The sequence below is a fragment of the Anopheles arabiensis genome, chromosome 2 (genome assembly GCF_016920715.1).
Source record: "Anopheles arabiensis isolate DONGOLA chromosome 2, AaraD3, whole genome shotgun sequence".
In the NCBI taxonomy this organism is placed as follows: domain Eukaryota; kingdom Metazoa; phylum Arthropoda; class Insecta; order Diptera; family Culicidae; genus Anopheles; species Anopheles arabiensis.
Window position 1 is genome coordinate 103,153,017 of NC_053517.1, and position 60,948 is coordinate 103,213,964.

General features: G+C 46.5%; 7 protein-coding genes across 17 annotated transcripts; 6 read left to right on the plus strand and 1 right to left on the minus strand.

Annotated features, from left to right (window-relative positions):
• The first annotated feature begins 354 nt into the window (after positions 1–354).
• On the plus strand, positions 355–2,474 carry LOC120895976 (esterase E4-like). The gene is made up of 4 exons (XM_040299744.1): positions 355–658; positions 718–1,761; positions 1,819–2,111; positions 2,175–2,474. Exons 1-4 carry the CDS (start codon positions 455–457, stop codon positions 2,374–2,376), a joined length of 1,743 nt encoding a protein of 580 aa, XP_040155678.1. The 5' UTR covers positions 355–454; the 3' UTR covers positions 2,377–2,474.
• Positions 2,475–3,375: 901 nt separating this feature from the next.
• On the plus strand, positions 3,376–5,437 carry LOC120895977 (venom carboxylesterase-6-like). The gene is made up of 3 exons (XM_040299745.1): positions 3,376–3,627; positions 3,698–4,738; positions 4,816–5,437. The coding sequence occupies exons 1-3, from the start codon at positions 3,397–3,399 to the stop codon at positions 5,257–5,259; spliced, it is 1,716 nt and encodes a 571-aa protein (XP_040155679.1). The 5' UTR covers positions 3,376–3,396; the 3' UTR covers positions 5,260–5,437.
• A 702-nt stretch (positions 5,438–6,139) lies between these two features.
• LOC120894976 lies at positions 6,140–12,272 on the plus strand. Its single transcript, XM_040297902.1, has 6 exons — positions 6,140–6,376; positions 6,455–7,492; positions 7,725–8,049; positions 10,487–10,638; positions 10,714–11,754; positions 11,826–12,272. The coding sequence occupies exons 1-6, from the start codon at positions 6,140–6,142 to the stop codon at positions 12,270–12,272; spliced, it is 3,240 nt and encodes a 1,079-aa protein (XP_040153836.1).
• A 3,220-nt stretch (positions 12,273–15,492) lies between these two features.
• LOC120895877 (venom carboxylesterase-6-like) lies at positions 15,493–29,859 on the plus strand. Its single transcript, XM_040299585.1, has 7 exons — positions 15,493–15,596; positions 18,062–18,703; positions 26,878–27,024; positions 27,892–28,437; positions 28,500–28,847; positions 28,921–29,216; positions 29,302–29,859. The coding sequence occupies exons 2-7, from the start codon at positions 18,416–18,418 to the stop codon at positions 29,468–29,470; spliced, it is 1,794 nt and encodes a 597-aa protein (XP_040155519.1). The 5' UTR covers positions 15,493–15,596; positions 18,062–18,415; the 3' UTR covers positions 29,471–29,859.
• A 495-nt stretch (positions 29,860–30,354) lies between these two features.
• On the plus strand, positions 30,355–32,328 carry LOC120895878 (esterase E4-like). The gene is made up of 4 exons (XM_040299586.1): positions 30,355–31,271; positions 31,349–31,699; positions 31,765–32,063; positions 32,130–32,328. Exons 1-4 carry the CDS (start codon positions 30,363–30,365, stop codon positions 32,296–32,298), a joined length of 1,728 nt encoding a protein of 575 aa, XP_040155520.1. The 5' UTR covers positions 30,355–30,362; the 3' UTR covers positions 32,299–32,328.
• Positions 32,329–32,342: 14 nt separating this feature from the next.
• On the minus strand, positions 32,343–44,034 carry LOC120895874. Of its 11 annotated transcripts, none has more exons than XM_040299574.1 (15): positions 43,892–44,034; positions 42,928–43,098; positions 40,776–41,441; positions 40,522–40,701; positions 40,006–40,161; positions 39,789–39,886; positions 39,354–39,626; positions 39,006–39,240; positions 38,560–38,637; positions 37,663–37,878; positions 36,469–37,587; positions 35,725–35,801; positions 34,012–34,358; positions 33,226–33,948; positions 32,343–33,164 (listed from the first exon to the last, which is right to left on the minus strand). In XM_040299574.1, exons 2-15 carry the CDS (start codon positions 42,977–42,979, stop codon positions 33,014–33,016), a joined length of 4,371 nt encoding a protein of 1,456 aa, XP_040155508.1. In that variant the 5' UTR covers positions 42,980–43,098; positions 43,892–44,034; the 3' UTR covers positions 32,343–33,013. The 11 variants fall into 11 exon arrangements, with proteins under 11 accessions (XP_040155508.1, XP_040155511.1, XP_040155507.1 ...); XM_040299577.1 differs by lacking the exon at positions 43,892–44,034 and adding an exon at positions 43,586–43,773; XM_040299573.1 differs by lacking the exon at positions 43,892–44,034 and adding an exon at positions 43,539–43,657.
• Positions 42,441–50,214, plus strand: LOC120895876 (E3 ubiquitin-protein ligase Topors-like). The gene is made up of 5 exons (XM_040299584.1): positions 42,441–42,610; positions 44,384–45,385; positions 45,453–45,871; positions 45,945–49,170; positions 49,253–50,214. The coding sequence occupies exons 2-4, from the start codon at positions 45,146–45,148 to the stop codon at positions 49,093–49,095; spliced, it is 3,810 nt and encodes a 1,269-aa protein (XP_040155518.1). The 5' UTR covers positions 42,441–42,610; positions 44,384–45,145; the 3' UTR covers positions 49,096–49,170; positions 49,253–50,214.
• Positions 50,215–60,948: the final 10,734 nt, after the last annotated feature.

A 60,948-nucleotide genomic window follows, 5' to 3' on the forward strand; every position in this document is an offset into this window, starting at 1 on the left:
ATAAGAATACAGTTCCACTGTGGTAAGAATACAGTTGAAGCGTTTGTAACGCAAATTAACTCTTATTTTAAAACATAAATAATATTTGATTCTGCTTGCCAAATAAACATCGTTTCAATGTACGATGTGATAAAAACATTGAATTTGATAACATGATTTGTAAATATTTACTCAAAAATTCGAACCTCGATTGCACCTACAAATACACGTATTTGCCATGCGTAGCCCGGCTATCATCGTCTGTTGTTGTTCATGAGTTTGTTTTACACAGGCGAGAATCAATCACCCCGACAAGGGGCCTATCTCCATACGGAACAGGGAAACCCATCCTCACGGACCGGTTATCGCATTTAAAATGCAGTTTTATTGCCTTCCTTCAACGAGGTAGGTCGTGTTTGTTGCAAACACTCAGCTTCTAGCACTGATGTGATCTTAGTGGTGATGCCAGTTTAGAATGAGGTATAGTGTTGTAATGAAGCTGCTAGTGATATTCGGTGCCGTTTTGGTCACGGTTGGTGGACAGTTAAAGCATCCGCGCGTTTGTACGGACGATGGTTGTCTGCTGGGAACATCGATGACGGATACGAAGAACCTAAGGTTCGATGCATTCGTAGGCATTCCCTTTGCAAAGCCACCGGTTGGAAAGCTTCGCTTTAAGGTAGTTGCTTTTGGGAAGAGTGTAAAGCGTGCTCCGTTACTCATTGCTATCTCCAACAGAAACCCATCCCAATCGAACCTTGGACCGAAGATTACAATGCAACCGAAAGCAAACCTGCCTGCCTGCAGAAATCATTCCTGCTGCCCGGACAACCGATCGTTGGCGATGAAAATTGTCTCTACTTGAATGTGTACCGTCCCAAAGGCAACGGCAGTGCAGCCCCCCTGCCCGTAATGGTGTTCATACACGGTGGCGGGTACTTCTTTGGATCAGCTGATCCACAGCTGTACGGGCCGGAGCGAATCCTGGCGACGAAACAAGTGATCCTCGTCACACTCCAGTATCGTCTCGGTGTGTTGGGCTTCCTTTCGACGGGCGATGCACACGCTACCGGTAACTACGGTATGCTCGATCAAGTGTTAGCACTCCGATGGGTCAATCGACACATCAGCGCCTTCGGTGGTGATCCTCACGCGGTGACACTGTTCGGTGAAAGTGCGGGCGGTGCTTCCGTGCAGCTGCACATGATGTCTCCGCTCAGTGTGGGCTTGTTCCAGCGTGCGATCATCATGAGCGGCAGTGCGCTGGCCGTGTGGAGTCTACCGATACAGGATCCACTGGCGTTGGCACGCAAGCAAGCAAAGCTGGTTGGTGTGTCCGAGGCGGATGAGTTAACGACTGCCGAGCTGGTAGATGTGCTGCAGTATCTCGATGCAAAGGTACTTACTGCCAGCATGCCACACCTAAGAACGTGGTTCGAGCATCCGATCGTTATGTATCGGCCCACGGTACAGGGTGCCTCCGTACCGAGCGAGGAACGCTTCCTGCCGGACGATCCTAGGAAGCTGTGGGCAGAAGGGCGTTATGTGAACATTCCGATCATGATCGGTACAGTACCGAACGAAGGTGCCGTTGTGTCGCTTGCAATAGTACACAACGAAACGATTCTGGAGCAGTTCAATGAGAACCTGAAGGAGCTGTTAGTGCCTGTTTTAGCCATAAATGCGACAGATTCGGTTTTAGAGCAACTGAAAGGACGCTACTTTCCGAAGGCTGCCAATAATCAATGGATTCAGGAAGACAATGCTGATCAATTCACAAAGGTAGGACTCTTCTGTGAACATAAATATTCTCTTCTACAAATACCCCTTCTTTTGCAGATGATGTCTGATGCATTAATTAAGTATCCAACCATAAAAACACTCCTGCAGTATGCCAACTCCAATCAAACATCCTGCCGAGACACGACGCTCTATTCGTTTGAGTTTGAGGGCCGTCACTCGTTCTCCTCACTCTACATACAGTCGAACGCAAGCCATGGCGTATGCCATCAGGATGAGTTGCTCTACCTTTTCCGCATAATCGATCTCTTCCCAGACTTCCCGCCCGACTCGCCCGAAACGGAAATGTGCAACGCGTGGACCGAGTTTCTTGTCAACTTTGCAAGCAATGGGTAAACAACAGCACTGTTTTGTTTGTTTTTGTTTGCTTTAAATTCTTATTTCTTTCTTTCTAGAACACGACCCGATTCTTCAAGATCGTGTGAAGCAAACAACATTCAGACGGTCACTTTTGGTAATGCAAAATCATCCCCTGAAGGTACGTCCGCTACGTCGGCCGTATTGGTGTCGAGTGGAAATGGATTGGACGCGGAGATGGAGAGAATGCATGAGTTTTGGAGTACTGTTTACGATTCTTCGTACATCGCGTATCATTAGTAGTTTACTTAATTCTCAAGTTTGATGTTGCAATGTCTTATACACACGAACACTCAATCATAATAAACGTAATACTAATCCATTTTTGAAGCAAATTACACGATGAATTTATTAACATTGCTACCCTTCTTCGTGTTAACGATCATCTTACATGATGTCTTCACGATGATCTTCAAACGATTTAACGAGCAAACCATCGAAAAAGAAATTATTCCTCCTTCTTTAAGGCTGATCCTTCCCAACGCCTTCCTCTCGCTGCTTTCCTTAATCGAATGCAGCGTACGCGTCCATGTCCTCGTTTGTCTGGAAAGCCAACTTGCGTGTGTCGCAACGTTGGAAACCCGCCAGGATGTGGCAATGCAAATGAGACGCCAGATTAATGCAACATCCCGTCGTTTCTGCATGGCATTGCATTACATTGCATACGTTTGCTTTTCTTTCGGGACAGTTTCCATCGCCATTGAGAGTGTTGCCGTCTGGTCGAAACAAAAAGTGGGCCATTGACAGCGTACGGATGATGTTACACAACAAGGGATGATTTGTTCGAGAACCGCAAAGGAGAAAGCAAAATGTGTGTGTGTTTTTTTAGTACATATGGACGAATGTTTTGTACTAAACTAGCATCATGAATGATTCTGGCAAAATCACGTAATGATATTTATATTTTAAAACACTTCACAGCTATCGAAAGTGAGCCTTGGCGCCGAAACGTTGGAAACCAGTTTTACAAACGATCCTCCAAAAGATGGAATCTGGTTTGGCGCGTTTTTTAATTGTATACAGAAACTGCAACCTTGAAAGAAAGCAGTATTGCCATGAGGAGACCTGTGAATTTCTATATTCACGTTCAAGGAGAAAGGTATATATGCTACAGGAACACAGGAAACAAGCCCCAAAATATTCAAAAGAAAAAGATTATGGTGGTGAAAGTAACCACAGGGACAGTATAAAAGCGTCCAAGTTCAACAGTTTTCGTTTTAGTGTGGCCTAAACGAACAACTGACGCAGATCGTGTTTGAAATGGTGGAAAAGTTTAAACCATTCTTAAAAGATGTTCCTTTATTGCTGCTATTAACACTGTTGGTGATCATCTGTGTAGAAGAAGTAGAACCATTCCAAACTGAACCTACCGTGTGCATTAGTGATGGATGCTTGCGAGGCACAGTGTTGCAGAACAGTGTCGGTGTCTCTTATCCCGCGTTTCTGGGCATTCCGTTCGCGAAACCTCCTGTCGGGAAGCTGCGGTTTGCGGTGAGACAGTGTACAGCTTGAGTCGCAGTGAGCCGTTTCATTGATTGTTTTTTACCTCTTGTTCCACCAGAATCCACAACCAAACGACCCATGGACGGGAAAGTATGATGCAACGAAGGCAAAGGATGCATGCATCCAGATGGTAACACTCGTGCCAATGGCTCCCCTGTTTGGGAAGGAGGACTGCCTTTACATAAACGTTTTCGTACCGGCCCTGGAAGTACGTGATGCAGGACTATTGCCGGTGATGGTTTACATCCACGGTGGTGGATTTTTGTATGGTTCAGCTCAAACGGAACAGCGTGATCCTGCCCGCTTTATGACCTGGCGTCGTGTGATCGTTGTGACGTTCCAGTACCGCTTGGGTATATTTGGATTTCTCTCCACGGGCGACCGGGCCGCTCCGGGTAACTTTGGCATGAAGGATCAAGTGATGGCGCTCCGATGGGTAAAGAAGAACATCCGTGCGTTCGGAGGTGATCCCAACCGAGTTACGATCTTCGGTGAAAGTGCTGGAGGCTCCAGTGTACAGTTTCAGATGATCAGTCCACTGAGCCGTGGTCTATTCCATCGGGCAGTAAGCATGAGCGGTAGTGCTATCTCGAGTTGGAGTGTACCAATCGAAAATCCTCTCATGCTGGCAAGGGCACAGGCGAAAGTGCTCGGTATAGTGGACGCCAGCGAGCTATCGACGGAGGAGTTGGTGGAGCAGTTGCGCGAGGTGGATGCCGTCGAGCTGACACGCAGTACTGAACGGTTAAAGCTGTGGGATATTCACCCGATCACACTTTATCATCCGGTGGTGGAGCCTCCGGAGGAACCAGAGCCCTTTTTGGCCGAGGATCCTCGGGCTGCCTGGCGCAGGGGTGCATATGCGACCGTTCCTTGGATGACGGGAAGTATTCCGAACGATGGATCGATCGTCACACAGACGATCTATAGAAATGATTCACTGGTTGAGGATTTAAATTCCAAGTTTGTCAATCTGTTGCCACTTATACTGAGAACTAGCATCACTAAAGAGAAACTCGCACGGCTAAGAAAACGATTCCTCAAGAACACTCCTCCCTCGAAGTGGGTTACCAAGGATAACTACGCTGAGATCACTAAGGTAAGCTACAATGGCCCTGAAAAAATGAACCACAAGATCAAGCACCTAAACGAACTCCAAACTTTACCTTTTCCTAGCTAATGTCGGAAGCCTGGTTCCTGTATCCAATGGTGAGAAGCATCAAACAACACCATGCCAACCGGAAGCACACCCCAACCAGTGTGTACTCCTTCCAGTTTCGGGGTCGGTACTCCTTCTCCAAATTGTTCACCGGCACGGACACACCGTACGGCATTAGTCATCCCGACGAGATGATCTACCTTTTCCGTATGCCACTGTTTTTCCCCGAGTTTCCACCAGGCTCGCCGGAAGCGGAAATGACTCAACTATGGGTCAAGTTTTTCGTTGACTTTGCCACACACGACATAGTTGACAAGGTGGGGACATGTTATGGTGAAAAGTGTGAAGTGATGACGTTTGCAAACACAAACAATCGATACTTCCCCGTAAGCAAACGGCTCGTGCCAGGATTAGACGAAGAGATGTACAGTTTTTGGAGGAGCTTTTTGGAGGATAAGTAACGCCATTGATTCGAGTTAAATGTGAGGGTTATGGTTTACTGTGCCGCTTACATGTTCTTAATTTATTTGTATTTTAAGTATTACCCACTAAGCGTCAACGTCTACATGCTAATGTGACAACGACGTGCCAGGTATTAATCTAGAAGGAAATAAACCAGATTTTTTTTTGTTCTTTTCATCAGCATTGTCCATATTTTTTACCGTTTTTTGACACAGTTACCGTCCAGTGCAAATTCTCTTCAAACATTTTGCACTACCTACACACTCTACCACTCAGTTATGGATGATGACAACATATTCTCCTTATCAAATTGTCCAGCCGTTTTCGATTTTCCAACAAAGAACTTCGCAAAATGTGATCCAAAAATAACCAAAGATGACTAAGGGGCCAAAGCTTTGAAACATCTTCATTCTTCTAACAACATCTAGAACCTGTTCTTTCAGCATTTTCGACTATTTTACAGCATACTTTCTTGAGTCATTATTCATTATAACACGATTTCGTGATAGAATTTGCATTTCAAAGCAGTTTTAGAGCTATCGACACTTTATGCAAACTAAGCGCCAAACTATAGAAAACCAGTTTTACCAGCAACCGCCATAAGATGGGATCTTGTTTAGCATGATTTTTGCAAAAACTACATCCTCAAAAGAAAGCAGATGTTCCAAAAGAAAAGCTCAAAAGCTTTTGACCAGCTCGTTCAACGTGTAAAAGTGTGCATATATTTCATACAAAGAAAGCCAGCTCCAACACATCTAAAATACATAAAAGCTAGTGAAAGTAACAACAAAAACGGTATAAAAGCTATATCGTTCGGCCTGTTTTGTTTTAGTGTTGCCTAAACGGATCGCCGAGACAGATCGAGCTGTGCAACTAAAAATGTCTAAACATTTTAAATCTAACTTTTACTGGTCTCTTCCTATCTCACTATTGTTTTTACTATTGTTGGTGACCATACGTACAGGAGGCGTTGAACTGTTCCAAACTGAACCCGTCGTGTGCATTAGTGATGGTTGTTTGCGAGGCACGGTCTTGCAGAACAGTGTTGGCAGCTCTTATCCAGCGTTTCTGGGCATTCCGTTTGCCAAACCACCCATCGGAAAGCTTCGGTTTGCGGTGAGACTGCGTACAGCTTGACAGTGTACCGCTAGCCGTTTTATTGATTTTGTCTATCGTGTATGTCTATATCATTAGAATCCACAACCCAACGATCCATGGCAGGGAAAGTACGATGCATCCACGACAAAGAGCGCATGTATCCAGATAGTAACAGTCCTGCCATCGCCTCGCCTGTACGGGTCAGAGGACTGTCTGTACCTGAACGTGTTCATGCCGAATTTAAAAATACGTGAAGCGGCACTACTTCCCGTGATGGTCTACATTCAAGGTGGTGGATTTTTGTACGGCTCAGCGCAACTGGAACAGCGTAATCCTGCCCGGTTTATGACCTCTCGCCGCGTTATTGTCGTTACGTTCCAGTACCGCTTGGGTGTGTTTGGATTTCTTTCCACGGGCGACCGGTTTGCACCAGGAAACTTTGGCATGAAGGATCAAGTGATGGCACTCCGATGGGTAAAGAAGAACATCCGGGCGTTCGGAGGTGATCCCAACCGGGTTACGATCTTCGGTGAAAGTGCTGGAGGCTCCAGTGTACAGTTCCAGATGATCAGTCCTCTGAGTCGTGGTTTGTTCCATCGAGCAGTAAGCATGGGAGGCAGTGACTTCTTTAGCTTGAGCGGACCAATCGATAATCCTCTTGCACTTGCAAGGACACTGGCGAACGTGGTTGGTATTGAAGCCAATGAACTGTCAACGGTGGAACTAGTTGAGCAGTTGCGTAAGGTGGATGCGTATGAGCTGACGCGCAGTATCGAACGGTTAAAGCTGTGGGACATCCACCCGATCACCCAATACCTTCCCGTAGTGGAGCCACCGGAAGAACCAGAACCCTTTTTGGCCGAAGACCCACGCGCTGCCTGGCAGAAGGGAGCATATGCGATCGTTCCTTGGATGACGGGAAGTATTCCAAACGATGGATCGATCGTCACACAGACGATCTACAGGAATGATTCACTGGTTGAGGATTTAAATTCTAAGTTTGTCAATCTGTTGCCACTTATATTGAGAACTAGCATCACGAAGGAGAAACTCGCACGGCTAAGAAAACGATTCCTCAAAAACACTCCTCCCTCGAAGTGGATTACCAAGGATAACTACGCTGAGATCACTAAGGTAAGCTACTTAAAGGACAACAACATCAAACCTCATAACAATTTTGAAACATTCTCTCTCTCTCTCTCTCTCTCTCTCTCTCTCTCTCTCTCTCTCTCTCTCTCTCTCTCTCTCTCTCTCTCTCTTTCCTTAGCTGATATCGGAAGCCTGGTTCCTGTACCCGTTGGTGAGGAGCGTCAAAGAACGGCTCACCTACCGGAATCATACCTCAACCAGTGTGTACTCCTTCCAGTTTCGTGGCCGGTACTCCTTCTCCACACTGTTCACTGGGTCAGACAAATCATACGGCATTAGCCATCTCGACGAGATGATTTACCTTTTCCGTATGCCACTGTTTTTCCCCGAGTTTCCACCAGGTTCACCGGAAGCGGAAATGGCCCAGCTGTGGGTGAAGTTTATCGTAGACTTTGCAACGCAAGAATCGGTCGATAAGATCGGAACATGTTACGGTGAAAAATGTGACGTGGTGACGTTTGCAAACTCCAACAATCGATACTTTCCCGTACGCAAACAACTATTGCCAGGGCTAGACGAAGAGATGTACCGCTTTTGGAAGAGTTTTTTATGAGGAAATAGCATAGTATTGGAGTTACATAGAGTTCAAGGTTCAATTCGTGGCTTAATTATTCTTCTTCTTCTTTGGCACAACAACTGTGGTCGGTCAAGGCCTGCCTGTACCATTGGTGGGGCTTAGCTTTCAGTGACTTATTATTACCATAGCAGGATAGTCTTACGTATGGGGGCAAGGTCCATTCGTGCCTTGCACCCATGACAGGCATATTGTTAAGTCGTGCGTGTTGATGACTGTGCTACGTGATCGGGTAATAATTTAATTAATTTAAATAATTCAAATATTAACACTAATTTTCTTAATTTATTTGTACAGTAGCGAACATTATCCGTTACGACGATTAAGACGATCTCCACACTGATTAGATCAATTAAACCGTTGTAGGGCGCTTTGCTTTTTAGCCCAACTATCAACATAAGGCGGGGCCGGTCTGATGGTACAGTCGTCAACTTTTACGACTTTAATAACACGCCCGTCATGGGTTCAAGCCCCAAATAGATTCAAGACCCCGATGATTTTTCTTAAGCATTGTTCACATATTTTGTTGTTTTTATTTATACTACAGTAACCATGGATTGCCAATGCTTTTCTGACCCTTTGCACTTCCGACACACTTTACCACTCAGCTACGGACGGCGCAGATCAATTATCATAATCAAATTATTCAGTCGTTTCCGTTTTGCCAGGTTGACTAAAAAGGTAAACAAACAACTTTCCAAACAACTAAAATTCCCACCGCTTACACGCTGTGTGGTGAAGATGTCAAGCGTGTGGCATTGGTAAAAGACCTAGGCGTGTGGCTTGACGAGACTTTATCATTCAAATTGCATGTAAACTCAGTCATTAACCAAGCAATAAAAATACTTGGTACAATATATCGATTTACTCGTGGCTTTGATGGTCTGGCTTGTCTAAGAGCTCTGTACTGTTGTTTGGTTCGACCTATTTTGGAGTATGCGAGCGTTGTTTGGGTTCCCGGTGGGATCACAGATATGGATAGAATTGAGCCAGTTCAAAAACGATTCACACGCATGACAATATGTAATACTACTCGAAGAATGAATATACCAGTATCGGACTACAACACGCGATGTCAGATGTTGCGTTTAGAAACGATCAAAACCCGTTTTTCTTAGCCGATGTTGTATTGATCGCAAACGTTATTGCTAGTAACTTATCTTAGTCCGATACTGGTATATTCATTCTTCGAGTAGTATTACATATTGTCATGCGTGTGAATATGTAAACTTTTACGTGCCGTCACGTCTCCTACGTGTTCGTCCTCCATTGTCTATTCCGAGCTGCGTAACTAGTTTTGGTCAAAATGAGCCATTGGTGAGAGCTTTTAGAAGCTTTAATGAAGTTTCTGATAGGTTTGACCATAACATTTCATCTGTACAGTTTTGCAGACTCATCCGCAAGTCCAGCATTCTTTAAACGTTTTCATTTCTTTGTCTTTGTTTCAGTCTTTGTTTAATTTCTTCTTGGTTTATTCCATTCCCAGACCGTTTTAGCATTTCTGTTCAGTTGTAAGTCGTTAGGCTATAATATTCTCGTTAGGTTTGATTCGAATAATTAATTATAAGTCTTTTTGTTAAGCCTAATTGGTGGACAAATTTTAACTTCAAAATATACAAAAATAAACTCTGCAAAATGTGAGCTAAAAATGACCAACGGAGACGTTGGCTTCGCGTGAATCATTGGCTCAGGTGTTGTAATAAAATTTATAAAGAATTAATAATGTTCTTAAAAATACGAATCAATGGGATTTAAGGCAGCTATTTTGCCCGTAACCATCTCATTGTTTCCGAGATAAGGCCTTCGAAAGGTATGATCAAAAATCAATTTATTTTTGTAACATCTTCGTTCTTCTAACAACATCTAGAACCCGTTCTATTACCATTTTCGACTATTTTACAGCATACTTTCTTGAGTCATTATTCATTATGACACGATTGCGTGATATAATTTGCATTTCAAAACAGTTTTAGAGCTATCGGCACTTTATGCAAACTAAACCAGCGCCAAATTATAGAAAACCAGTTTTACCAGCCACCGCCATAAGATCTTGTTTAGCATGATTTTTGCAAAAACTTCAACCTTGGAAGAAAGCAGATGTTCCAAAAGAAAAGCTCAAAAACTTTTGATCAGCTCATTCAACCAGTAAAAGAGTGTGTAAATCTCATGCAAAGAAAGCCAGCTCCAAAAATGCCAAAATTGCATGATAAAGGCAGTGAAAGTAACAACAGAAACAGTATAAAAGCTGTATCGTTCAGTGTGTTTTGTTTTAGTGTGGCCTAAACGGATCGCCGAGACAGATCGAGCTGTGCAACTAAAAATGTCTAAACATTTTAAATCTAACTTTTACTGGTCTCTTCCTATCTCACTATTGTTTTTACTATTGTTGGTGACCATACGTACAGGAGGCGTTGAACTGTTCCAAACTGAACCAGTCGTGTGCATTAGTGATGGTTGTTTGCGAGGCACGGTCTTGCAGAACAGTGTTGGCAGCTCTTATCCAGCGTTTCTGGGCATTCCGTTTGCCAAACCACCCATCGGAAAGCTTCGGTTTGCGGTGAGACAGTGTACAGCTTGACTCGCCGCTAGTCGTTTCATTGATTTTGTCTATCGTGTATGTCTATATCATTAGAATCCACAACCCAACGATCCATGGCAGGGAAAGTACAATGCATCCACGACAAAGAGCGCATGTATCCAGATGGTAACGATCTTCCCATCGCCTCGCATGTACGGGTCAGAGGACTGTCTGTATCTGAACGTGTTCATGCCGACTCTACAAATACGTGAAGCTGCACCACTGCCCGTGATGGTTGACATTCAAAGTGGAGGATTTTTGTACGGCTCAGCGCAACTGGAACAGCGTAATCCTGCCCGGTTTATGACCTCTCGCCGCGTTATTGTCGTTACGTTCCAGTACCGTTTGGGTGTGTTTGGATTTCTTTCCACGGGAGACCGGGCCGCTCCGGGTAACTTTGGCATGAAGGATCAAGTAATGGTTTTGCGATGGGTAAAGAAAAACATCCGGGCATTTGGAGGTGATCCCAACCGGGTTACGATCTTCGGTGAAAGTGTTGGAGGCTCCAGTGTACAGTTCCAGATGATCAGTCCTCTGAGTCGTGGTCTGTTTCATCGGGCAATAAGCTTGGGCGGTAGTGATTTCTATAGCTTGAAAGGAGCTATGGGTAGTCCTCTTGATTTCGCAAGAGCGCAGGCGAACGTGGTTGGAATAGAGGACGCCAATGAACTGTCATCGGCGGAGCTGGTCGAGCAGCTGCGAAAGGTGGATGCGTATGAGCTGACGCGCAGTATCGTACGGTTAAAGCTGTGGGACATCCATCCGATCACCCTGTACCTCCCACTGATGGAACCGCCGGAGGAACCAGAACCATTTTTGGCCGAAGATCCTCGGGCTGCTTGGCGTAGGGGTGCGTATACGGCTGTTCCTTGGATGACGGGAAGCATTCCGAACGAAGGATCCTTCATCACACAGACGATCTACAGGAATGATTCACTGGTTGAGGATTTCAATGCGAAGTTTGTCTTTGCGTTACCGTTCATGCTAGGAACTAACATCACGAAAGAGAAATTCACAGGGCTTAGAAAGCGTTTCCTCAAGAATACTCCTCTTTCACAATGGGTTACCAAGGATAACTACGCTGAGATCACTAAGGTAAACCGCAATGGGAAGATGAACCTCAATATCAAACACCTTAACGTATTTAAAACATCATCTCTCCATAGCTGTTTTCGGAAGCCTATTTCCAGTATCCGATGATAAAGAACATCAAGCAACACCTCGCCAACCGGAAGAATACGTCGACCAGTGTCTACTCCTTCCAGTTTCGTGGGCGGTACTCCTTCTCCAAACTGTTAACCGGCTCAGAAAAGTCTTACGGTCTTAGTCAAGCTGACGAGATGATCTACCTTTTCCGTATGCCACTATTTTTCCCCGAATTTCCACCAGGCTCATCGGAAGCGGAAATGGCCCAGCTGTGGGTAAAGTTTATTTTAGACTTTGCCACGCAAGAATCGGTCGATAAGATTGGAACATGTTACGGCGAAAAATGTGACGTGGTGACGTTTGCAAACTCGAACAATCAATACTTTCGCGTAAGCAAAAAACTTGTGTCAGGGCTGGACGAAGAGATGCACCGCTTTTGGAAGGGGTTTTATGAGGAAATAGCATAATATTAATCGGATCAATTTCAAGGATAGTGTTATGGTGCAAAATCCATAACTATGTTCTTAAATTATTTGTACACCTACCAATATTTACCATTTGCCACCATCATAACCATGCATTTGGCCATTCACTTCCATCACGCACACACACTGTTCCGCTTCCGAAACACTTTCTACCACTCGGCTACGAACGGTACGGTCTAATCCTCCTTATCAATTTGCCCACCCGTTCGCGGTTTTGCCGGCTTTTTGTTAACACTGTTAACACAAACAACTCGTCAAAAATGGGCACCCTAAACAACGAACGAAAGCGGGATTGATGCCTTCACGTGCAATGCCACCCGCGGGATCGATTTTGTGCAGCGTGCCGCGGAACGAACGCGAAGGAAAGCGATCGCGACTCGTGTTTATCATCGGTTCAACGGCATCGATTTACGCTCGGGTTAGGTTTCACTATCAGCAGCACTCTCACACACACACACATAGAGGAGGTGGCTTGTCTGGGGGTTACTTCAAATCAGCTGCGTCGCGCTCGAGCTGATAAGACGGTCCCGCGCCTGCCAGACGTGCTGACGGCGCGGCAGGTTGCGCGAGAAATTGCAAATTCCTGGTGTTCTTATCGTAGGCTGGGTAGGGTCACTGCAAACAGTGTAGGGGAAAGCGGTGAGATATTTATTTAATCTTAGCATTTTGATAGGGATTGAGCAGATTGGAAAGAGGTTACAAGTACCTGTAGAACCATAAGAACATCAATGCAGTGATGATTAGTAAGTTCAGCATCATTTTGAATATGCTTTTAATGTATGCAGCCTTTTATTTTAATTTATTAAATGTGTTCATTTTGAAATATTGAATAACTCACTTTATTGAAGTGAACATTCTAAATTTTAGAAAAATAAAACAAATATTTCCAATTATTATACTCAAAACATTGCAAAAAGTAACATCATGCAATTGAAACGATATTTTGATTGATATTCCGAACAGTGTTGAGCTCATGCTTCAAATTGCGGACGTTTTGATTCAAATTCCAGATAGCCTCAAAATATCATCTATAATCTTCACATTCACATACACACAACACCTTTTTAGTTTTTTAACTTCTCTTAAGGTGCGAAAACCCAATTCCTTGTATTGGCGATCCTTCCCGTCCTGCCATCAAAGGCTATTCGTCACTTATCTCAATACATCTGGACCAGATTAAGAGGAATTATTGACAAAATAACTTTGGAGTCGGTTTGAGTCAAAAGTGCCAATCATGCATTTGGTGGTGAACTGACCAACAGAATATTTTTATTTATCGTGACATTAGGGATGACATACTAGGTGTCAGACACATTTTAATTGATTCAAGAACATCTTGGTAATCTTGTAAAAATACAAATTCGGTATGGCAAGGAACTGAATATGAAGAAATTCAATAAAAACATACGGATGTGAGGCTGTCCGTAATTTGAATCTAATTGCTACTTTTGTTATCTTTTGTTAGTTTGATATTGCTATTAAATAATGAGCACTTCCTCCTTTATTTTTTGTTTTGAGCTTGTTTGATCTTAATTTAGTTTCTTTTTGGTGTTTTCACCAAGGTTTTCAGTTTTTATTATTTATTTCTTTTAGTTTTTCGTATTTTCACGTTGCTCTTCTGTTCACCATTCATTGTTTACGCATTTCTTACAGTGATAATTGTTTGTTCTATATTTTTCTTACTCTATTTTTTCTCGTTAACTTTTCGCACGTGTTAATTGATTTCTACAGAATTGGTTTTCTACAGCTACTTTTTTATCTCGTTTATTTAGTTTATCATCATTTATCATTTATCATATGTATTTTAATATCATTAATTTTGTATCTAGTATTTGCTTGTTTTCGTTGAATGCAAGCTAGTTTTTTCGTATTTAAAAATATAATTTATCTGTAGCCTTAAAAGAACAGCAAACACTATTCGAGTCAATTAAATGTGTAACCCTCGAAGGAGAAAGCCGTCTGTTACATCTTTAATGCATTCCCGTCCGTTTCCTGTTGCTCTCGATTTCATCCCGACACGAGCAGCCAGACAAACCGAACCCCCGCCGTGAAGGGGTTAAAGTTTAACTGGGCCCACCGCAGCCTCCCACGTTCTGCTCCTATTACAGCGCTCGCACCAAAAATAAACATACGCTCACTGCAAGCAGAAACTACTGCTGCGTGCAGGAAAAGCAACCGCAAAAAGGAAGACACAAAAACGGCAATAAAAAATAAATAAAACACACACACACCACAGACCAATTCTGAATGACCAGTTACATTGCACTTCGAGAACACGAGCCACATCACATGGTTGGGACAATGTCGCACTTTTGCTTTTAGCTTGCATGTTCGCATCGGACGGCAGTGCGCACCCCGTCCCGGGCTGCACTTTTCTGCATTGCCAATGCAGGACGGCGGCCGCGGCGGCGTGCCCGAAAATGTGGGTCAGTAAATTTTTGATGCATTTATGCAAAGTGGCGTTGAGATTTTTGACGCGGGGAAAGAACGCCGCCGAAGCAGGCAGGACGGCAAAGAACAAATTGGGAACAAAATGTTTTTTTTTGTTGGTCACTCGAAAGGCGCGACTGCATTTGTGTTCGTTCGTTGCGTGTGAGCGTGCGTGCGTGTGTGAAAGCGCCTGACTGTATGGGAACGATCTTTCAAGTGATGACACAATTTGATGATCAAATTTTCGGGACAAACTTACCCGCCAATTTGGGGTTGGAGAGAAAAACAGGTCACCACACTGTGTCGAGAGTTGCGAGGAGAATTGTCTGTGAATTTAAGGGTTTTTTTGTGTTTGCAAACAATAAATCATTAAATACTGTGTTTAATAAACAATTCCCAAACGAACTCCAACAAACACAGCATCCAACAGAACGAAGCTGCGAGGAAAGAGTGCTTCATTTGGTAGTAAAATGTCGCGTCGACTCAACCCTCCCGTACTTGACGGTTGACGGACGGTCGTACGCACTCTGCACACATGGGGAAGGATTACCGCTGTACAGATTCCCCGCCATGAAGGGCAGGAAGCAGCATGGAAAGGGTGGTAACAGGAGAATCTCACCCAAACGGACCAATCGAATGACTTCGATCCGCGAGCCGGGATCGTCCGGCCAGAGTATAGCAAGCTGTATAAAAGACACATCCTCCCGGTACGAGGGCACCAGTAGTGGGCTGCACGTCAGGATCCTTCGGTGGTGTTGTGGGCGCAGTTGTGCAGTTGTGCCATTGCTCCCTCCCTTCTTGGACGTGCGAGAAAGTGAAAGTTTAATGTTGTGACGTAATTACGGAATGTAATTGTCGTACGGAATCGTACGGAATGTAAGTGAATATTAATTGTAGTTTTTATTGTTTTACAGCGGGTTGCTTTGAGATGGGGGAAATTAGAACAAACATTAAGAGCATTAAGTGTCATCTGAGCTGATTCGAAAACTGTATACGCATTGTTTGACTGTTGTTTTAAGTTATTTTGTTTTAATTTCTCAGATACATATCAATAAGAATTCAAGTACATACAAATGTCCAAACAAATATAAGCATTTTTAAAATGCATAATTTACAATATAACAAAAATATCATAAAACTCGTAAATCTTTCCTCCTAAATAAGACATACTACTGACAAAAATATGAAAATAGTAAAAAAGATTTCAAAAATGATCTTTTTACACTCAATTAAGTGAAATGACTGAAAAAAAAGAACAACTAATTAAAATCCCCTTGTCCTTCCTCCTTCCTCCTACTCCTTACCACTTATCTCATCAAACTCCAATCAAACATTCCGCCCAGCGCACACGCGTGGCCTAATAAAACCCCCGTCGGTGATAAAAATAAGTGAAATTCCTCCAAAGTTCGTACACGTGCCACCGTGCCTCCATATCAGATGGAAACTCACTCCAACACTCCCTGAAAACCGATAAGCTTCACGCCGTTGCACGCGCTGCATCACAAACTCGCTTCACATCCGCTTCATTCATCATTAGGTTTGGCTTTGCTTCCTCCTTCTGCCGATCGCACAAAGTTGTTTATCATGGCCTCGTGCTTGAATTTTGAGGGTATTTGGCAGATTGAAACCTGATTGAAGATAAAGAATGGCAGAAGGTATCGCAAACAAAGCAAATCGGAAACACACGCGCTTCCCTTATCACTGTGTGCGTTTGATAAAGCTTAGGAATATATTTTAATATTTTTTTGAACGAGCATCGTAGCGTGTAGCTTTGTGAAGAGTGATTGGGCAGGTTTTGAAACAGGCGCGGAAGCAGAAGCAGTTTTCCAAGAATTTAGAACCGGCAAAACAACATGTGGTCGTTTCTGTTTTTTTTATCGTCTGTCTTGTTTTACTCAGAAGAAGATCTTCGTTTGAGGTTTTAACTTTTTTTTAATGTTTACAACCAGTCTCGTTCATTTAGGAAGCTTTGAATTTGCTTATACAGCTGTTCAGAAGGGGTGGGGGGGGGGGGAGGGGAGGAGGGATGTTGCCGGATCCATCAGTGGCTCTAGGCCACAGGCAGCAGCAGTTGCGCTAGAAGAGCACACACATGTCAATAAAAAGCCTTTTTTGAAGGTTCTATTGGGTAACTTTTTGTTATTTGTATGATTAGTTTGAATAGTGATAAGAAGATCTTTTTCAATAGCTCAAAATCAATTTTACTTTATGTGAGTTTTTGTGCGAGTTATTCGATAAAAATGCTTTCAAAATAGGAAATAATTATTTAATCCAATAAAAAAGGGAAAATTCAACAATCATTCAACATGCCACAAAGCCTCCAAAAGCATTTCCAAAACCAAAGTGATAAGAAGACAAAGAAACCCCAATTCCGTAGAATCAATCCATCCCCCCTCTCTCCCTCCCATCCAGTTGACACTTTCAACAATAAAACCGATTCGATTCCAAAAATAACGCCCCGAATTATCAATCAAACACGTTCCCAATTTGCAAACTCACCGTGCGCGCGTGGCACAACACTCCTTATCGCGCCCAAAACGCCATGTTGTTTCTTGTGCGGCTTCCACAAGAACCGTGAGCCCACGCGCATCCTCGCATCAGCTAGAACACGTGGCCATTTCGAGCTGTAGGATGTAGGTCAGCGTCGTGCCAGGAGTCCCGGTAAGCGCCCTGCCAGCGAACCGATAAGCCGCATGCGTGTCTTACTCGTGAACGTGAATGAAGTGTTGCGTCCCCGTCCTCCACCCCCCCCACTTTTTGAAGTAATTGAATTCGATCGATCCGGTACGAAGATCGCTTCAAATCACGCCTCCCTCACCCTCAATTAGGCTGGCTTAGCGCGTAGATGCGTGTGTTTATGCAGTAACTCGTTTGATTTAGAGAAGAAGGCGCTGAAAACTGGAAGCAACGCCAGCATTCCCCCTGTTAGCACACCAACACACACACACACACACGGAAAGCGCGCGCGCCGGACGGTTGCTAGGTAGCGGCGAGCGCGCTGCTCCACCACTCGAACGGTGTGAGCCGATGAGAGAAGGTACGCGCGAGCGCTTGACGCGTACTTTAGCCGCCGCGTAAACGTCACTAATTGGCTTGCGCTTTCTACGCGAGCACGCGCGCGCGGTGTAAGAACGCACCGAGAAGGGAGGGCCCCCTTTTCAGGATTAATCGTAGATTGTGTGTGTGTGTGTGTGTGTGTGTGTGTGTGTGTGTGTGTGTGTGTGTGTGTGTGTTATCTTCGGGGTTCGAAAACACACACGGGTCGGGGGGAACCGATATTGTTTGACACACATGTGTGTTTATGTTGTTTTGTTTTGCTTTCGTTGTCGTTGTTGTCGCAGATCTTTACGCGTGCGCGTTTGACGCCCCGCGGAACCGGCCACCGAGGAGGAGGAGCAGGAGGAAAGGCAGCGAGGAGTGCGGTTTGCTAATAAAATCATCGATCCCGCCGGCGGTCCAGTGCAGTGCGCTATCAGCCCCAGTGGACGGAACATCACCCTGCGCGCGAGTGAGTAAGTGAGTGTGCGAAAGGGCAGAAGGGCAAACGGATTACTCAGCGATCAACCGAAGCGATAGTGGTGGGTGAATTGTGTGAGCTTTCGTGCAAACAAAAACAAAGTCAAAACAAAACAAACAAAAAAACGTGAAAAGCACCCGTGTGTGAAAAAGTGTGTACAATTCCTGGTGTAGTAATTATGGTACGCACGCGTCAGACGATGATCGTGCCCTCGTTGCTGCTGTTTGTGATGCACTGTGTGGTGTCGTGCACGAGCAGTGGCAGTCCGCTGCTGGTGCGGGCGGCCCTCGAACCGAACACGGCCTGTGCGTCCGCGGATGAGGTGGAAGCGGGTGGTGCCCCGCGTGTCTGCATCGACGACGGCTGCCTGGTGGGGACGCTGCGGGACGGTATGGCCGGGGACCAGTTCGAAGCGTTCCTGGGCATACCGTTCGCACAGCCACCGGTCGGGGAGTTGCGTTTTGCGGTAAGTAACAGTTTCTGTGATAGAAAAGTGGTACTTATTGTCGTAATCGTCACACATTTTAATTATTTATTCGGCTTTTTTTATTCAATTTCTTTTTTTTTATTGTATCACGCTCAACCGATCTCTTTGCGATCAACCACAAGACTGACCCGAGGCTCCTTTATTTCTCCCTGTCGCCTGACTTGTCTTCTCTCCCTGATCTCACGATCTGTCCCTCTCTCACACTCTCTCTCTCTCGATTCACTCTCGGAGTTCACTCTCTCTTGATCCCAGCTACCGCTAGCTACCGGTAGACGTCCGTCTCCTTTTCCGCGCGCCTTCTCCATCTCTATCTCTGCTTTCGTCCAATCTCTCCTCTCTCATCCTCATTTTTGCATGTTTCAATTTTTCGCTCTCTCTGATTTCACTAAACTTCTCTCTCTCTCTCACTCTTGATCCCTACATCTTCCATCACCCCTACTCTTGGTAGCAAATATGATACATAATTGAGTCTTTGTATTTGTTAGGAACTTGTATGATTCTTTTGGGTCTTTTTAAATGATCACTCTCGCTATAATCGATTTCTGTAGTTTCAATTGGATCAACTAATTCCTCCTCAATTGATTCTTCTGTTGCCCCATTGGGGACCCTTTTTACATCTTGTATGTTTCTAGTTAACTTCTCACCTTTCCCATTAATTAAAACGATTTTTGCTCCCTCCCTTGCTAACACTGTGAACCTCTCCTTCGAAAAAGTAGGATCTGTCTTAGATCTTTGTAAAACAGTAGTCAATACGATATCGCCTACCATTATGTTACTTTCCTTCGCTCCTCGACGACTATCAGCAAACTGCTTGCTAACCAGTTTTGAAAACGCATCATTTTCTCGGACCGTATTTCTGTCTAATTTGTTTTTCCAGTTCCATAAACCGACTAACAGCTCGAACGGCGTCACTCCTAATCGTGAATGGTGCTTCCGTGTGTTGTGAGCGTGGATGTACTCGTCTAACGCCATTCACCAGGGCCTACCTTCTTGTTTTGCCGCTGCCAAGGCTTTAATAACTCCTTGGTTTTGCCTTTCGATGGCTCCGTTGGATTGCGCGCTTAAAGGGATCGATTTCCGGACTTTCACTCCTTTACTTTCCCAATATTCGATGAATTCTGATCCCTGGAAAGGAGGTCCGTTGTCGCTCTGTATGATGAGAGGTAGCCCCCAAACTGAAAATACTCTACAAAGGGCAGCATTAGTACTTCTGGCATCAGTTTGTTTCATTTCAGAAACATGTAAGTAACGGGAGTAGGTGTCTACGGTTAAGAGAAATTCACCGGATCCATGGCCATGTAAGGACAAAAAGTCAATTTGTAAAATTTCCCATGGTCCATCTGGAAATTGTCTACTGGAAAGAGGTATAGGAGAATTCCTTTTAGATATAACCAGGCATATTTCGCAATTAGATACGAACAGAGCTGCTTGTTTTGCCATATTCGGCCACCAGAAAAACTCCCGTAAAATTCGTTTGGTAGCTTCGCAACCAACGTGACCCCGATGAGCTGCTTTAATTGCTCTGGAACGAAGAGATGTAGGTAGAATTATTAGATCGTCTTTATAAACAATGTGACCTAGCGTTCTTAGATGTTTTGATTCGGATTCATAACGTTTAAGAGCATTGGACCATTTTCCGGTTTGAACTCCTAACCTTACTGCTTCCAATTCTTCGTCTGTCTCCGAGGCTGTCTGTATTTCCGTCCACGAAATAGACATGTCTCCCGCATCCAAGGAATACAATATGTGCTTTTCGTTGTCCTCGTCGAAAGCATCGTCAACCTGTGACTTGCAAATTAGACGGGATAAAACATCGGCGACATTCATATTACTAGGAACTCTTTCGATGCCGAAGTGATACGGTAGTAAACGTAAAGCCCATGCTTCTGCCCTTGTCATAGCTCGTCTACCAGTGCGATGAGACCCGCCAAAAATAAATTCGTTGGCTTCTGAATCAGTCCTTACTTTGAAATATTTGTTTATCAGGTAATATGAAAATCGCTCAACACTCCAAACGATCGCTAGTGCTTCTTTTTGTGTTTGAGGATACTTTTGTTCCGATTGGGTAAGGGACTTAGACGCACACGATATTACACGCGGACTACCTTCCTCGTTGTATTGTACAAGAACTGCACCTAACCCGGTCGGAGACGCATCGACGTATAGTTCCGTACGATCTTTATGGTCAAAATATCCGAGCCTGACAATAGAGTTTAATGCTCTTGTCTTTAAGTATTCGAATTCTTGTTCCTCCTGCGTTGTCCAGTAGAAGGTGTCTGACTTTGCGAGTGCTCTAAGGTTTGCAGTCTTTTCGGCACGTTTGTGAATAAAGCGCTCGGTGAAGTTAACCAAGCCCAAAAAACTTTTTACCTCGGACAACGACTCCGGTCTTCGAAAATTTTCCACTGCTTTCCTTTTATCGTCTTCAACTCGCCATCCGTCTCCAGATAAATTAAACCCTAAAAATTTTACCGATTGCGATCCGAACACGCATTTGGTGAAGTTTAACCGGACGTTATGCTCTCGCAGTCTTTGGAGGGTAATTTTTAAATTACAATCGTGCTCTTCCTTCGAGCTACCAAAAGCTAAAATATCGTCTAAATAATTCACGACACCTGGACATCCTGCTAATATTTTCGTTTGTAGAATTTCTTGAAAAATGTCGGGGGCGTTGCACAGACCGAATGGCAGTCTCTTGAATCTGAATGTACCATTTCCAGCGAAAAAATTCGTCAGGTGTCTACAGTCTTGGTGTAATTCCACGTGGAAAAAAGCACTCGACAAGTCGATCGTGGAAAACCATGAGGCACCATTTAATTCTGATAAAATCGCCTCCAATGTTGGCATTCGAAATGGTGTTCTGATGATTCTTTTATTAGGACCTCTTAGGTCTACGACCAAACGGATGTCGTTTTTACCTTTTGGAACTACCAACAAAGATGAGCAGAATGAATTTTCCATTTCGTCCGTAACGCGTTCTATGATGCCCGTAGTTAGAAGGGCGTCCAATCTTTTCAACGTTTCGTTTTTAAACGCTGGTGGAATACTGGTGAACACGTTTCGGGATGGTGGCATTTCTTTATCGTATGATAACATTACAGGAGCAACATTAAATTTAGGGAATTCGGTCAAATTTGTCAATACGAAAATCTCTCCGGGTAATAATCGGATTGTGTTATATCCCGAATATGATTTAACTGGAACGTTCAAGCCCAGCTGTAAAACGCTGTATCGCAATGCTGTGTTTCTACTTAATAATGCTTTTTCGTTTGGTACGACGTAGAATTTTTCCATCGTTCGAGGGCGGTCGTTAGATATAAATAATTCAGCTACGAAGGAAGCTATTACCGGAATGTCTTCTTCCATTCCGTATGCTTTTAAATGGTGATCAGACCCTTTCTTTAAATTGAAAATATGAGACAACTTAGGGTCTTTCTTTGATAGACAATCGAAATTATCTTTCCCTATAGTGTTAACATCCGCACCCGAATCAATCATAAATTTAATAGCGAAGCCCGCTACGTAACCTGTAATGAACACGAGATCGATTTTTTCTTGGCAAATGCTATGCAAAGATTTGTTTTCCATCACGAAATTATTGATCTCGATGGGATTATTTTGAAGCACTTGTTGCGATACATCCTAAAACGTAAATATATAAATTTTATTATATTGAATTTGTTAAACAAATGATGGTAAATTATGATCGAATCGAAGCTATCTATGTCTAAGAACATTTATTCCTGCATACGTTTTATTTTATGTTTGTATTCCTGATCATAGCCCAATAAATACATGCATTTTTAATTTTTTATTTTATCTTTTATTTTTTTTTTAACGCCACAACTTGCATATTGTATTTGAATTCAAGGAATTTGTTTATCTATTCATTAAATCAAGTAGGTTTATTGAAATTCATTCTAAATTTCATCGCCAATTTAGGAAAGTGTATATTGTTGTATTACATATAAAAAATTAAAAAATGGAGTAAAAGAGTAAACAAAAATAAGTTGATTTCTACTCAGATTCGGTTGGAAAAGCCTCACTTACGGCTGTTTGCTCGTGATCCGACTTTCCAGGAATACCGCTTTCCGTGATAGCAGCAATTTTCCGAATTTTATTAGGTACAGCAGGTTCGCCAACATCTGTCGGATAGCGCTTGCTATTGTTTAAGAGATCAGGATGGCACGCACGTTCTATATGCCCTATGACATTGCAGCGGCGGCATCTTTTATCTATTGCGTAGCAGTTTTCTGGCTGGTGTGTATTGCTGCTACATCTCCAACACAGGATGCGACGAATACCGAATGAACGATTTGTGGAGAATTTTGAAAATTCGCCTTTGCTAAAGCCTCTATTCTCCTGCATACCCCAATGTTTTTGTTTGTATGAGGGATAATCACGTTGAAACTCCCTAGTACGTGACATTTTTGCGTTGGTGTTATGCGACACAGCGGAAACCTCTAATGTAGTTTCATTTTGTCTGTGATCTCTAGCGAAAGCGTTTTCGTTAAATTTTTCTATTTCGCATGTTCGAACTTTTTCCAGTAGGTCTGTTATTGTTCCGCGTTTTTTTGAGAATTTTCCATCCTGCCATACGTACTTTGGGGTTAATAGCATGCACCTGTATCACGTCGACAATTGTTTCGATTAATTGTTCCTCCTTGTAATTACATAATTTCCCAGATTCGATCACTCGTTTTACGAATTAGTAGTCCGATTCACCTTTGATTTGGTTCGTCGTGCGTAATTTTTGACGCTGACGAAACACGTAATAATGGGAATTAAAACAGTGATCTAATCGATCCATTGTGTTAGTGTATGGAAATAGTTTCGGATCCTTGGCTGAATCATTTGTCGACGTACTTTCTAGAATGCCCAACAGTGAAGGGCCTGCCTTCATTTTAAAGGCATTCATTTTTAGAGTTTCACTGGTAATTCCCGCAAACTCCATTGCCGCTTCAAATAACTCTCTCCATCTATCGAATGTCGTCTTGTCCACTTCTTCTTTTCCGTCTTTCGGTTGGCAAACGGCTATTTGCAATGTGGCGAAAGACATGGACGCTGACATGGAAACCTCGTTGGTGGATTGTGTTCCAGAATCAAGAAATGTAGAACATCCACGAGGAGTAGCTTCGAACAATTGGTTGTCAGAAGGTTCCTCGATCCAGTCATTTCGTCGTTTCGTTGAACTCACGCAATCACTTTTTTTTTGCATACCAGCTAGTTTTTTTTTGTTATGTTACTATGTTAAATTCGTTTGGACCGCTTAAGGTTCCCCTTTTTTTAATATATATATACACGTGAGAACCGCTCGAGGTTCTCGCTTTTTTTTATACATTTATACTCGCTATTGGTTATTTGTATTTCAATATAAACTGAGCCGCTCGAGGCTCTCCTTTTTATTTCATACACACGTTCAAACCGCTCGAGGTTCTCGTTCTTTTTTTTTATAATATGTATATATACGTGCGAACCGCTCGAGGTTCTCGCTTTTTTTTTAATATACAAGCAATTGGTTTTTTGTATTACAATATAAACTGAACCGCTCGAGGCTCTCATTTTATCATACACATGCGTAAACCTCTCGAGGTTCTCGCTTTTTTTGTATCAAAATTGGTTATTCATATCATGATACAAACCGAACCGCTAGAGGCTCTCCCCTTTTTTTATTATTCCGACCACACATTATTCACACACACACACATCATCACGTCAAAAGAACAAGGCTGGTGTATGAGCGCCAATTTGTCCACACTTTTTTTTATGCACGGTCTTTTGTTAAGAGAACAATGGTAGTGCTAAAGCGTCAATTCCGTCCTTACATTGTTCACGCACACCACGCACGCAAAACACGCGAAACAAACACCGAGTACCTTATTTTGCCTTTTTATATATGAAATCGGATATCTCGAACTAATCAAACCACCAAACTTACCGACATGCGCCATTGTCGTAATCGTCACACATTTTAATTATTTATTCGGCTTTTTTTATTCAATTTCTTTTTTTTTATTGTATCACGCTCAACCGATCTCTTTGCGATCAACCACAAGACTGACCCGAGGCTCCTTTATTTCTCCCTGTCGCCTGACTTGTCTTCTCTCCCTGATCTCACGATCTGTCCCTCTCTCACACTCTCTCTCTCTCGATTCACTCTCGGAGTTCACTCTCTCTTGATCCCAGCTACCGCTAGCTACCGGTAGACGTCCGTCTCCTTTTCCGCGCGCCTTCTCCATCTCTATCTCTGCTTTCGTCCAATCTCTCCTCTCTCATCCTCATTTTTGCATGTTTCAATTTTTCGCTCTCTCTGATTTCACTAAACTTCTCTCTCTCTCTCACTCTTGATCCCTACACTTATTATAATGGTTTAGAAACAATGTGTCCTTTTTTGGGTAATTATTGAAGAATGATAGACAATTGAATTAAATTTCTTTTAACTTTGTTTGTTGAAGCCAAGAGTCTTTTTGACATTCCAGTATAGCTTATGAGTTAAAAGCAATGAAGCTAAGTCTATCAATAATCAATAGGAGAAACTTATTTTATAGTCAATTTAATACGAACTACATACTGTTAACGGTGTCATATATGAACAGTTCGTCTTCATAATGGCCTAAATATGAACAATTTTGAAATTTAACACAAACCGGAAGATTGAATATAAGAACCTGTACAAACAAGCTTATGAACAGGGTGTCAAATGTGTATAACTTCCTCTTTGGTGTAACGAGCTATCCCCGATCCTACTGGACTAATGTAGGCATCTTAATACTGGTTACGATGGACCCCAAAAAGTGTATGGTCAAGTGCATGGTAATGTTGGGGAAAATTAGCAAAAATCCCGAGTCGACTACGATCCGACTACGATAATTTCGGAACCGACTCCGGAAGGTAGCTCCGGTCGGCATTATCCGGAGTCGTTTGGAGTCGTTTGGAGTCGTCCGTATTTGTCCGGAGTCGTCCGATGTCGGCCGGAGTCGGCACGAAATCAAATGCCAGATCAAGCATAACAAGCATATTGCACCGGACGGTTCCTGTTGACTCCGGAAGACTTCGAACGACTACGGGCGAATCCGGAAGACTCCGGAAGACTTCGAACGACTCCGGAATTAGTGGTTCAGATTTTGCCAGAGTCATGGGTAAGCTTCAAAGAGCACATCACTAATACATGGTTACGGAGGAACGATCTCTGGTTGGGGATTGATATCGTTCTAGAAACTGATGCGTCTATCAAATAGACCAACGATTCACCTCTTAATTGTATAGCTAATGTCTTATTTAAATTATAAGACAAGGAGTGAAAGTGCGAAAATGTTAGTGTTATGCCGCAAACGATACGAATAACCAAGTAAAATAATGTTCACGTCACTTCTAGTTACGGTTGTTTTAGGTTGATAACTTACACTCAAAGAACTCTGGTAAAACAGAATATTTGTTTTAACTGATTTAAAGCAATTATATTATTAACACAGTTTATTTTATATTCATTAGATGTAAGAAATAAGAACTTGTTAAACTTTGACAAATATACTTTTAATGAAATATAATCTCGACAAGAGAGAATAATGTAGACTAAAATCGGTAATGATTCATCATAGCTTATCCATTTCAAGGATTTGGGTTTTTTTGCAACCTTGTTGTATGCTTGAAAATTATAAGTGAGTCCATCAAACTTTGTCTAACATGAATGAAGTGTGATTTAAGCGTTAAGATATGAATTGTAATGTTCATATACATTGAGTTGAACAAAATCTTTTTGCATCATCAGCATCAATACTGTAATATGAGCGTAATTGCAGAACTTACGCACTGATCGTTTAAGTACACAAATTTAAGTGCACAGTTTATTTATTGTGATTCAAAGTAAAAAAGCGAACACTCTCTCTGTCCCGTTGGTAAAGGTAGTTATTTAATGCGTTTGCCACCCGTTTTAACTCATTTAATATCGATTAGATTGCACAACCGTCCGATTTCCCACGCTCTCTACCTCATGATGCAGAGCATGCATTCAATGCAAATGATCACCTTGAGCAAGTAGCAATTTTTCCAACAATTAATGTGTAATCAGGGAAGCATCATTTTTTTAAGTCTTTGTCTCGTTATCAATCGTTAGTAAAATGCGCCACCGTCCAATCTTCATCTTCCTCCAACAGGACCCGCTCCCCAACGGCCCCTGGTACGAGCAGCTGTACAACGCGTCCTACGAGCGTGACATGTGTCTCCAGCGGAACGATCTGCTGCCCAATCCGCCCGTCACCGGCAGTGAAGACTGTCTCTACCTAAACGTGTACCGGCCAAAGGTGAGTCACGGATGATTTATTCTCACTCGCGTTCGCTCTCGCTCACTCACTCGCTCACTTGCTGTACTCGCTCCAAGCAATGCCGATGGCTCGTGGCCACGCGCCAACCATTTTACGCTCGGGGTGGCACCGAGAAAGTGGGGACAGTCACGCGTGGGAACCTGCAAGTGCTTCCTGCGCAAACGAGTTCCCCCCTTACCCCCCTCCCATTGGCGCCATGTCATAATTAACAAACGAATCGTTTTTTTGCGCGTACACACACACACACACGTTGCAGGGCTTCATTGAGGCTCCAATACTCGCTAGGCAACAGCGCAACGCTTCAGCAAGTAGAACAAGATCGTTAAAAGCGGGCGGGCGCGCGCGCGTGGCTTCACTAACCGTCCGCGTGGGGTGAGCACATTCACCCTCCTTACACAAATTCCGGTTTTTGATCGTTCTGCTGATTAAGCGGTCTTCCGCCACAGGGCGTGCGTGGTGCTATTGATATGCCCGAGTGTGTGCCGAGTCAGCCAACGGTGCGGGGAAGGGGGGGGGGGGGGCTGGAAAAGCCGTCTCCGTATTTATTAAACGCGTGTTTTATTTTTATATCTCACTCCCCCACCCACTTGTTTGGTGGTTTATGGCTGGAGCTCCAGGATGGAGCCAGTCGGTGCGATCGGGCGGTCGATCGATGGCAACGACTTGTAGCAAACGGCAATTAGCAACACGTGGCGTTGTGAAGCCACGAGAGTGAGAATGAAAGTGAAAATTACTACGCCTCGCACGCTGAAGGTCGCCAACGACGACAATTTACTAACCTGTGGGAGCTTTGTGTGTGTGTGGGTGTGTGTGATTGTGTACTAATTTGCATCGGCATCCAAACAGGAATGTGACGACCGTACCAATCTGCCCGTGATCGTGTACATCCATGGCGGTGGTTTCTTCTCCGGCACGGCCAGCTCGCTCATTGTCGGCCCAGAGTACATTCTCGACACGAAGCGGGCGATTCTGGTCACCGTGCAGTACCGGCTCGGTGTGCTCGGCTTCCTGTCGACGGGCGATACGGCCGCACCGGGCAACTTCGGCCTGAAGGATCAAACGCTCGCCCTGCGCTGGGTGAAGCGCAACATTCGACGGTTCGGTGGCAACGAGCAGCTGATCACGATCGTGGGCCAAAGTGCGGGCGCCACCTCCGTCCACATGCACATGATCAGTCCGCTGAGCCGGGGACTGTTCGAACGGGCGATCATGATGAGCGGCAACTCCCTGGTGCCGTGGAACATACCGACCAAGGATCCGCTGGCACTCGCCCGTTCGACCGCCATGGTGGTGGACGTGATGGGTGCGGACCGGCTGTCGGGCAAACAGCTCGTCGCGGCACTGCGGGACATCCCCGGCGAGAAGCTCGTCGGTAACGTTCACAAGCTAAAGGTAAGCATTGTTGTTTATTTACTAGACTCCTCCAGAAACTAATCAATTGCTCTCCCGAACAGCTCTGGTCCGTTGATCCACTGACACTGTTCCGCCCGGTGGTGGAACCGAAGGATTCCCCCAATCCCTTCCTGACCGAGGAGCCGAAGGTGAGCTGGCGCAACGGCAACTACCAGCAGGTCCCTTACCTGGCCGGTTTCGTGCCCAACGAGGGTGCTATCCGGGCGCTCAGTATCTTCAAGGACGCGACACTGTTCGGCGAGCTGCAGCGTAACTTTAGCACCATTCTGCCGATCCTGCTCGAGCAACCGCCATCGAAAGCGTTGACGGAGAAGATGCGAACGCGTTTCCTGAACGACACCACAGACGACGAACCCGTTCGGCAGGATAACTTGCAGGGATTTGTTGATGTAAGTGAAGGAAGTTGAATTTTGAAGGGAGCAAACACCAGCAAACGAATACTGAACTTCATTCTTCCGACAGCTCTACAGTGAGGCCGCGTTCATCTATCCAGTGCAGCTGGGCGTTAGGCAGTACATCACGGCGGCCGACACCGACCGTGCACCGGCCAGCGTGTACAAGCTGTCGTACAAGGGCCGCTACTCGTACTCCGCCATCTATGCCGGCGGTGATACGAGCGACTACGGCGTGGTGCACTGCGACGACCTAAACTATCTGTTCCGCCAGCCGGCCATCTTCCCGGACTATCCGGCCGGTGCGCCCGAGCTCAAGATGGTGGACACGTTCGTGAACTTCTTCATCGATTTCGCAATCAATGGGTAAGGTTTAGCTGGTGAAGATATCTTTTTTAGAGCTCCCTAGAAACTAATTCTCTGTGTTTTCGGCTTGTTCCTCTCATCTTAGTCGTGCGACACCGCTGGCACCGGTGCGGGAGTGCAGGAACGAGAACCAAGTCTACCAATCGCTCGACTGTGATGTGCAGGAGTTCGTTCGCGTCGGCGATGATGTGCAGGTGAAGGTGCTGAACGCTCGCAACGAGGAAATGTTTGCCTTCTGGAAGGATTTCTACTGAAAACGCGCGACTTCGGACCCAGCTTTAAATGTGATACTTAATCGTCCATTCCAAGGATTGTTGTGCAAAGGGGAGGGGGGGAGGGTGTGGGTGACCAGGGCTCGATACGGGGCGATGCAGTACAAGTTGCAAATGTAAGATAATTAATCAATTCCATCAAACCTTTCGGTCGTTTCGTTCGTTAGCAATCGTTCGCTAGCGATCGCTCATGATCGCTCATGAGAGCCATTTTTCATCATCGTAAGCGTTTAGTTCGTAGGGTTTGGTTTTAGGCTTTTGTTTTTTTTTGTTAAGGTAGTGCCGGAATGTGTTGCAATTGTATACATTATTAACACAAAAACACCAAAATTGTTTGTAGAATAAAACTGGGGACTATGTAAGATAGGTCAGTTTGCTGGTGGTTTACTTTCCTTTGTGGGTCGTTCGCATCAAAGCCACACCCTCTACGAATGTCCGAAACAGCAGATATTCAGCAGTTCAGCGGTACCCGTTAATCGGTTGAAACCTGTTTCCGGTGCCCGCTGTGTGGTGAACTGGCCAGGGCAAGAATCGCAGCATCCAAACCAGTATTTTGTTTCGTTAAAGGTCAATGTTAGAGGGTATTGGATTACCTTGTCTTTGGATCGTTTCATGTAACATCTCTATTACACTTCAAACCTCCGGATCTCAACCCATTTGGACAACTTTCCCGGAGGACCTAATACTAAGAATTCGCCACCCGTCAAGACAAGATCTTCACGCTCTTTCCAGCATTTGTAACACTTCCCACTCCCACATTGGGAGTGTCGAAAGTGGAAGAGAAAGTTTGCTGAAATTCACCCCAATGGGGAGCCCAAGGTATAAAAGAACGCAGCCCACCAGGGCCAGGGTCAGTTGAATGCCATCCATCATCATGCCACACCGAGTGGTCGCGATTCTGACGGTTGTGTTGGTCGCTGCAGCAGCTGAGAATGTCCCACGGGTCTGCATCCAGGACGGGTGTATGCGGGGATCGTGGATGCGGAGTCTGCACGGCGAGCGGTACGAAGCGTTCATCGGTATCCCGTTTGCCAAACCACCGGTTGGGCCACTTCGTTTCGCCAACCCGGTCCCAAACGAGCCTTGGGCGGACCGGCAGGAGCTGGATGCATCGGGCAGAATTCCACGAGCGCCCTGTCTGCAGAAAAATCTCTTCCTGCCCGAGCGTGGAGTCGAGGGTAAGGAGGACTGTCTGTATCTGAACGTTTATCGACCGTTTAAGGTGAGCAACGAGGGGACGACCGACAATGGAACGACTCCGCTAGCGACCTTGGTGTACATCCACGGTGGTGGGTTTCTGGCCGGATATAACTCTCCCTTGGTTGCGGGAGCGGAAAAGCTGATGGACAATGCGGTAATACTGGTGACGATCGCTTACCGGTTGGGGGCGTTCGGGTTCCTTTCGACCGGTGACGATGCGGCAAGTGGAAACTTTGGCCTGAAGGATCAGCGGGAAGCATTGCGGTGGGTTCGCCGAAACATCGAAGCGTTTGGAGGTGATCCGGAGCTGGTGACGGTCATGGGACATAGTGCCGGTGGTGCTTCCGTGCATCTGCAGCTGATGCATCTTGGCAACGAGGGGTTATTCCAACGTGCCATCAGTCTCAGTGGCAATGCTCTAACTCCTTGGAGTGCTCCAAGAGCTAACCCGCTACAGCTTGCCCACCAACAGGCTCGTCTGTTGGGCATTAAAAAGCCCCACAAGATGAGTTCGGGTGAACTGGTGGAAGCACTTCGTGCCATCGATGCTGATCTTTTCGTGAGCAGTTACAAAGGATTTACGGTACGTAGTCCGGTGTGTGTGTGTGTGTTATTGTGTGTATTCTCTCCAAATGTTTACCAACGCTCTCGCACGAACAGAACGGCTCGCGCTATCCTGTGATCGTGTACGGACCGGTGGTGGAGGCTGCTACCGTTCCGGACGCGTTCCTGACGGAACCTCCGCGGGAGCTGTGGGCCCGTGGGGCACACCTGTCCGTACCCTGGCTGACGGGGATCGTGCCAAACGATGGGTTCGTGTTCAGCGCTCCCATCCTGAAGGACACCGACTGTTCGAAGGAAACGTTTGCCCAGCAGAAGACGCTGCTGCTGAACGTGCTGGGCGGCGCGAAGGAGACGGACGCACTGCCGATCCTGATGGAGCGCTTCTTCGGCAATCAGTCGTCGATCGGCGAGTGTTTTACGCACGAAAATGTCGACAAACTAACGAAGGTGAGTGTAGATGATGCATTCATTAATAAATCCCAACTAATTGCCTAAATGTTTTTCCTTCACAGTTGTTTAATGAAGGACTGTTCGTCTATCCGCTCACTCTCAGCGTACGCCAGCACGCCAATCACACGGGCACAAAGGCCCCCATATATCTGTACCGGTTCAACTACAAGGGTCCACACTCGTACTCCTCCATCTTTGTGCCGGATCGGGATAAGTCGCAAAACTTTGGCATTGTACATTGCGATGAGTTGATCTACATCTTGCGCGCTCCGATACTGTTTCCCGACTTTCGGCGCAACTCGCCAGACGCAAAGGTCACGCAAGTGATGACAAAGTTGATCGTAGACTTTGCACGCACAGGGTAAGATGAGTTGTACAGTGGTGTAGATCGAATCCTTCTCACAGTCTTGTGTTTGTGTCATTACAGAACTGCACCAACAGGTGATGGGGATAGTGATCGCGTGAGCGACAGCGAATTCCCCCAAGCCTTGGAACTAACCAACTCTAACAGTACGGAGGAGCCCGTTCTGAAAACGTACATCAACTTTTACGATGCCGACATGTTCGACTTCTGGACACGGTTTTACAGCTACTAGCACTACTGCTTAAGGTATAAATTTTAATAAAAGAAGGGAACGCGTTTCCATTTATTACTATTTATTAATCTCCATTTTCATGAGGAGACACCGCTTTCTGATTTCACAAAACACTGCGCGCACTGCATTTCCATTTGTTTGTGATTTTTGCTCTGGGTGTGTCCGGGGTAACTCTATCCGATCATCAAATCCTCACACCTGAATTTCTGAAGATTCTCTTTCCAGTCTCAGCAAATGTGATCTCTCGTAACTCTCGTCCTTCCGTATCAGTCCGTTAGAGTCCTCCCTTTCGTCTAGCTTCTTTTTTTTTTCATTTTGTTCGTCTTTATAGGCTCTTTGCAGGGCTGAATCTGTCTTTACAAAATAATACACATCACCGTTTAACCTCACTCAAATAACCCGTAACGAACGTAAGGTAGGCAACGGCTCGACAAACGCGACAACTTTGGTTGCACCACACCGCCGTGTGTGATTCGAGACAAGTACACTTTTTTACTTTAGATTTTTTGAGTAATGTTTTTTACGCTTACTACGCTACTTTTCTAATGTAAAACTCACTCGCATTTGCAAAAGGCACCACAACACTTTCTCTTACTGCTAATAAGGAGAAGTAAAAAGCTCTTAAAAGGGAGAAGTTTGGGGGGTAAAAATGCATTTGCGTTCCACGCACATCCTGTTAATCCTGCCCTTGCGATCGTACTGTACTACACAAGCATTAGATCGGTGACAGGGTACGCCGCTGGCTCTCCGTAAGCTCGGGATGCCAAAAATCCACTATCAACACCAACCGTGTTTCCGTCCCATTGTGCCACACCTCGTGCTCGAAGCTATCGTCGAATATTAACCACTTGCCATTCTCCCAGGAGCTAAAAGGGGAATACAACATCCCATTACTATTAAGAAACAACTACGCAATGATCAACTTACCGTGTTTCTTCGGCCACCCGTATGTAGGTCCCCGGTGGCACACGCAACCCAAGATGCGCCCGCACCCGACAGTTCGTTGGTCCGCAGTGGGGCCACACGTGCGTCCCGGGATGCATCACGCTAAACTTCACCTGCCCGCGCTTGCATGTCCGGGCAGCGGGGAAGTACTGCTCCACCAGCCGGCACGTGTACGGTGCACGGGCGCAGTTTCGCTCCACGCGGGCCCCTCGAGAGAACAGCTCCAGCTGCTTCCAGTCACCCCGGTCGCGCAGATTTTCCGACTCGTTCACAAACACACCGGCACCGGTGAGCAGCTTCAGGCCTTCGTCGCGCACTTCCCGCCACTTGGCGCGGATCAGCTCCAGCTCGGTAGCGTGCGTCGTTTGCTCCTCCGTCCAGTAGGGCCGGGCCGCCAGCCCGTCCACATTGTACAGCGAGCGCTGGTACACCGAGCGGAAGAGCTTCTTCTGCACACCTTTCCGATAGACGGCGAGCGCTTCACTGTTGCGCCCGAGCCGCTGGAGCGCATCGCCGAGCTGGAAGTAGAACCGGCCGTCCTGCGTACCGGGATGGCCCGTATCGATGCCCTCCTGCAGGTACTGGGCCGCCAGTTCCATGTTTTGGTCGAGCGTTTTCAGCACAAAACCGTAGTGTACCAGCGCAAAGCCATTGTCGATCCAGCGGAGAAGCGTCTCGTGCAGTACGGCTTTAGCTTCGGCAAGTCTGCAAATGGAAAGCATATTTACTATTAATTTCAACACACACCAAACCCCCAATCAAACGAACCTGTTCAAGTAAAGGTAGCTTACGGCGAGCTGATTCCGATACAGCGGTTCGTTGTCGAATCGTCGAATCAGCACGTTATGCACCTCGATCGCTTGCGCGTGCTGGCCCTGGAAGCGCATACGATCGATGCACCGTTCGGCTACCGTTTTGAGCGTGCCGTCGTCGACCGACAGCTCGTGCTCGATCACCTTCCGGTAGGCGGCGATCGCTTCCGTCAGCATCGCGTTACTGCGCCGCTGCTCTGCCAGTGCATCCAACGATCGCGCTCGGCCGATTAGCGCATCGATCGAGTTGGGCGTTCGGAGCAATATACGATCGAAAGCGGCCAGCGCTTCCTGGGGCTTGTTCTTAGCCGAAGTAAGTGGCCAATAGAAGTGGTGGTGTTTTGGGTGGTCGAGTAAAAGAGTCCATTTTGTTGGTGTTGTGTGCAGCGTTGATTATTATTAATCCAGGATGTTAACGTGGAGCCGAGGCGTTAATGTTGCAGCATACAAATTCACACAATTACACACGCACGCACACACACACACAAAAACGGGAGAGCCATCCGCAAAAGCATATGTTGTGTTAGAGCAGGAAAAAGGGAAAGGTTTAAATGCGCGAGTAGAGTTGTAGCAGCATTGGAAAACGTAGAAAAAGGAGAGAAGCGTTTAGGAAGCCATAGGAGAAAAAAACGAAATAAAAAAAAAGAAATAAAAGCAAATACATTAATCAATTAAAATAATAAACACAACGCAAACGCCACACTGTAACTTCGCATTCGCAGCACAAGGAATGGTTCTGCGAGATCGTTGCAGTCGGTGTGATTTTGTGTGCTTGCAAGCCGTGGTGTCGGCATGGGTACAAACGTTTCGGGTGGGTGTCCAAAACGGTACCACACAAAATCAACCCCCCATGAAAGAACGAACTCGAGATCATTCCCGTTGAATCTTGTGCGTGTGTTTGTAGAATGGGAAGGGATGGGCGCTGTTTTGTTAGAGCAACTTCTTCCAAATTATTGTATCGATCTCGTGTTCATCGAGACTCCTCGAGGCAATCTCGAGTGGAAGAGGTTCTAACTGTTTTACATCACAGATCAATACACACAGGCACACACACACACACACACACACACACACACACACAAACGTGCGCAAACTCTACACTATCTTGTATTTATTCACACTCTACAGTAAAGAGAGCACGCTAGCGTTAGTCTCGTTTGCTTTCCACAAACATTGTGTCAGTCAGTAGGTCGTAGGTCTTGTCAAGTGTGATTTTTAGTCCAGCAGTCTCATTGCGTCCTTGCTCCTAGTGATGTTTGAGAGAATATCTCGTACTAATCTTTGGCCATGCTGATTTAGAGTTGTGCTATCACAATAGGAAAAATTCAACGTTCATCTTCTGGTGTGCGCTACATTCTTGTTCAACAATTCCTGCTTGCTTCTAATTTCTGATTCTAAAAACTAATTCTGGGGATGTCTTACACGCACAACCAGCAGTCGTGCGCACTCCCGGTGCACTCAGGCAAAACTATTTTAAAGGTAGGGGGGGTTTGAAGAATTGGGTTGATTTTTCGGTTTTCCTCAAGCCCAGGGTTTACTCAAACCCAAACTCCTAAGTTTGGTGCAGAAAATAAAATTAATCATAACAAATTATACATTACAAATGCTTGAACGTAAGAAGAGTGACTGAAATGAGTTGTAGTACACACTAAAACTACACCATACATACCTCATCGAGTTGCTGCTCAGCCCGTCTCAGTTCTTCCTGGTAGGACCGATCAGCTTCTTCAGCCCTCGAGGGGATTTCTGTACGACAAACAGGCCGCGGGACAGAACACGTACGCGTAGTAGTTCAGCAGGGGTGGATAAACGGAAATAAGACAGAAATAATAGCACAAAATTAATTTTACCGGTCCATACTTTGCGGCGAAACGGTTCTTATTGAGGGGATATCTCTCCGAAAAAAACAGAGGGAAATCAAAATCAAGTGCTGTTTGCTTTTGCTTTTAACACCTGCCGAAGCACATTTTGTAGCGTAAAAACCCTGTCTGTGTGCTTTTTATTCTAGATACTACAGAATCACAACACAAATATAAAATGGCATCCTTAACTGTTTTGTCTGATGCGAGGTTTTGCAGATGACGGAAGATGGGGAAGGTGGAGCAATCGCGGGATGAATGGAAAGCAGCGCTACTACTACGGATGAGTGTACGGAATGGGCGGGCAGCAGCAGCATGAAGAATGAAAATGTGCAAATTGTGGCATACTACTGAACACTACTCAACACGCCAGAGCTGTGATGAAACCTATCGATGTGAGCCACGTGAGCGAGCGAGCGAGCGATCGAGCGAAAACACACACACACACACAACACGCGGTGCACTCTTTGTTCTCTCTTTTCTCTCTGGCATCAACATGGCACGAGAGAGTCGAGGAGGGCGATGATGTTACGGCCACTAATACGCATAAATACTTGTCCAGCCGGCAGCGGTCGCCTCGTCCTCCTCGTCATTGCCCTCGGTCGGTGTGGCCGCCGGCGAAGCTGCACTACCGGTCGCCGGCAGCTTGCCATACTTCTCCTCCAACCGTCGCATCAGATCGGTGTCGTCGACATCGGACGCCTCCTCCTCGTCGTCCCCACCCGGCGGAATGTTGTCGTCAGTCAGCGGTTCCTCCTCCTCGTCCGAACCGTACTGATTGAGCAGAACCGAGTCGATGTCGTCGATCAGCTCTTCCTCCTCCTCGTACGCGAGTTCCTCCTCGTCCTGCTCCTCCGCGTACTCGCTGTACTGTTCCGCGTACTCGTTCGGTTCCAGCTCCTCCTCTTCGCTGGTGTCCGGCACGAACAGGTTCTCCTTGCTGCCATTGTCACCGGCGGGCGAGGAGCGCTCCAGCTCAAACTCCGCCGGCTCGTCCAGCTCGAACTCGGGCTGTTGCACGGGCAACAGAAACTCAACGTGCCTTTCCCTTGCAGCTCGCTGGCCCGTTGGCGACGGTGTTCGCGCGCGACCTGGTGACGTTCCCGCGGGAGGGACAACAAGCTTTGGGAGGTGGTGTTCGTGAACGCGCTCAACCGGTGGTGAGGGGATTTCCGCAAGCAGTGCCGTCAGGACGGTCTTTGCCTCACCCTTCGCACTTACATTTTCGGCTCGTTCCACTGGTGCCGCCCCGGTTTGCTGCTGCTCCGTCCCGTCGGGCGGTATTACGATCGGGTCCTTGTGCAGCCCGTAGATGAGTTTGTTAAACGCTCCCTTTGGTGGTTTGCTGCGCGCAAGCAGGGAATCTTTTGCCGTTTTCTTGGACGAATGTCGTTCGTTTGTGGGCGGTGGTGGCTGAACGGGCAAGGCCGCTTCCTGGTGGCTTTGCAACGGAACAGCTTCGGGTTCGGCTGGTGCTCGGTACATGGAGCTAAAATCCTCGAACGTGATCGGTACAAAGGCTCCTATTTCTTGCTCCTGCTTGATGAGCAACTGCTCTTCCGCGTCCTCTTCGGGTTCCGCCTCTTCTTCGGCCTCTTCCAATTCATCCAGCTCGTACTCGTAGTCATCGCCAGAGTAACGTTCAGCATCGTCGTTATCGTCGAATATGATCACTACAGCAAGAAGGAGAAGAAAGCAGCAATCAGTGAAATGCTTTTCATTCGTGCTAATTGCCAAAACACACTCACCATTGCCTTCGATCACTTCCTCCTGTTGTTCCGATAACAGTTGTTCCGTTGGACCTGCATAAACAAAATCGTCCAGTACCGTTTTGGTAGCGGTCATTTGCACGTTCGGTGCATTCTTTTGCTCGGCGACACTATCGTTTGCCGGTACGGCACCGTCGGAACGTACATGATCTACCTTCGGGTTGGATTTATCGTCGCTTTGATTGGTTGGTTTTTCTTAGATGATGAAAACATTACGCATTATTGGCCATATTTTATCACACTCACAATTTGGCATTCACAGCACACACACACGATACATTACAAACCGCTGCATTCTGTCGTCATGCAATGCAATCAGCCTCGTGTTAAATGTTGCCGTGCTTCATAAGCCTTTCACTGGTTTGAATGGTTACACAGTTGCTTCAAAACTTCAAGTAAAAGCTTACAGGTATAGTAGAAATGTGAGAAACGATTTATCGAGCTCGAAAGTGCAAATTATTAGCGTTAAGAGACAGAAGATCATCTCATCAGTCGATAGGATTGAACCAATTTTAAGAAACAATAACCTTTGAGCAACCACAATAAGTAACGGAGTTAAACAAAAAAACTAAAAAAAGAAGTAAAACAGGCAAGGCATGTGTTAGAAACCGCCATGCACAAACAATAAAGTGGCACAATTATTGATACAAAACGTGTAAGAAACACAAAGAAAGAGTAAAGCTAGTAAGTCAATTTGAAAGAAAAAACAAAAAACAAAATACAACATACTAAACGAAATAATAAAACTCAAAAATGATACAAACATTTTCAATGGTTTAAACGAATTAAGAAGCTACACAACATAAATCGTAACAACAACAAAACACTAACACGGAAATTGTACAACGAATACAATAGGAAAACAGGACAACTCACTCGTAGGGGCACGTGGACTAGTTAAGAGAAGATGGGCAGCACCGAGCAGTGCGACACCGACAAAGATCTTTACGGTAACTGAAAGTGTAGCCCAACAGGAGTTGTTCTTAGTTTAGTTGCTTCAGATGAACAAAAATGTGTTTTCTTTTTTTTATACAAAATCTACCACCACTACTACATGTATAAAGTTATGCTTGATCATTTTGCTACACAGCATGGATTTAGCCAGCCTACTTGCTCGATTATAAGCAATAAGTTGCACTTTCTCATCGAATCGTTCAACAGGTGATGATGATGATCATGATTGGTGGAATTGAAGTGGAATCAAGAGCGAGAAATGCGAAATAGCGCGTATATCATAAATTTTGTGTGATTCTGTAGTATCTGCGTACCGTACGCGCTTCAGTTCGATCCGTTTTTATTGTTTGTCCCCCATCGTCACTTACGTGAAGTTTCCTCTTCCGGCTCGGCAGCGGCTCTGCGTTCTTCTTCCGCTGCTGCACGTCGCTGCTGCTCTGCACGGAGCTTCTCCAGATATTCCTCTTCTCCTCCGTCGTTGTCCACGAGCTCGTTGAATGCAGCATCATCATCATCCACATCATCGTCGTCATCGTCGTTTGCTAGCTGAGATCCACGGGTAACTTCCAGAATTTCTTCTTCATCACCGTCATCGTTCGCGTCCTATGAGTTAAGAAATGATTTAATTGATTGTCGAAAGGATTTTACCACACGCGAGCAAACAAACTTAAGCAAAACCACACTTCATTCCAATCTCATGCGCTATTCATCCCCACCTCATTCGCCTGTGCCGCGATCGTGTCCGGAACATCGACAACCTCCTCAACCTTCGGTACGTCTAACGACTCCGCTAGTTTGTTATAGTTTCGAACTAACTCGTCCATTTGATCTTTGAGCGTGTCGCCCGTAACTACTCCTTCGGTTGACGGGACAGTTGTCGTTACAGGCACCTGATTTCGTTCCGGTTCAGGGACAGATGTTTGCACTGTGTCTTCGTTGATCGTTGGAGCGTTTTGGTTAGAATTATCATTCAAAGCATTAGATCGCTTCTGAAAGCGGTATAAGCAGCGCAAGAAACAAACGAAGCAAAATAAAAAATAAGAAAAAAGAGCAAACATTCAAATATCAACAAACAGACAAAACAATCAAACAATTAATACTACTGTTTTTAAAACAAAAAAATACAAAACATATAGTTTTGCAAAACTCACAACTTCATCGAATGGAGTATCATCCTGATCGTCATCATCATCCTCATTTGCTGCTTCATTCTGATTGTCGTCATCGTCGTCAGCATTTCCAGCGGGTTCTGAGGAATAGAAGAAAACTGAAGTTAATTATTTGCTATCCTGGATTTGATCTTTCACTTAAAACACACACAAACCATATAAAAAAGCATGGAAATCAAAAGCACTAGATCGACATTACCTTCTTCGCTATCTACATTCTTATTATCATCTTCTTCATTCTCATCATCGTTGTCCTGTTCCGCGGCAGCATTTTTATTATCATTATTATCTTCATCATTATCATCATCATTTTCATCATTGTCATCTTCCAATTCTGTCTTACTATTTGTCAAAACTAAAGAGTGAAAGAACATATGACTTCAGTAAAATTACTCTACTCAAAAAAAGCTGATAAGTGAAAAAGTTTTATATAAAAAAAAACCAAAAAAAAAAACAGCTAGTTTGAAACTTGAAACTAGTTTAAAAAACTTTTCCCTTCAAAGCTGAACGAAAAATGACCAAATTCTAGCTTGAAACAAAATGTTAGCGATTGTGTAATACTGCGAAAAAGACCATTCTGGGTCTTGAAAAGCGATAAAAGCAAACAAATATGATTATGACAGGAAGCACGTGACATCACACTTCAAATTCATTCGATTGTCTTTTGGATCGATTTTAGAATTTTGAAAAATTAACCAATTATTCCTCAAATTACCGTTTTCAGTCTCATCTTCCGCCTCAGTTTTGTCATTTTGATCGTCATCGTCGTCGTCATCCTGGTCCTGGTCGTTATCATCATCATTATCCTGTCCAACAACTGTTTCCTCATTCTTCTTATCATCATCATCATCATCATTATCATCATCATCAACAGCATTGGTTTGATCGTTGGCACCTAGAGCGTGCCAGGAGCTGAGACATAATTACAAACGACCTACAACAGGTTACCAGACCGTTTCTGTAACTTACCGGCATCATCGTCCTCGTCATCATCATCCTGCCCATCGTCATCTCCATCATCATCATCATCAGCAGCAGCCGCTTGTTGTTGTTCGGCTGCTTCCTGCTGAGTGTAGATCTCCTCTACCTCATCGTCATCCAGCTTCGATGCCGGTCCTTCATCCTCATCATCATCCTGCACCTCCGTACCGTCCTCATCATCGTCGTGATCTTCCTCCTCTGCGTACGGTGCACCATCATCATGATCATCATCATCTCCGTCCTGATCGTGTCCATCATCGTCACCACCATCGTGATCTTCCACTGCGTGATGCGCATCACCCTCATCGTCGTGATCGTCCAGCGAGTTGATGGCGGCCAGCACTTCATCGTGGTGATGATCGTCCTGCCGGTTTTCGTCCACCCAACCGTTGAAGAACTCCGAGTACCGAGATTCCGACAGTGGCGTGTCCTCGTTCGAGACGCCCTGATTTTCCATAATGATCAGCCCAATCAGTGCACCGAGACCGGCCAGCAGGATGAAGAACACGACCTTCGCACACCAGTGGCCGCCAGTGCCGTGGTCGCTCTGGATGTGCATCTGCACATCGCCCGGTTCCTTCGCGGCCTGGGCAGCGCCGGCCGACGGTTGCTTCGGTGCATGGACCGTCGTTTCCTTCACCGTATCTTCATCATCTGAAACGTAGACAAAGCGCAAAAGGCAAAACACCATTATTAGAACCTTCTTAGTGTTGGTGTTGGCTCGTTTCCCGATTTCAAGCATCGCATGGCATGTGACGTGGCACACGTCAGCAAACACGCGGCATTCTCACTTTCTATACACCACTTGCCCACTTTCCGCTTCCCGCTTCTGCTTTAACGACTTTTGCTGAACGATATTTTTACATCACGCGCCACCCTAGAGCGGGAGGGAGATGGCGCCACGTAAGCGAACTACCGGCAATAGACCCCAACCGAAACAAAAGCAACCAAAATATAAAAAAGCCGGCTTAGTGCTAACGGCAAACAGAGCAGGTGGAACGTCGCTAGTGTGGAAGGAAAAACATCAGACGATGTGCCGTCAAAAAAGGGAAATGGAAAGAAAACACGGCACACACAGAATTTCCCCGCTTAACGGACGACGGACTACGATTAATGCGGGCATGTACTTTTGCGTCCTCCGCGTACCAGGGCGCGTCGGGCGTGGAACCAGTAGTGGCGCACTTGACGGTGGTTTGTATCTGCGCGCCTTCAGCTTAATCCCTCGACCGCCTGACCTGGGTCATTGTTTACCGACCTCGTTGTTGGGGCATTCTTTTTGCAATGTTTTGCAAATGGAAATTTTTAAATGCGCAATCCACGTCAAGGAGTCATTTATTAATGGGGTAAACATGGCGCGGCTAGTTTTAAATTGCGTTTCATGTGTTTCATACGCAGTCCGATGGAAAAGGGTCATTTTTCCGCGATAAAACCAATTTCTTGATGATTTGTTTAAGATTCTTATTAGAAGCACGTGATTAAAATGTTATAAAACTCATAATTGACCAAATATAAACGATCCTCAATTGATCTTTTCTAAATGTGTCTTTAATTCTACACTATAATCATAGCTCCGTAGCCATGGGTTTCAAATCAATCACCATGCTTTAATCAAGTAGCCATCCTCAGTGATCCACAATGCCCTTTTTTGCCTTATTTACCCCCTTCAAAATGCGACTAAACCCTCCGCAAGAAAGCGCACGGCGTATGGAAATATATTACGACATTCTTGCCACTTTCGTCGCTGCTAGAATGGAGGAAAACCGACCTGCCGAAAAAAAAGGGACCGAACACCAGCAGCACGGCAAGACCAGACCAGAGAAACGGTAAGTTCAACGCCAAGAGCGCCGCGAGCTATTTAAAGATTTTTCAGACAAGCTAATAATGTTCTAATTTAAAAGCGACCTCAAGGGAAGACCGCCGAGACGGGACCAAGCGAACCTCCGCTACGGTCAAAAACGGTCCTAAATAGCGGCCGCTACGCCAGAACGCCGTTCCATCCGATAAGAGAGCTTGGCGCTTCGGGCGGGCAGGGCCAGCGAATGTGTCCGCAGATGCTGTGCCTGCGGTCAGCAATTGGTGTAGCAAGGCTCCCGGTCGTTATCTCACGCCGGTTCCTTGTGCTGTTGATGGCCACACTTACCTTTCTTCCTCTTCTTATCCTTCCGCTTCTTGGCCTGCGTGTCACCAGACATCTTGTCGGCTTCCTCTCTCTTACTAATGGGATCCCGCCGGGTCGATTCTTATCGCACCACTTTATCACATAAACGCACACTCACACTCTCACTCTCACTTTCGTATCAGCTGCCGGATGCTGTGGAAATGCAGATGCACACGGTGTTAAAAGTAAGAAAAATCACAGTGTGGGTTAATGAGAAGAGATCTCGCACTACTAATTCTCGACCCCGCTTAACTCCGCTGCTTTGCGCGGTAACACTTCCTGCTCAGCACACACACACGCGCACACGCATGCACAAACACACCCAGCGACTGTGTGTGTTGTGTGCAGTGCCAACTGCGATAGTAAGCGGGCAAACAGAGACGGGGTTCGAGATATGGACGTGGAAGGAAAATATCTTTGGAAAGGCAGCGCGCGCGGTGCCCGACGACGACCGCGACGACCACGACGTCGATGTGTTCTAATTTAAGATCGGGCGCCCGCGCATTCCTCCTTACGCCTCCTCCCGCGACCACCGGAGTGACGATCGCCCGGTCGACCGGTCCTTGCCGTTTACCGGATGCTCTCCTACCAACCTGCTGACGATCGGGGGCCAACCTATAACCGTACCGCACTCGCTTACCGTCCGTTCGCTACTGATGCTGCGGCAGTTTCGATTTCAAAATCTTGTCTCCCGATCGGGGTTGTTTGCTGGCGCGGCCCCCAGCAGGCTGAGGACGGCGATGCGCACGCATCCGCGGAAAAGTGTGCGCGTGCGAGAGAGCGAGAGAGGATGCTTTTATTTGTGTGGCCGACGGTCAGCAGCAGCTTTCGGGGGTGTCATTTGTGAGCTTAAAATGCGAGAAAGATATCTAGTTGATGAGGTGAATCGGTCCGGTCAGCGAACCATTGTAGATGATAAGACATCTAAGACCATCCTCACACATACCAACTTGTTTGATTGGAAAACAATGAAATCTGCTACAACACTTGCACTTTCTTCATAGTTCACCCTTTTTACACTGCTATTTTTCAATAGTTTTTGCATAAAATCGCCTCCGTTCCGTGCTTGTTTTATTTACCGGACGTTTAAAAAAATCAAAACAAAACCTTCCGTTTACATTTGCGTTTGACAGGTCCTACAGTGCGTGCTAAACTGTGCGCAACATTCCACACGCCATGATATGCAACCAAAACAAAGAGCGATTATATTTTTGATTGTTTTCATTAAAAACAAAAGTATTTTGTGCAATGAGCTTGAGCCGATGATCACTTTTCATTCACAATGCAACCATTAACGCAGAGAGATTGAAATTTCGCTTCGTAGTTTGTGCTAAAACGGGCTTTGCTATAAAATTCGTACCACTCTTTTTAGCACATTTTGTTTACTGTTCTAAAATGATGCAAAAAATGATTAATTTGCTGCTTTTACTATTTTCAGATCTTCCAACGTTTCATAACAAATTTTAAACGTAAATCACATACAATTTTCATAAAAATCCACCCCACCTTGGGGTAAATTTTGTTCCCAAGCGCACACTTTGTGTGCTTTTCCCGAAACGTCAAACCGCGAGCAGCAAACCGTGCGCATGTGTGCGTGCACTGTGTTTATCCGAACGTGCGGGCGCTGACTGTGTGTGTGCGAGCTGTTTTGGTCGTTTCTCCTGTGGCACTGTGTGGTTCGGAGGAAGAAAATACTTGATTGTATCGATTCGTGAAATTCATTAATGTGTCTTGCCAATATAACCCAGCGTCGCGTTTTGTTATGTGTTTACTTTGAGGCCCGTCCCGGACGGTAGTGTGTGCGGGCCCCGTACGGTGCAAACGAGCGAAAAAGGTGCCCGTGCCCCCGTGCTAATGGCTGCCAGACTGAGCTGTCCGTGTGCGAACCACACAGCAACCTTTATGCGCTGCCAGTCGCATTAACGGTGGAGGAGAATATGCAAACGCCACGCAAAACAAAGCCCTCGGTTGGTTTGATACAGTGAAACAAGTAGGCATTTGAGGTGTGCATCGAATCTAAATCAGGCAGATTGGATGCGCTTGGTAGGGCCTGCGGCAGACTGTACATTCTCGATTCTTCCCTGACACAAAGTAGTAGTGCCAGTGTGTAGAGAGTTAGTAAAAAGCATACCCAGAAAACATTGCCCGCACGCGAGGGGCTGTAAACGGGGGTCCAGCGTCTAGCAGTTAGCCTGCCACCATGGAGGAAGTGCCCGTGGATGACTGTCCACCCACACCGGAAATTCTTCCACTCTCCGTCACACCGCCCCGTCCGGAGGTGGTGTACAGCTCGTCGTCGGAGGAGGCCGAAGAAACGGCGGACGGTCGCCGCTCACCGCCGCCCAAGTGTGCGATCTGTCTCGGGAAGTGTCGCCAGCCAGCATTTGCCAACTCGTGCAAGCATCAGTTCTGCTTCCGCTGCCTGCTGGAGTGGAGCAAGGTCCGTACTGCGTCGTAGAGCCACCGAGTGAGCCATTTTTCATCCGCCCATTTCCCATTCCCATTAGGTCAAGCCAGAATGTCCACTGTGCAAGCAGCGATTCCTGTCGATCGTGTACTACAAATCGATCGACTGCTTCGAGCAGCACACCATCCCGGTGCCGACCGCGACCGAGGCCCGGGCACGCAACCGGGAAACGTACCACGAACTGAACCTGTTCCTGTCCAACTCGCCGCGGTTCGCCGCTTACAGCATACCGTCGAACATGACGCTGCGCCTGCAGTCGAACAACGACCGGCTGCAGGAGCTGCTGCTGCACCAGTCGAGCGAGGTGGACCGATTCATAAGCGAGTACGGCAACCAGCCGATCCCGAGCCGGCAGGATCAGCTCCGGTGGCGACAGTTCGTCTACTCGAACCGACTGTACGCGTGTCCGATGCCGGATCTGAACGGACGCTTTCGGGACACGTCGGCCGCATTTTATAGGTAAGCTGGCGCTGTTCCTGATCGACCGAAGTGGCTAACCACCTACTCTCCATTTTTGCTTCAACAATTTTAGAGAAAATCCGGCACAGATGCATCGCGTTCTTTCCTACATGCACAGGGATCTGCTGGTGCTCGGGGTAAACATAGCGGTGCACGCACCGAACATGAACGTGCTGGAAGATCTGCTACAAACGCACGACATTGATTCCCGCGAGTTCCTGCTGCGCATCCTGCGCCACATGCCGCTGGAAACGGGCGAACATTTCCAGCACGAGTGTACCAACTTTGCCCGCTCGCCGTACGATATGATCGGGTACGATCGGTGCGTCCAGTACAATCCGCGCTACTACCAGCCGCGCCGTGTGCGCAGCGGCGAGGTCATCATCTCATCGTCGGAAGAGGACAACGATGACATCGTGTATCTGCCCGAACCGTCCGCCAGCACATCGTCGACGAACGAGACGTCCAACGGTGCGGCTGCAGCAGGGGAAGGAGCTGCTGGTAACGGTGCGAACGGTGGCAGCAGCAGTTCCGGCACCGCGAGCACCAACCAGCGGACAGGACGAACGGCTGATGTGCACATTGAGTTTCGCTCGCTGGTCGATAGCGCCGGGAATGAGGAGCTTCATCCCGTCGTCGTATCCGCTTCCCAGCCACAACAGCAGCAGCAGCAGCAGCAGCAGGGAGTGAATGTGCTTCCACGTGTGCCCCTAACCTCTACCGCGGCCTCGAGCGCCGTGCCGACGGAAAACATCCTTCTCTCGTCGAGCGATTCGGACGACTGCCAGTTCGTGTTGGCACAGAAGCCGCCCCATCTGCGCACACCCGACCACGTGGTCGATCTGGAATCGGCCAGCGATAGTGATGTGGTGTTCGTGGCAGAAGAACCGCTGGCCGACGCCGGCCCAACCGCGCGTGGCACGCGCCAGCAGCTGGTAAACCTGATGAAGAAAGAGACGGCCGCCAACCAGGACTACAACAATGGCGCATCGACCAGCTCGGGGTATTGTGGGGGCGGTGGTGCAGGAGGAGCTTGCGGTGGTGGTGGTAATGGGGGAACCGGAGGCAGCAGTGGCAGTGTGGCGAGTGGTAGCGCCGCACTACGCACAAAGTATTACGCGCGGCCACGGTTGACGCGCTACTCGGGCGGCATTGGGGTGAAGAGTATCTACGAGGCGAGCGATTCGGACGATAGCGACTGTGACTCGCTGTTTAATTTGCCGCCGGGCAGGCGTGCGATTTCCGGGAAGGGTAGCGAAACGGACTCGAACGATGATCCGGACTACGGGCAGCGGAAAAGGAGACGACCGAACAAAAAGAACACACAGCCCAAGGCGGCGAAGCGTGTGTCGAGGAAGCGGCGTAATAGGAGTAGCAGCAGCAGCAGCAGCAGCAGTAGCAGTAGCAGCAGCGACAGTAGTAGTAGCAGCAGTAGTAGCAGCAGTAGCCACGATCGCAGCAGAAGCCTCAGCAGCAGTAGCGACAGCAGCAGCGAGGAAGAAAGCAATGGAAGAACGAGCGGTTTGGGCAACACGGGCACTAGCAGCAACACCAGCAGCAGCAGTGCCAGCAGAAGCAGCAGCTCGTCCAGTAGCTACGCGTGCGGTAGCAACTGTGCCACTGCGTATCGCAAGAACGTGATCGTCGAGATCGAATGTGGACGGCAGCTGCGGCGAAACACCAACCAGCAGCAGGCACACGCCGCCTACATAACACGGCTAAAGTCGACGCAGACCGATTCGAAGGGCCGTTCGAAGAAGAAGCGCAGCCGAAAAGCGACCGAGAAGGAATCGAAACGCGCCGCCAAGGAAAAGAACGTCGCGACGACGACCTCTGCCAAAGCGAAACCGTGTCGTAGCAAGGCGAAAAAGAAGTCATCGACAGCGTTGGAGAGCGTTGGTGCGAAAGGCGCGGGCACAAAGTCGAAAACGAAATCGAAATCATCCAAATCGCGCAGCGCATCGGCACGCAGCGGCGGCAGAAGCAAAAAACGTACCAAACCGGCGTCCGAGAACGAGCAGACACGCTCGACGCCGCTGCTGGAGGAAGGCGCATCAACCGGGGCGCACTACGTCATCGCATCCAGGCCGTCGGTATCGCCCACCATCGACGTGACGACGGTCGATGGGGCGGAGTGTAGGGAGCGCAAGCTCAAAAGTGTCATCATAAAACGATGCCACTACACTAAATCATCGTCGGGCGGCCGGACGAACGATGCGATGGTGGTAGACGAGGAGCCAGCGTCCGGTTCGGGTGTCTCAGGACCGGGTGGCGAGGAAGCACCAACCAGCTCGCGGTTGACGGTTGGGGAAGAAACGAACGCGGACGTGAAACAGGAAGAGCCGCTGAAGTGTGAACCAACCGAGGACAACGATATACAGCTGTCCTCTTCCAGCGGCTCGTCGACCGACTCGGAACCGGAGGTCCCGGTATCGAGCGGATGGAACAGTTCCCGATTTTCCTCCGTTATCGCCGTGCCAGCACCAACGTGCTCGTCAAGCGTGTCGTTCAATCCGACGCTCACGTCCATGTCCGTGCATCCGCAGCAGCACTGGCCCCTGCAAGACCCGGGCCAGCAGTACATGCAGGCGCAACTACAACTGCCAACCGCCGACAACGATCAACACCATCAACCCCCGTGCAGCCTGCTCGAGGTGGACGAAAGCAACACCGGCGCATCGGAATCGATCTTCGAGCCGACGTTAAGCTGGGCGGAAAGCGATACCAACCACCACCAACACCAGCAGCAGCAGCAGCAGCACCGTGCGCTCCTGCTGCCCGAGGATCGTGCCCTTTCGTCGGCGGCCGCCTCCCCCTTCTCGTCGATATCATTCCCACCGTCCACGACGTCCGTTTCGCCGTCACCATCGCTGTCCTCGCAATCGCTCGCGCTGCCAGCTTCGGTCGCCTCGCCGCTCCAGCTGATCGAAAGCATGGGCACGATGGACAGCGATTCGCCGCTGCCCTCCTCCGTCCTCGGGCTCGATGCGATCGACGGAACGATGGACGAAATCATGGCAACGGAGGAAGTAGTTAGCAGTGGCGGTGGCGTCATCGATGGGGTCGATGCGGCAATCGCGCAACCACCGATCGCTGTCGAAGTATTGGAGGGGGTCGGTGTGCAGGATCCCGTGTCGGTCGCACCGTGCGTGCTCGAAGCGCCGGCGCCACCACCAGCAGCAGCAGCCGATGGAGGAAGTGCCGGTGTGCAGCTGCAGCTGTGAGATTTACTGCGCGTTATCGATTTTATCGATTGGTTGTAACTCAGGACGAAGCAAAGCATCTTCAAACGGTACGAGGTAAGTGTTGGTAGTTGATTGCCGTTTTGAAACAAAGGTGTAAAATACTAAACATGCCATCTCTTTGCTTGTTTGTTTGTAGGTCTCCACGCGTACGCTGTTGTTACGTTCAAAGACGGATACAATGAGAAGTTGTTTCTAGCAGGCGGCGGTTACCGTTTTATGAAACACATGAATGAACGGAGAGAAAACGACGGCTCAGTACCAAAATGTTCGTTGCTAGGGTCACTTGCTAGGGTATAGGCACTAAAAGTATAAAACTCAAAGTCGTTATCACTAAAAGAATAGTGACATCGGTTGCCCCAAAAGTGTGCGCTTGTTGTTCCAGCGTGCTCTAGCCTGTCTAGGTGTACACCATCGGGCAATGGATGTGTAAAAGGAAGCGGCAGACCCTTTCTTTAAAGCGACACAGTTTTGCTAAAGCACACAGCGTGTAGGGATTGTAGATGGTAAGGTATAGAGACGAGCACACAAGCTATAGGGCTTCGACACATCTACCCACTACACTCACCGAAACTGCCCAAGCGGGTCGTGCATAATCCGTAAGTTTGTAAAGTGTAAGCAATCTGTAATTGTTTCGTGTATATACGTTAAGGTAGCAAAAGTGAACTCCCCATCGTGTGTTCGGTTTACTCTAGCGCGCGGCATGCCGAGTCTTAGCTCTTTAAGTGAAGTTTTTCAGTCCAAATCGACATGTCTAGCTCATGTTGGTTTTGGTGCATTGTGCAAGAGAGAGAGAGGGAGGGAGAGAGTTAGTGGGAGGTTTAAACGGCAGAAAAGAAACGCAAGCGGTTTAGCAGCGCTCAGGAGCATTTTTACTAGAGCAGGAGATTTGAACTTTGGGACTCGCTCGAAATGAAAACTGTATTACGAATGGTGCGTGCGTGTGCTTGTGTGTGTGTATGCCGTGACAGTGTGCAAGGTTTCGCGCGACCTTTTGGCTGACATTTGTAAAGTACTATTTTCCAATTCCAAACAAACAAACAAAAAAATACAATGGCCGTTTCTATTTCAACGATAATAAAACAGATGATAATGAAATAATCAAAGTTTACTTCTTTCCAGGTACACACCGTCCACGAGTTCTAGAACATTTTACCGACCTTTACTGGAAGAAGAGATCGAGTAGGATCTAAAGCACTGAAGAGAAATGATCGAAGAATTCAAAGACTGGAGATTTTAGCTTTGGAAATGAGTGAAGAATGTGTAAGAGGGATGAAATCTGCTCTGAAGACATGAAGAAAGACTGAATGGATGCCTCAAAATTCCGTTTATCCTTCCCTGACTTAGTACAAAGTCCAAGAAACTTTACCCTGAATTGAACGTGACCTTCAGTTGCAGTCGGGCAGATGCAGTAAGTCAAGCACACTGTAATTATTCTAACGATCTGTGAAGATCGGAAGAGGTTTAAATTTCATCCGATAGAAAGGATTGTCCAGTTTTTTTTTGACAAAGAGTTCAAAACGGCCCTAAAACTGCTGAAAACCTAGTGTACAACACTGCAGACCTTCATTTAAGTGTGCTACGATAGGATCTTTTTGCTATTAGAGCATCTCAGGTCTCAGGACTATCTACTTTCTGACCGTTGCCCTAATTGGTGGACCGATTTAAGTTAGATGAGCTAAAATTTTGGAAAGCCTGTATAAGGCGCAATATGTTCGGCAGTGGTATGACGCACATGTGAACTAGCGCGTTTAAATTGCAACCCTCCAAATCGGGAGTATCATGCATGCAATTACTGTCAGCTGTTGCGAATTGTGCATCATTAGAATCCACCTGCCCCCTCCCTGTAAAAACCTGACCAAATACCACTCCCGGCAACATCAGACTAACCGCAAACCGCGGAGCGGGAGCTACCCAGCTTTACACCGCCATAAAGGTCATGACCTCTCATAGCTGTAAACCCCCCTTCCCTTTTAAGCCACACATGTGTTGCGAAATCTGGCCAGCAAACGTAATCATCCTGCTCACCGTTCATCATGCCCCCGTTCAAATGCCCGTGGTTCGACCTTCAACTTGAGAGACTAGATGATATTGTGGGTGGTTTTGGAAAGCATAACTCCCGTTGAAACGGAACAAATCTTCTTCATCGATGGATAAGGGTCGGATCACACCGGCGCACCTACCCAGGTTCCCATTGTGGAGGTGGTGGTGCCCATGGGAATGATAATTAGGCGCCGCGCTGGCGCTTTCCAGTTCCTCCCATGACGCGGATGCATCTGTTTAGCGCTTTTCGCACTACAGAAGAGAAAGAGAGAGAGAGAGAGTGAGAGAGGGAAAACAGTTCCCGCAACGTAGAAGGAAGCTTCTTAGCGCACCCCGGTTTTTTTTTGTTCTCCTCCCCATGCACACTTCACATAAATTATCAATCCCTCTTCCGGTTCGCGGTGCGGCGGGAGTAGTTATCTCTTGAGTGTGTGTTTGTGTGTATGTGCTTCATTATTGCCATTGTTTTCCCGATGGCAATTTATGTTTGGGAGCATATGTGGGCTGCAAAAAAAAAATAAAACAAAACAAAAAAAAGCTGAGAGTTTCAGTCGCGTGCGTGTGTGACGATGGCTCACGTGACGCCCCGGTGGAATGAACTTTCCGTTAGATTCGTGTGAGAAGAGGTTATGACACGTTTGCTGAGAACCTCCTTCCATAACAGCAGCTTCCCACTTCTGTCGGGCGGCTGTTGTTTGCCACCCGATTTCCGATTCATTGCCCACTTGGATTGCAATCGCCGGTGAGCGCATGAAAAATGTCTCACGAACCGACTGGTTGACAGTTGGCACAGCGGCAGCAGCAGCAGCAGCAGCACTAGCTACCATTTGGGAGTGTTTGGTAGAGCTTTTGAAGGAAGCGTTTAAACAGGAAGCGAACGGTATCAATCAAATCGAACGGACGCCTTCGCACCTCCGCAAGTGGTGTGCGAAAATCGTGACAATGTTTCGTTTTTTCTTTCCACCACCACCACCTATGCCATCGTCCTACGAGCATGCGGTTGCTGTGTCGGATCACTCCGGACGCCCTTTCGTGCCGGCTTCAAACGGGCGCGAAGAAAGCGCTCGCGCCGCCGAGAGTTTAGAGCTTCCTTATGCACACACCCTCTAACCCTGGAAGCAAGCCCAATGCTAACGGGCCAACGCCGAACTAGGCGTTGCATAAAAATCAATTTTTATTAGTACTGCCAGCACACGACGGAGACGACGACGACGACGACAAAGGTTATTGTCACGTTGTTTCCCCGCTTCCCCGTCGGACACCAAGTGTCGCACGGAAGTGTCGTGAATATGATTCGTGTTTTAGGTGGGAGGAGAGAGAGAGAGAGAGAGAGGGAGGAGATTTAATCGCGATGTTTGGGGCACGATTTGCTGTCATAGATATTGCACACGAGATCGAAATGAATGGGATACGGAGCGGGCGAGCTTTTTTTGCTTTATCGGTTTATTTATTTAGCATCTCTTTATGAGGCTGTCATAGTGTTGGGGGATTGAATTTTAGGACGACATTGCAGTGTTTTTTTTTGCGCCAAGTGTTTGTTAATCGGTAGAGCATTTTCTGCTTGGTAGGGATGTCCGTGAGTCATAAGCTACTATAAGCTAAGTCATAAGCTATAATAGGTAACAAGTTTTGAGATGAAAAATTATGCAATATGTTAACTTTACCATACAAAAAGGTTGATACGAACAGTGATAATTGCAAACTTTCAAATTCGCATATGACTTAATCTTTTTTTCTGTTTTTTTTTTTTCGAAGAGATAATCAATTTAGACTGAACAACAGTGTATGAAAACCCTGTTCGTAACAACATCACGTTTCTCGGCTATTTTTATCCCCATAATAGCTCCATACTAATTAATTCTTATCTATGCCGAGGAAACTAAAAAATGCATTAGATGCGGGTCAAAAGTCAGTCATCTTCATCCATCAAGTTGAATATCTTTAAACGTAAATCTACTCAGTACTCACTACATTAACGATAGTCAGGCATCTGCACACGAAAATCCGGTAGGACGTGCTCAAACTACGATCCTGAGATGCACCATGTTGGTAGGATATAGACTTGGGTTTTATAATTGATCTCTCGCCCAACCTCCATCATTCGTCGTAGCTCTTAGGCCTTTCTGGTTGTTTGTAGTGTTTGGAGTTTAGCCGTCTACCCAAGGCTAGATTATTAGCAGTAAAGAATGGAGAGTCTGAGCTATTCTTCTAAATCCTAGGTTCGCGTATCAGCGAAGTATCAGCTAAACCAACGTCGCATAATGACTAATGCAGAATTGATAATATTCGTTCACATCTATAAGATGATCAGAGTATTATTAAAGGGAGATCCGTTTCTGGTCATCTCTCTTAAATTCCGGCCGGTCTCCTAGTACAGTCGTCAACAACATGCCCCCATACGTAAAACTGACTATCCTGCAATCGGTAATCAATAAGACACTGAAATCCTACTCCACTAGTGGTACAGGCAGGCTTTCGCCGACCTCGGTGGTTGTGTCATAGAAGCAGAAGAAATTCTAGACGCAGAAATTTCCTCTGTGCCATTGCTAGGAGTAGTTTATCATCTCCATTTAATGTTTGTAAAATGGGAGGCTGAAACATCTGGCTCTGCAACGGAATAGTACTTGGATGAGATGAAATAGTTAGTATTAAAAGTGTGATATTAAGATTAGTATCAGATTTTACATCGTGGTTGATACTACTGTTGATGTTGTGTATAATAAGGATCTAAAAGAAGGCTTTTTGTATTAAACTGCATCAGATGTTAGCTTCATGAAGCCAACTTTTGCTGTGTCTCTTATCCATAATTCACAGCTTTCAAAACAATAGAGAAAATAGAAAATAGATCGTGACTTTTCCGTTTTGTTTTGAGATTTATTGTTGGATGAACTATGACTTCAAAAAGTACAGCAAATCTTTATTAATAATTTAGATTCATTAGAGATAACAGGCTGTTAATACATTCAATTACCCTTTACAGTAAAGGATGTTTATTTATAATTGAATTAGGTAGTTGAAGCATAATCTGCACAGCCTAAACACAAAACTCAAAATCTTTCACTCAATTTATCTTAATCTCTCTAACATTTCCGTTCACCTCTAATCCTCTATGTCTGAGCATCAACCCATCCAAGGGAAAGGTTTGTCGTCCCCATTCCAGGCTCCATTGCAATAAATATCTTCCCGCCTCCACGGTGTGTGTGCAGCCTGGGAGGGAGTTTTTGCTGTTTTTCCTTTTATTATACCACATCCATCAGAATTTACTACTATACCGATGCCATGCCTCCCCCTTTCCCAACCCGTTGGTTGGCTATTGTTCGCCAGGACATTGCATAACCGAAACCCACGAGCCCCTGTGTACTGCACGCGCTGTGCTTAATCGTTCGTCATTCATCCAGCGGGCCCACAAAGCGGGCTGGATGCAACAAAAAGGGAATAGAAACGAAGAAAAGCTTTCCGTCACTCCTCACCCGGGGTGGATATTGCAGCATATTTTTGCAAGAAGATTTGCAAAATTACCATTTCGTGGAAAGGAGAGTGGCAGAGGAATCGGTTTTAATCGTAGAAAGGGCATCCAGAACGGGGGACTAACACCAGAAGCTCCAATCTGGGTGGGCTAACTATGTGGAGCTTAACGGCACCGTGGTCGTGAACGGGGCAACGCTGAGGCATGGTGAAATGCCGCATCTTCATCAGCCGTTCAGCCGATCATCCACTACTGTGGGAGATATCTTCATCCCAATTGCGGCAATAATTCGACATTTATCGCTTAACGCGCACGCGCCTGTTGCGGGATGGGACAACGCTTATACGCTTCAACGGATTGTCATTAGAGGCGTTGCAGGCGATCGTGGCGATTGTCCAAGCGCAGCGCTTCTCCGGAGGTCTGCACCGTAGCGAAACCGTACGTTCACCAAGATCGAGAACAGTGTTTTAGGTCGAGTCCGGGGAAAGGCCCGAAGTCAATAAAAAGACCCCCATTTCACCTTCACCATCACCGGTATTGATGTGGTGTGGAGTAGTTTACAGCGTCAGCGACAAATTTGGCACTGTCCCGCAACGGTGCAACTTCCAACGCAGTCACTAAACCCTTCCCATTGCGTAGAAATACCAAATAGTAATGAAAAAAAACGGCACTGGTGTTGGCAGAGTTATGCAACGGCGCATATCTCCCGTGTCAATCTGCGCAAAAGGGGGTGATCGTGATCGTGTACGCACCCTTTTTCGCGCGACGGGGCGCTCCTTGCGCTCCTCGGGCAGATTCTAGCTTTCCGAGTTTCTCCAGCACGGATTGGTCTTACTGTTTTGGTTGAAGCACAAAACGAAAGCGACGAGGATGATGAAATCCTATTCGCAGCAGTGTTTTGCCAACTCCCACCTCAGCTTAGTTTGGACTCAGTTTGTGGAATGGTTAGGCTTGGAGCAGTGTTTTGTATCGCACATCGGTGTAAGCTCTCCCGCATATAGGCTTAGCGTTACTGTACAGGGCGTATAGGCTCACAGGCAGACCATCCCGGGGGTTGTCGTTCCACCAAAAGAGATCTTTACCAACCTCCTACAAAACGTTTTCCAACAAACCGATGATCTTGCTTCTCCACTCCAGACGGCAACAACAAAAAACAAACCTTACTCTGCCCCGGGAGGAAATGAAAAGCGCACAATTTATTGCGCACACTCCAGAGATGACCTTAGCGTGGCGTGCGCATAGCGAATCCTATTCTGCGCTATCGAGCCCTCCGGGACTCTAGACCTGGGCAAACTAGAAGACGCTGCAACAATGTTGCATATTGCCTGCGCAAAAAAGGAAATGAAGCCGTATGAAAATCGCACGATATCTTCGTAGGATATGCTAATTACGCCACGGTAAAGCGTGAATCTTCGCAATGGCAGTGTACAATAGAGCTCCTTCCTTGTTTTCCTACCTCTTTGCTTGTTGGAGTTGGTTTTATTTCCCGATTTCCGACGATGCCACTGGACTGGACGGCTGCTCGCTAGGCTCCAAGAAGGTGCGCAGTAATTAAGTGCCATGTAGCATTAATGAGTTTCGGCAATAAAAATAAACTTTTACGACCTACCCGGGTTTGTGCAGTCGGGATTGGGTCTGGGAGTGGGGTAACTGAATTACTCCTCCCGCCTTTGCTGATTGATTTAGGCTGCTCTTATGTGTAGCAGGGGGCATCGATCGTTGGCTCAATTCTCGCACAGAGTTCATCTGATAATGGGCTTCCAGGGGCTACGTTCGCTTTGGATCGTTTAACTACCGGCCTTTAGAGGTGGGAATAGAAGCAGTCGGAGCTGTCTGTTATAAAGTCTTAAATTGATATTCTCTAAACTGAAGTAGTTGAGCTGATACCGCCACACAACACATCCATACATCGCGATCACTCGATCACAGCAACACAGTCTCTTATTCTGTTTTTTTGTAACCACTGTCTGTATCCACTATGCGCATGATGTAACGTGATCTTAAGCAGGGAATAAAAACCTGAACATAAACTCTGCCCTCTGGTAGGCACAGGCTCAGAAAAAAGCACACTCAATCATCAGACACACATACAGGAAAACGGAAAAACAACTCGTGTCCAACCATTTTCATTGCTCCGAGGGAGCTCCAGTTTTTGTCACGTTTGTGACGCGCGGCACGAATAGGTTGTGTGGTGCAATGAGCTGCCACTGGACTGTTTTGTTGACTGTTTGAATGATCCATTCATTGGACCCGATTCCTCACTTGTGTGTGTTGATGATGTCGTTTGTTGTTTCGCGAAAAGCGAGTGAAAATGGACATACCAACAAGAGCGAATGGGCGAATTGATGCTGATGATTGTTAACCTAGCACCCAACTAGTTGATCGTTGCGAGCAGTAGCATTTCGATCGATCGATCGTTCGATTGATTGCAAATACTGTGCCATGTTCAGCCTTTTACCAACAAGAAAGTGATCTTTTTTTTGACTCTCTTAGATTGATCGATGTACTCCTTACTGCATAAACTCACCATGAACTATCGCGGGTACCGAGTTTTCGTGGAATGTTAACGAACGATTGACCTCTTGCGCACGGTGGTAGGATCAAAACTACCCACTATACGTAAATCACCCCCACGAACACAGTATTGTCTTGCGGGTAAAGGGTAATAACATAAATTCCAGCTCCCAGCCCTGAGGGGAGGTGCGGAGAACACTTCAATTGATATCCAGCCAGCCCAAGACCCACTAACCTTCGAAGTCGGCCAAATTGATACCCCCAATCTGTTAAGGATTTGACCCGAAGCGCGCTGCGCCGGTTTTCCTTTTGCTTTCTGGGGTGGGTGACTAATCTCCTAGCCCGCCCAGCACAGAGCACAGTGACTCACGGGCCTAGCGAGAAGAATTTCGTGATCAATTGCCGGGGCCTATAGTGCTAGAAAGGGGTACCAAGGCTAATGTTGTCGTATTTTATCTATAGATATATTAGTTTCTTTTTGCTTGCTTTGCTCAGGTTTTTGGCACCGAAGCAGTCGGAATGCATCGAGTGATCAGTCACTTAGTCACAGGGTGGATATGTGTTGCATTTTTATTGCAGACTGATTGGTTGTTGTCACAAATGTGTTCTGCGCAGCTTGTAGCGTTGAAACGTATCCTGGTCACGGCACCAACGCAAGGTTTTTCTGATAATATAAGCTAATAAATATTTATTATTTTTTTTCTTCATGATCACACAATGTTACAATCATTCAAACTAAAACCCCTTAAAACATTAACAATTTTGCATACAAATCACCCTGTACCTTCATTACGAAATGAAGAAAACGAAGCTAATCCGCACTGTCTTTAGTACTTCCCCACGCAACGCTACATAATTCATTCCTGTGCAGCCACCAAGCCGGGTGGGGATTTGCTGCAGCTTTTACGCGATCGCCTACACTCTATTACTCCTCAAACACCTCCAACGCTCTACCGTACCCAAAAGGGGGAAGGAGGCAACAACAAAAAAAACTCCTCACCACTGATCGATATTGTTTGCCAATCGCACAATGCACAATCCATCCAGCCCAGTGCCAGACAGCACCGCAGCATTTTATTTATTTTCAGCACGCCAATCAAACCTTGATCAAACATAAAACTGTTGGGGGGGGGGGGGGAATAGAAGATGGAAGGGGTAGAGAGGGTAGGGTTTGTGGTGCCGCAGTCTATGAAGACACGTGCAAGTGACACCCGGGCGAGGTGGTGTGTGCGGTGACATATGCTTTTTTAGCCGGCTCTCGAGCTCCTGCAGCAGCAACCGTAGCAGCAGCAGCAACAGACAGAGCATTAGCAACGGCAGCATGCATCTCAGGGGTTGCCGCAAAGAACGCGCGAAGCAAAGGCAAAATCGAGCAATCGGAATTAGCCAAAGCCCGACCAGGGGAAGGTGGAGCGGGTTGCTTCGTAGCGGTAGCAACAAACAACACACGCTAAGAGCGAAGCGAAGGGTTTTTGTGTCTGCGGGCTCCACCGGACTCACCATATGCTCGATGGAAATACTCGGGTTTCCTTTTGCCTCCCGCCGTACACTGTTCTCTCCCTTATTGCTGTCCTGGTCATGTGTTTGCGCTGGACATAGATTATTAAAATGTAACCATGGGTAGATCGAAGCATGCTGAGGGCAGTGTGGTTGTTGTTGCTGTTGCTGTTGCTAGGAGGCAAGGAAAGAGGTGCGACTACGTTCTTGATGACTCGCTGACGCTCGCCACGCGGTCTTACTCTACTCACAGGTCGTACGGGTCCGTGCCAACCACGCTAAGGGGGCCGTGTTGGTCTACACAGTTGGCACGTTTGCACGTACCCGGCGTTGACCGGTTGATCGATCTTTGCTTGCCGCCTGTACAATGTTGTCGATGGCAATCCAGAATGGGTATGTACATTCCTGTTTCCCTTCCTTGCATCTGCATTGTACCGTCAGTTGATGAAGTGTCGCAAAGATCTATCAGATGTTGAAGCGCTTTCCGGGAAGTGGAGGTCTTCGACTTGTTGCGATTTCTTGTTGGTTGTTGAAGTTGGACAACCTGTGGATGGGGTTTTCCAACCGTTCTGTAGATTGTTCTGATGAGGTTCGTGATGATTGTGCTAAATCGGCACTAGACGTAATGGTGAATTTTTAGGGCTCCCAACAAACCACACGGCACATCTAGTGTGACTGATTCTGAGCCAGAAGTGCAACTGATGTTAAACCCACAGCGATTATAGTACTGATACTCACAGCGGTACTGGAAGTGATTCTGATTCCATTCCAGTCCTGGAAGTGATACCGAACCTGCTTAGGAACTAATTCTGAGCCCATACCGGTACTGTGGCCAATACTGAGCTCATGTCAATTCTGGTAATGATTTTCTAAGAGGAAATCCCAATACCATACCGATCCAGGACCAGGATTATGGAAATGATTACAAACCTCTACTAGTTTTGGGTCTGATACAGACTCCATTCTATTTCTGGGGCTGATCACACATACATACCTGACTTGGAACTGATTTCGAACCCTTACTGGTACTGGAACATATCCTTACCCAAACCGCTCCTGGAACCTATCCTATCCAGTGCTTGTCCTAGAACCTATCGGTCATGCACCTGTGTCATCTCTATTTTTTAAATGTTTTATAATCATTCTAGCTTTCTACAAGGGATTCACTTACTCAAAAATGCCTCTGTTTCAAAACAAAGTATTAAAAAAAACTTGTTATCGCAGGCATTTCCTTCATCAAACACCAATCGTCCTTGAAGCCTGTTGTCTGATGACCATTAAACAGTAGAACAACCTTCGCCAAATTACCAAATAATCACCTCGCTTTTATATCCTTCCCCAGAGCGCCCTGGGGCTGGAGTGTGGATCAACCAATGCACCAAGCGGACGCTCGCAGACTTGCACACTTGCACTTAATTGATGACTAATGGCTGCAGATTAACTGCACCGGATTCTTTTAATTGTGCCAACCTGCCCATCTCCCTGGCCGAATGGATGGAATAGCCAAGCTGACGGACGTACATCAAGGCTCTGGCGTACTTTACTCAACTGGCCCGCAAACTAGTTTCGAGTGCGTTGGGCGATGCAGCATTTAATGGGCCTGTAAAACCAAGCCCGCCCCGCAAGACACACTTCCCTGGATCTTCCCTCAGAGGTACGATTCGCGCGAAACGTTTAATGACAGCCGGTGGTACGCTGGTTCGCTCTGCAAGAGCAGCGAAATGATGGCTGCACTTAAAACGGGGAGGGAAGAAATCTTAGTTAAATGTTTGATGGCTCGAAACTGTGTGCCATCCGGGGCGCTTCTTCATCCAAGCGGATGGTGAGAAATTACATCGTTCTTCTTGGGGCTTTTTTTTAAATCTCCACATCCCAGGTAATTGGAATGATTATTTCCGCGTTCACGCGCGATAGTTTGTGTGTCGTCGTCTGTGGTTTCGTCTGATTTTTTCAGCTTCAAAACCCCATTTCGTGAGTGCAAAAGCGATTTCATACCACGAATCAATTAGTAGCTCGGGTTTTTTTGGGACCTTCTCAGTGTCTTCCACGTTTATCCCGTTTTGTCTGGATGTTGGAACCGTTTGCAGTGCGTCATGTTTTTTAAACACGCCGCCACATCAAGGACAAACAGAAGCACCTGCTATAACGAAAAAGAAGACACCAAAGCCCTCCCCAAACCACTCCTAAGTGTAGACGATCCCCAGCATTTGGCTCAAAATTTGAATCATCCCGAAAAAGGTGATAATCGATGTGGACCTGCCAGACGGTTGCGGATAGGTGAGGTGCGGTAATAATTGAAAATTGATAAATTATAT

Excerpts from the sequence above, each read along its gene's own strand:
- LOC120895976 (XM_040299744.1), top strand. The coding sequence starts at position 455 with ATGAGGTATAGTGTTGTAATGAAGCTGCTAGTGATATTCGGTGCCGTT. Across the intron at positions 1,762-1,818 it reads ATGCTGATCAATTCACAAAG|ATGATGTCTGATGCATTAAT; the intron begins GTAGGACTCTTC and ends CTTCTTTTGCAG. Across the intron at positions 2,112-2,174 it reads GTCAACTTTGCAAGCAATGG|AACACGACCCGATTCTTCAA; the intron begins GTAAACAACAGC and ends CTTTCTTTCTAG.
- LOC120895977 (XM_040299745.1), top strand. The coding sequence starts at position 3,397 with ATGGTGGAAAAGTTTAAACCATTCTTAAAAGATGTTCCTTTATTGCTG. Across the intron at positions 3,628-3,697 it reads TCGGGAAGCTGCGGTTTGCG|AATCCACAACCAAACGACCC; the intron begins GTGAGACAGTGT and ends TTGTTCCACCAG. Across the intron at positions 4,739-4,815 it reads ACTACGCTGAGATCACTAAG|CTAATGTCGGAAGCCTGGTT; the intron begins GTAAGCTACAAT and ends ACCTTTTCCTAG.
- LOC120894976 (XM_040297902.1), top strand. The coding sequence starts at position 6,140 with ATGTCTAAACATTTTAAATCTAACTTTTACTGGTCTCTTCCTATCTCA. Across the intron at positions 10,639-10,713 it reads TCGGAAAGCTTCGGTTTGCG|AATCCACAACCCAACGATCC; the intron begins GTGAGACAGTGT and ends CTATATCATTAG. Across the intron at positions 11,755-11,825 it reads ACTACGCTGAGATCACTAAG|CTGTTTTCGGAAGCCTATTT; the intron begins GTAAACCGCAAT and ends ATCTCTCCATAG.
- LOC120895877 (XM_040299585.1), top strand. The coding sequence starts at position 18,416 with ATGGTACGCACGCGTCAGACGATGATCGTGCCCTCGTTGCTGCTGTTT. Across the intron at positions 27,025-27,891 it reads TAAACGTGTACCGGCCAAAG|GAATGTGACGACCGTACCAA; the intron begins GTGAGTCACGGA and ends GCATCCAAACAG. Across the intron at positions 28,848-28,920 it reads ACTTGCAGGGATTTGTTGAT|CTCTACAGTGAGGCCGCGTT; the intron begins GTAAGTGAAGGA and ends TTCTTCCGACAG.
- LOC120895878 (XM_040299586.1), top strand. The coding sequence starts at position 30,363 with ATGCCACACCGAGTGGTCGCGATTCTGACGGTTGTGTTGGTCGCTGCA. Across the intron at positions 31,272-31,348 it reads GCAGTTACAAAGGATTTACG|AACGGCTCGCGCTATCCTGT; the intron begins GTACGTAGTCCG and ends TCGCACGAACAG. Across the intron at positions 31,700-31,764 it reads ATGTCGACAAACTAACGAAG|TTGTTTAATGAAGGACTGTT; the intron begins GTGAGTGTAGAT and ends TTTCCTTCACAG.
- LOC120895874 (XM_040299574.1), bottom strand. The coding sequence starts at position 42,979 with ATGTCTGGTGACACGCAGGCCAAGAAGCGGAAGGATAAGAAGAGGAAG. Across the intron at positions 40,162-40,521 it reads GGAAGATGAGACTGAAAACG|TTTTGACAAATAGTAAGACA; the intron begins GTAATTTGAGGA and ends TTCACTCTTTAG. Across the intron at positions 39,887-40,005 it reads GAATGTAGATAGCGAAGAAG|AACCCGCTGGAAATGCTGAC; the intron begins GTAATGTCGATC and ends TCTATTCCTCAG.
- LOC120895876 (XM_040299584.1), top strand. The coding sequence starts at position 45,146 with ATGGAGGAAGTGCCCGTGGATGACTGTCCACCCACACCGGAAATTCTT. Across the intron at positions 45,386-45,452 it reads GCCTGCTGGAGTGGAGCAAG|GTCAAGCCAGAATGTCCACT; the intron begins GTCCGTACTGCG and ends CATTCCCATTAG. Across the intron at positions 45,872-45,944 it reads ACGTCGGCCGCATTTTATAG|AGAAAATCCGGCACAGATGC; the intron begins GTAAGCTGGCGC and ends CAACAATTTTAG.